General features: G+C 44.1%; 2 protein-coding genes across 2 annotated transcripts in view; one reads left to right on the top strand and one right to left on the bottom strand.

Moving 5' to 3' along the window:
* Positions 1–16,567: 16,567 nt before the first annotated feature.
* LOC107534086 (low-density lipoprotein receptor-related protein 2-like) lies at positions 16,568–52,697 on the top strand. The gene is made up of 31 exons (XM_016209060.2): positions 16,568–16,771; positions 18,285–18,404; positions 18,811–19,050; positions 19,923–20,036; positions 21,072–21,191; positions 23,539–23,664; positions 24,247–24,450; positions 25,137–25,305; positions 25,608–25,776; positions 26,588–26,813; positions 27,614–27,739; positions 29,118–29,342; positions 32,085–32,396; positions 33,013–33,225; positions 34,540–34,734; positions 35,211–35,426; positions 37,282–37,520; positions 38,379–38,508; positions 38,724–38,905; positions 39,737–39,923; positions 40,496–40,714; positions 41,099–41,282; positions 42,287–42,488; positions 42,577–42,741; positions 42,905–43,105; positions 43,866–44,415; positions 44,831–44,956; positions 46,031–46,141; positions 47,543–47,779; positions 49,892–50,369; positions 52,080–52,697. Exons 1-31 carry the CDS (start codon positions 16,585–16,587, stop codon positions 52,225–52,227), a joined length of 6,321 nt encoding a protein of 2,106 aa, XP_016064546.2. The 5' UTR covers positions 16,568–16,584; the 3' UTR covers positions 52,228–52,697.
* A 6,423-nt stretch (positions 52,698–59,120) lies between these two features.
* The window catches only part of CLDN23 (claudin 23), a 918-nt gene continuing 614 nt past the window's right edge, over positions 59,121–59,424 (bottom strand). The window contains exon 1 of the mRNA XM_016208988.2: positions 59,121–59,424. This exon is cut by the window's right edge and continues 614 nt beyond it. Within this exon, the coding sequence (XP_016064474.2) occupies positions 59,121–59,424 (304 nt within the window).

The following is a 59,424-nucleotide window of genomic DNA, read 5'->3' as shown; positions in this document are numbered from 1 at the left end:
TCAATGGAAAAAATATCCTCAGGTGAGGATTAACAACAACAAAAAATTATGATGTGAAATTAAATGTAAAAATCTAACAAGATTAGTAAATGGCTTTAAGATCTTAGAATTAAAGCATGCCTGTGCAGTTTGCATCTTAATTACTTCCATCGCCTTTTTAAAAATATATATATTTTTTGTCATATTTTTATTGATTTCAGAGAGAGAGAGAGAGAGAGAGAGAAAAACATCAATAATGAGAGTCATTGATCGGCTGCCTCCTGCTCGCCCCCTACTGGGGATCCAGGCCACAACCCAAACATGTGCCCTGACGGGCAACTGAACCGCGATCTCCTGGATCCTAGATTGACGCTCAACCGCTGAGCCAGGCCGGTCAGGCCTTCCATCACCTTTTAGCAATAATAATAGCCAACACAGTTTAAGGTGACTCGTATATATTAGTTCATTTAATCCCTACACTAACCTTACGAAGTAGGCTCTTTTTAGATCCTTTGTACAGATAGACAGGCACCAAGACTCCTTTGCCCAAGGTACCCAGCTAATAAACGACAGAGCACAGATTCAGGGCCTGTTTCTGACTACAGCATGAACACTTTTAACTACTGCGTTTCGTTGTGTCTGAATTACTGTCAAGGCAACTTGTCATGCTAAACTCCTTTCCCTCTGCCTCCCGGCATCGATATTGGTGGCTCCCCTTTTCCTCTCCCACTGATATTTGGTAAATGCTAACCAACCAACCCCCAAAGAGTTGATTTGTAGCATTTGCCAATTTCCATGGCCAGGTTCCAAGTGGCCAATTTCAGATTTCCAACGTGGTGCCACTGGCTGTGGAGCTGGGAAGAGATGTGCGGTAGCACCCCGCTATATAGGATTTATAGCGTATGGATACAGTAGATGTATAAATAACCCCAAGGGCACAGGAAATAGCGAAAATAGTTAGATAACAATGAGCTTTAAGTATTATCTTTGTTTTAAATATAATCTAGAGGCAGCCAATCAATGACTCTCATCATTGGTGTTTCTCTCTCTCCCTCTCCCTTTATAAAAATTATAAATTTATATAATTTAATTCTAATTATTATTTTTTTAATTCCTGAAAATACAGCAATTGGCTCTCAATTGCTGAAAGTACTTTTTAGTGTAAAGTTGGGAGGAGGGTGAAATTACGGTTTGGGGTTACTGTCTCAGTGGTGTCTGACTTGGAACTCTCCTCCAGACAAATTTTTGGGTTTACCAAACTCCTATTTCGAGGTAACAGCCCGGGAATGGGTTTGCCAGCTGCTGCTGAGAGTTCTGCGGTCTGCCGCGCCACCTGGCGGTTAGAATTGGAATTAGCTACACTCCTTGCTGCTGGCTTCGGGGGCTTTGTTTAGACGGGGAGCATTTTTCACCCACTAGCATTTTCAGCTACTAATTAGGCTTCCGGCGTGTAATTTAACTCTTGTAGTTTACAGTCTCTTGCACTAAGACCTTTAGGATAAATTCCCAGGCATTGGGCCAAACAGCATTTGACTAAAAAATTAGCAAAGTTTTTTTTGCCCTCCCCAGGATCACTAACTACCCCAACACCAGAAGAGTGGGGAGGACTTCCAGGCTTGGCTTCTAAATGTTAATCAGAATAGCCAATGTCCCAGCCAACAGGCACTCAGACTAATGAATACACAGTATTCTATCTCTTCAATATGCCATACTTCCTTTTTCTCTAATGTGTGTGTATTTTTTTCTAAATTTTTATTATTATATGTATATATAAAGTACCCTGCATCTCAACACTTGGAAAGTATTTCTACAAATCTTATTTATTTACCCAAAACCTATTTATTGATATCTACTACATGTAAGTCACTGGCCCGGGTAATTTAGAGGGTCCAAAAATGAAGCATGATTAGATACTGCCCCCCCCACCCCGAGTTTGTGATTTACAAGGGAGTTAGCACTCTGTGGATGAAAGCTAGGCTTTGTCTCACCTTAACAAGGACCCTGCGAGATGGGCCAGGCCGGTGTTACAGCTCCATTGTTTATGACGCTTGCCTGAGGCCTCATAGAACTTGCCTTTAGCTTGACACTTGATTGATAGTTCGGCTGGGCCTTGATTTCTGGTAAAAAGTCCCTTCCATTCAGAATTTTAAAGGTATGTTCCATTGTTTTCTTATTTGCAGGGTCCCCTGTTAAGGAGTCTGACACCATTTGGATTCCTGATTTTTTATTATCTGTGTCCTGGTTCTTCTGGAAATATTTAGATTTTCTTTTTATCTGAAAGTTTCTGAAGTTTACTGGGGACGTGTCATGTCGTGAGTCTTTGCTGTCATAGCTGCTCAGCGGCCCAGGATCTGGAGGACTGTGTCTTTCGTTTTCGGGAGTTTGTTTCTGCCGTTGATAATTTTCTTTGCACCAGTTTCTCCACTCTTCTTTTTGGAATTCAGATTATTTTGCTGTTGCACCTCCTGCAGTGATCTTCAAATTTATTTATCTTTCGCCTCCTGTTGTCTTTAAAAAACTATCTGGGAGATTTCTTTCAACTTTATTTTCAACACTTTACTGATTTTTTAAAAACATTGGCTGGCAGATTTTTAATTCCTTAATCTTTTCTTGTTCTTTGTTCTTTTGAAAGACTTCTTATTTCAGAGATGCCATGTTTGCTTATTTCTCTGAGCACACTCATCGCTTTTTCTTCTGCTCCCTGCATAGTCTCTGTTTCTTCTGATTTCTGGTTTCCGTGTTTGTTTGGGTCCCTTTTGTATTACTCTTAGTTTAAATCTACTCCTCCAATATCTGGCAAGTTGAGCCTGACCAATAACTAGTGCAGCGTATTTCCGAGCTGATGTCTGGGGGGCTTTCCCGTAGCCTGACTGGATGACTGGGGAGGGACCTCCCTGCTTTCTTGGGGACCTGCTAATGCTCATGTCCCCCACACAGGGAAGCGTGTCTCCCATTTCCTGCGTAACTGGGAGCAGATGCATAGAGCTGGGTAGAGGAAGGGTCTGGGTGGGGAGAGTTTCACGGTTTAATATTAGACTCTCACTTTTATTTTTCAGTCTGGCATCTCGTTCATCATTGGGGGGATCTTGATAATCATCTGTAGAGAAACTTACGGCTGTGCTAAGTGTTTCTTGATGACTTATTGAGATACAGTCTAAGCTTGTCTGCACCACTGCCCTGTGTTCCCTGTAACCCCTGTGCAGGGAAGCTGCTGACTCTGGGGCCTTACACCAGGGACCTAAGAGGCCCTGCTCAATTAATATTTATACTCTGAGCCACTTAAACTTAGTCATGAAATAAAGTAAATCAATAAAGTGCACATCTTACTGACAACGGCTCAAACACTCGTCAGTCTAAACTCAACAGCAATTATTTATAACCGATGAAATGGAAAGGCTCATGTGACAAGAAAGACTAATTTGTTCATAAATTTTCTTTGCTGATGTGATGTCAAGAATGGCCAGATAAAACTAGCCTAGCATCTCCAGGTACTGAAAGGAAGGTGTGAAATGATGCCACCATTCCTGCTTCGATCCCTGACCAGTACTGGGTAGTGAGCTGCGATGGATCTCAGAGTCCACCTGGTCCCATTTTCTTCATCTAGTTTAGTTTCCTTAAATTAAGGCTCAGAGTGGTGAAATAATTAGACTGTTCTCCCCAATTAAACCTTACAGACTTTTTACAATACAGGGTATTTTTTTAAATATAGGTTATTTTTTAAGTTGGGTATCTCTGCAGCAATTACTTTTGTGCATCTAGGATCAGTCCTGGGTTACATGGTGCAATGAGATGTCTTTCCTTGAATACTTGCTAAAGGGTAGAAGTCATTGGACAGGGATAAGGTTTGCATTCCACAGTGAAAGATAAAGCTTGCAGAGCAAAATTCCTGAGCTCCTTCAACTCCTCCCCTTCCCCTTGCAAAAGCCCTCCACTGACTGCTCCAGAAAGCCCAGCCTCTTTGACTAGGTTTTCAATCTGACCCCCACCTTGAGTGAATGGTCCAGAGCCTCTCCCCTCCCCCCTAAGCTGCTCTGGAGGTCATGCAGAGCTCATCCCCCTACTGTTAGCCCAGCCTCTTTCCTGTTGGTTCCCCATCTGACTTCTTCACTGAAGCCATCTATGTCCTTTTGGCCCACAGTGTCTGGGATTAGGCCTCTTATATTAGTTGGGGTCCTCTGAGAAGTAGAAACCATGTTAGGATTCAATGTGCAAGACTTACTGGGGGCAACGCCATGAAGGAAGACAGAGTGGGAGTGGGCAGGGGGGTCTGCAGACTCGATGCAGCCCTGGCTCCAGGGGGGAAAGGAGGGAGGGAGGGCTGGAGAGGAGGGGCTGGCTTTTGCTAAGGGCTTTGCACATATTATCTCAAGTTTTACAACAAAAAGTCTATGACATAGACGCAGAGGCCGAGAGAGGGTAAGTGGCTTGCCCAATGCCACACAGCCAGCTGGGGTTTGAAGGCTCTTGGTGGGACTTCAGAGCCTGTGCTCTCACCACTACTTGACTCCTCCTGGAACTAACATTACTTTCTCCTTCAGGACAGGTTTTGTTTTCTCGGATAATTTTTAAGGATTTTAGGAATAGAGGATCCAATAAATATTCTGTAAAATGGGTTTAAATGGAAACTAGAAAGATATTTAGATATAAGAGCACATCTCTGTATCTGCTCCAGCAGACAGAATACAGAAATGTTTCTAGCCTGCCTGGGACCACTGCTGAGTCTTTGATCCAGAAGACTTTTAAGAGGAGCATCATCTAACCTAGAGGCTCTGTCCATCGCTTCCCCAGAGGCAGGGGCTAAAGCAGGTAGGCTCTGGACAGCCCACAGATGCTGAGTGCACCAAGGATAACAGCACACAAGAGCCTAGAAAGTTTTATAGGTGCACTTGACATAAAGAAGTCCCCTCCAAATGTTGACATCTATATTTGGATGTGAATATATAAACATGGGGCGCAAAATGCCACATTTGTAATTTGTTACCTGGATAAGCGGGGACTATTGTGAAGGCCGCCGAGGAGGGAGGAGGGTGAAGCCAGACAGAAAGATGAAGAACTGCACCGAAAAGTCCCTCAGCGTGCGACACGGTCACAGTAACACTTCTAACGCTTCATCACTTAGATGGGAAAATAAGAAAACACAAACTGGGAAACAAATGGCAAGAAGAAGAAAGGGGGAAGGCATCAGAGCTTGGTGAAGGGTGGATCTGGCTCCCACCGCCGTGGTGGATGATGTGTGGCGCGGGCCTGCAGGCGCCCCTCGCTCGGCCGGCTGTGCAAACTCTGCGCCGCGTCGGGCTGACCTCCTGGCCCACGCAGCTCGGGAAGGTGCTGGAATGAGCGAGGGTCAGAGGAAGCGTGAAGAGCAGCCAAAGGGGAAAGTGCTGTGCCCAGGCAGGGATTGTAGGGGGCAGCAGAAGCCCAGGCGTGGGAAAAGCCGGCCAAAGCCTGCGGCACTGGGAACTGGATGGCAGGGGGCCCTCTACTTGGCCTCAGTGACTTACGGAAAGGCCTGGACGATTTTAGCAGCCGTGATTTTAGTGGAGTCAGCACACCGTTTGAAACTACCCTGTCTGTTCTTCAGCATAAATGTATCTGAGACCGCGAGTACAAACTCTGCAGAATCATATATTCATGTTTCTTTACGTAAAAAATAAAATAAAAAAATAGAGGGGTGGGAGGGAGGGAGTCTGTCAGTATTAGGACGTTATTATTAATCAACATTTAATGAGATGGCTTTGAAATTGGGGCCTGTGACAGCCATCATCAATCATTAATGTTTTTTATTCTGGAACAAATTCTCCCCTTTTGACTGGGTTGCCAAGGAAACGGTGCAGACCCTCCTTGAGGTACCTGCAGCCGGGAGGGGTAAGATGATTCCTCGCTGCTGTAAACTCCCAGGGCTTCCCTCAGATGGTGGCAAAATCATTGCTTTTGAAAATCATTTCATCAGATCTTATTTGGGTTGCATGTGCCTGGTTTATTTTTGCCTATCTCTTAATTTTTAAACTCCCCATGAAATGTTTAAACTGTTTCTTGCAGAGAGCGTGTAGCTCGATATTGTTTCCTGACCCAGCCCGAGGGGCTTCGCCTGGGACTGCAGGGCCCCTGCTCGCACCTCTCCCCACAGGTTGGATTTCCTGCCTTCTTCCTTTGTGTTTACTGTGTGTTGTATCTATTGTCCATGCTTTCCCTCTTTTCCAGTTTCCTCCAGTTAGTCAGGATGTTCATTTTGAAAGTCCTTCTCCCTGCCCTCCTTCCTCTCAGGCAATACCCATTTTACTACATCGCTCTTGTATTTTAACTCCTATTTAACGTTAGAAGTCTCTATCAGTATATAAAGGTCACGTAATCACGTTGACTCCCTAAAAATGTAACATCATCAATCCTTTCCCTCCCACCAAATTGAGACTCAGGGGTGCTTTTGCTTTCTTACTTTATTTGTTCTCCATTCCTAATACCTACATTTTGTTCCTAAAATTAAAATTTGTAGTTATGACTTTAAAAAATTTTTTTGAAAACAATTTTACAATTAGAAAAATAAAAATAATACAAAGAACATTTGTAATGCCCTTTACTCAGATCTACTTATTGTCAACATTTTACCCCAATTCTCTTTATCATTTGCTTTCTCTCTGTACGTACACACACACACACATACACACAGGGATGTAATTCTTTTCTGAACCATTTGAAGGTAATTTGCATATGTACCCTTATATTTATCCTGATCCTTAAACACTTGAGTGTATGTTTCCTAAGAAGAATGATAGTCTCTTACATGTCCACAGCACAGTCACCAGTTTAACAAGTTTTTGTTGTTATAATGTTTTATCTAATGAATCGTCCACGGTCACGTCTTGTCAGTTGACTGAGTGTCTTCTGCAGCACCCCCACCCCTCTCCAGCGCGGGATCCAGTCCAGGGGTAAGTGTTCTACTTAGTTGCCTTTCTAGCCTTCTTTAGTCTAGAATGCTCACAGCCTTTCTTGGTATTTTATGACATTAACATTTTTTAACAGTAGAGTCCCCTGGCATTTTAAAAAATAGAATGTTGTTTGATTTGTGTTTTCTGCCGTGCTAGATTCAGCTCAAGCCCTCTCAGCTCACTACTGTAGTGAGGCTGTTTTCCTCGGGATCTGCCCCCTGCCCTCACAAGCACCTCCCTCCCTCCAGTGGGGGTGCTAGTTCTGGTCACCTACGCAGGCTGCTGTCTGGTTCTCCTCTCTGTAATTACGGTTGTGTTTTTGTCCCTGCAACTAACAAGCATCTGTAGGGATACACCTTATTGCCACGCAACCATCCTGCTCCTTATCAAATCTCCCCCCAGATGTACCATCCACTGATGATTTTTCCCTGATCCAGTCATTATTGATGTTTGCAAAATAGTGATTTTCCAGCTCTATCACTCCCTGCACATTTGCCAGCAGCTCTTGGCATTTTATTGTAAGCAAGAGCCCTTCCTTGTCATCTCTCTATCTTTATCTATTTATCTATCTATCCATCCATCCATCTATTTATCCATCCACCCACCCATCTGTATCTACATCTATCATCTATCTATCTATCTATCTATCTATCTATCTATCTATCTATCTATCTATCTATCTATCATCTATCTATCTATCTATCTATCTATCTATCTATCTATCTATCATCTATCTATCATCTATCATCTATCTATCTGTCATCTATCATCTATCTATATCATTTCCTACCTAGTCTATTGGCACAGACTCATTAATCCCTGCATTTTCAATGGTTTGTAATTCAGTACTGTACTTAATAATTATGGTGCTCAAATTGTCCCAGATTTGACAGTGAAAGTCACATTTGTATGTCCCTCCTTCCACAGTGAGAACTTGGCTTCCAGCAATATCAACATGTTCAGTTATTTGCTCAATCCTTTAGTACATCTAAAATTGTTTCAAAATTACTTTGTCCATGCAGCTAACATAAGCAAATCACTAAAAAAAGATTCAGGATTTGTTTACATCCCCCCCCCCCCCCCCGCCCCCGGCACACCTCAATGGCCGTTACCTTTTTCAAAGATCTGAAAGAGGACCAGTTTCCACCTTCTGATTTTATATATAAAGTCCAGAGAGGCTAAAAAGCTTAGTAAATGCCACAGAGCTAACAAGTAGGAAGGCAAAAGAAATAACTCATTTCTAGACCCTTGCCTTCTGTCTCCCCTTCACTGCTCATATCTTCCTGGGCAGTGATTTTTATTATTGTTCTATAAACAAATGAGTGCTGATCTTCAAATGTTACCAGGACAAACCTAAACCAGAACCAACTCAAAACAACAAAAGATAAACAAATAAAATAGAAGGAAAGAAAGAGGGTCGGGTAGTGGGGAGGGAGGAAGAAAAAACCTGGTAAAGAAATGATGAAGCCATCCTTTCAAAAGTCTAATAAAAGCAGACAGCTCTATGTTTTTCATAGTCATGATCCTGGAGTAGCTGGTAAAAAGCAGCAGAGAAAGAAATTGCTGAGTAAACCGAGATCTAGCCTCAGTTAGATGAAAGGGGATATAAGACTGCGTGGGGCCGTGAGGGGGAGCAGCCAGAGAAGCGAGTGGCTCACATACAGTGTGGTGCTGAGCACAGCCCCGAGCCAGGCCGTGAGGCGGGGGTGTGAGGGGCCCGAGGCCTGGCCCGGCCGGGGGTGGGCGCAGCAGGAGGGCGACGTGGGGGGAGAGAAGGCAGAAGTGGGGTCACAGCGAACACCTGACCGAACAAACGATTCAGCCGTTAGTACAGCACAGAGGAAATTCGCTAAATGCTGTTTTTCTGGTTAGAAAGAATACATAATCAGAGGACACAGGCTCTGTCCCCAAATATCTGGCTGTGGCTCCGAAGTCTTCCTAGATCTGTGCCATTTGTGGCCCCTGCTGCTGATGGTTTGATGCCAGCATTTGCCACTACTCTCTTCAAGGTAAAGACTAGCGATGCTACAAATGAAGCACCAGTAAGGTCCTCACTACTTTTTCCTGTTCTGTCACTTCGAGGTCATTTACTCTGAATCTCAGCTAGAGTCCCTGGGACGCACTCGTTGGAGAAACACACCAAAAGGAGTTAGGATGACTGGTTTTTACCCGTGACAATAACATTTCAGTGGCTCTTGAGAAATGGAAAGTACAATATTTAAATTGAAATCATAAATGATACAAATTTGGGCAAGGAGTGAAAGCAAATGAAGCTATGAAATGGAGACTCTCCCAGACACATAGCTGCAGTCATCGGTAAGAGCTGGTGTCACTTAGGATGGGACAAGCACAACAGTTCTCAGAATGTCTCCTGTCACGCCAGATTATATTAGCAATCTGTTTGTCAGATGGCCCAGATGGACACCAGCAAGGGAGGCTGGGAAAAGGTGATTCTCTGGTACTTATGCTCAAACAGATGGATTTTTCCAAAGTGATTCAGGTTGCCACATTGTCAAAGCAACAGCTAAGAAAATAACACAGATTGGATTTCCTACATAAATGATCTTCTCTAGCATTTTTTTTTTTCTTTTTTCAAATTTCTGCTTCCATTTTACCTCTTCTGTGAAATCTTTCCAGGCTGTGATCATTCAGCGTTTATTCCCTTCAGTTCTTTGATATACTCCCGGACACCCACACAGTTCTCTGCTATCCAGCCCCACAAATAAGGTGTTGGTGAGTTAACTCACTAGTGGAGACTCACTAGACTTAAACATCCATAAATTAGCGAACTTTACAGAGCTAGAAAATAAAATACATATAACACCAAAAAAATAATTTTAGTATCTATCATCGGTATAAAGCTTTATAGCAATTTACCCCACCGTTTGTTATTATCTCACTTCTTATTAACTGCACGCTTTTGAATTCCTGCCTGCACACAGCATTCACAAGATCAGTGTTCATTAGATTACTGTTTAGATCTTTGTCCTGTGCTAACTGCATGCTCATGTTCTCACACATTAATTTGTGTATGTATTCCATTAACCATGCTTTGTTTCTTTAGTACAAATTTATGTTTATGATAAAGTGGGATGGATTTATCTCAGGAATGCAAGGTTGGTTGCACTGTAACTCCTGGCAATTAACTGTTTTTATTGTAAGTGCCTGACATCAAGCTTTTGGTTGCTGAGGTGTCCACCTCAAAGTCATTTATCTAGATAAAAACACACTGCCAGCTACACAACTAAATAAAAAGCTAGGCTGCCCCACCCATGAAGTTGCTCATTTTAGAAAGCTCTGCTTGCTTTTCCCTTCCCACGCTTTTAATTCCTGCACTTACATTTTAAAGTCACCAATAAAGGGTGAACCCATGAAACCGTAGGAACCCCACTAGAACCCCAATAAAAGCAGAACTTCAGGTCTGTGTGTTCGCTCTCCCCCCCGCCCCCTTTCTCGGGCCGCAGTCTGGAAATTACCTTCAAGCAGAAAGTCTGGGCCATGGTAGGGCTCATCTCATTTGCTTCCCTTCTCCCAGTGAATCTGCCTGTCATCCAAAGTCTGAAAATAATTGTTTCTTACATTTCATTCAGTTTTTAGTAGTTTATGGTGGGTGGGTATTTCCAAACCATGATTCCCTTATGATCAGGATCAAAGGCTTTCAGCAGCAATCCATATTTCTTTTTTCCGTTTTGTTTTTCTTCATAACAGTTAGTTACCACTTTATTACAAACTATAAAATGTACTACCTTATTTTTATTATCATCTGTCTTCCCCCATTCCCTCCCCAACTACCATAGCTAGAATGTAAGTTTTGTTAGTTTTATTTACTGATGTTACTCAGGGCCTAGAACCATGCTTACAACATAGCAGGTGTTCAATAATTTGTTGAGTGAATTCAAGGAAGGTGTGAATTTTTATGCTTGTCAGTAAAGGACCTCTTTTGAGACATTTTATTAATATAAGAAATACAAAAGAGGTATATAATACTTGCCACATTCAAGAAATTCCAGGTAAGAAATTAGCAGATTCATTTCTGTTAAACCAAGATTCTCAAGGCAATCTAAGTACTGAGATGTGTAGTGCAGGCAATACCTGCTGAGGTCTGCCTGGAGGAGGCGAGACAGGCCAGGTCTCCCAAGGACAGTGAGCTTGTTAGGTATGGAGGCTCGGACGAGCATTTGAACAGGTGTCTCTCTCTCAGCAATCCCCTGAACACATACACTTCCGTGATCCTCATGCCGATGACAAGCATGCTGAACACGGGAAGGAGCAGTAAAGTCTGGGAAGAACATGAATGTCACAGGATCTGTACTGGTTTCCTGTGGCTGCTGTAACAATGACCAAAACAGTGGCTTCAAACAACACAAATTTATTATCATTCTGGAGATCAGAAGTCTGAAAGAGGCATTATGGGGCAAAATCAAGGCGTTTGCCAGCCTCTGTTCCTTCTGGAGGCTGGCTGTAGGGGAGAATTCATTTCTTTGTTTTTTTCCAGCTTCTAGAAGCCGCCTACATTCTTTGGTTCCTGACCTCCAGGCAGCAATTGCATCATTCCAACCTCTGCTTCCATCCTGACATGTTCTGCACTGAGTCTTTTGCCTTCCACTTTCATTTTTAAGGACCTCTGTGGTTGCATTAAGTCCACTTAAATGACCCAAAATAACCTGCCCAGTTTAAGATTCTTAATCAGACCTACAAACTGCCTTTTGCCGTGTAAGGTAATTTGTTCACAGGCTCTGGGGTTTAGAATGTGAAGTTCTGCTTACAACAGGCTGACAAAGTAGGTTTAAAATATGAAATGTCAACTGTGGGGAGAGACAGAAAACACGTCACTAAGAAAGAATGAGGTCAAAGAACGTAATAATTGAGACAGAAACATACACATTATTTAAATTGCTTATTATTTATATAAGTTGTGTCTGTGGCTTCCTCAGGTGATATTGTTGTGGGCGGCAGGAACAGTGCCAGGTGTTAGACCGGTGGGGTCAGGCAGGACCTGGCTTCGGCAGCCTTGGCACTTGAGTTCTGGCTGGGAAAGAATTCAGAGGCAAGACCCAAACTATAAGAGAACATGTATTTATTAAATCACAGAGGTGGAAGAAGTAATTCATGGAAGAAATGGGCTTAGGAAACAAATTATAGAAGCAAAGGAAGGGCCCTTGGAGCTTAGCAGTGAGGAAGGTCAAGTTGACCCACCTGGGGAAGGGGAAGGGGGAAGGGGGAAGGGGGAAGGGGGAAGGGGGAAGGGGAGGGGAACAGGAAAGGAGCCAGTGTGCTCTCCGGAGGGAGAGAGCTCTGGGTCCTCCATCCTAAAGGCTTTAAAGGTGGAGATTTTAGGGGAGGTACTAAGGGAAGAGCTCAATAGAATACTCAGCAGCTTTCCAGATGCGTTCTTTCAGGGTTGTGGTCTCCACTGATTGGTTGGCACCAGGGCAGGGGGTCATGTTGCTTGTCTGGTTTTGCTGCTTTTCTCAACCTGGAGCTGAAATACAACTGAGGCCCAGATCTTATCTTTAGGGAGGAAAGGTCAGGGGGTCCAAACCATATGATCAACAATATGCTAGCGGAGGAAAGGTCACCCTGGGGACAAGGTCCTGCCCTACAACTGTCCTTTGCTAGGCACCCAGGGCTTGCAGCCCTAGTGACCTTCTGCACCTGGCCCATCGTCTTTGCCCTGCTCATGTCTGTTTACCTGCCCACCACAGTATGAGCGATTAAGAACTAATGCTGAGTGTTGCTGTTTTTAAATCTTCTCCCCAGGATATGTTTTCCATTGCTTTCCAGAGAGAGTGGAAGGGAGGGAGAGACACACATGGATTGGTTGCCTCCTGCATGCACCCTCACCGGGCCGGGGATTGAGCCTGCAACCGAGGTACATCCCCTTGACTGGAATCGAACCTGAGACCCTTCAGTCTGGGGGCGGATGCTCTAACCACTGAGCCAAACCGGCTAGGGCTGATGCTGATTGTTTAAAAAAAAAAAAATTAAAGTTGACATACAATATTATGTTAGTTTCAGGTGTACAACATAGTGCTTAGATATTACATAACAAATGAAGTGATCACCCTGACAAATCTAGTACCCACCTGACACCATACATAGGGATGTTGGCTTTATAACAATGTAAAGCTGCCATCTATATGTCTATATACTCTCATTTAGCTGAGATTTGAACCCAGGGCTGTCACACCCCAGTCCCAGGCACTTACCACTAGCCCCAGTGCCCCCCTGTGAGGAAAACTCATCTAGTTGTTAGATCCTGAATCGCTCTGTGTCACTGAACCCCATTAAACCACCTGAAGTGCTATGGTTCCAGTGCAGCATCCCTTCGGCAGAAATCGGCCTGATATCTTGGATATTTTTGTGAAGAGTGGAAGGGTCTTTTGTCTTACACAGTCAGAGCACACAAGGCATTTCAGGAAAACTTGGGAGCAGATGGCATTCTGCTGCTTCAGAGGGCGGTTTGATGGGACGAGCGGGGCACCCGAGGAGGAGGCGTGATGTGCAAGGAAGCTGCTGGAGGGTGTGTTGCAAATAAAACTAAGAAGGCATTTTGCAATTCACTCCTGTTTCTATTTTTTCCTGGTGCTTCATTGCTGCCTTTCATTCCCAAACACTATAAATGTTCCTCGCCAGTCTCGCATTCTAAATCCTAACTCCATCCTGTTCTCTCCAAGAACCTGACACCTGCTTCTCCTGGGGTACAGGGCAAGGAGGCATGTCACCCCTTAGCTAAGCGGGGGTGGGAGGGCGGTCTGTGCCTGTGGATGTGTGTGTCACACACTCTTGCTTTTATCTGTCATCTCATCCCTAAATGGTAGCGTTTGGATAAAATGACCTCTAAATTCTTCCAGACCTCTAAGCCCACACAACTCTGCTGGGATCGTGTTTGACCCTGGTTTGGACCCATCGGATTCCACGCACGTCCGTGTCCAGTTGTCGATGAAAGCATCCCACTCCTGACGCTGACCGGGACTGAGGGGAGTGGTGTTTCTCAGGGCTTTTGTGATGTGACCCTTTGTACACGGCTTGCTGATCACCAAGCAAAGAGGGCTGACGTCCCAGAGCTGTCCCTGGGCCCCGCGCAGGAGGGCTGGGAGGACAGGAGGTGGAGGGGTCCCCAGAGACCTGCCCTCGCAGGGGTGCGCTCAGCCTGGAAGCTACTGAACCCTTGCTTTTCTAAGTGAGGCCTGGGGACCAGCAGCAAAGGCATCACCTATGAATTTATTAGCATCTCAGACCCCCCCCCCCCCAGATCCGCAGGACTGGAGCCTGCGTGTTAAGATTTCTAGGCGATTACCGGGCAAATAAAAGTTTGAGGAGCCCTAGTGAAGCGGCGCTGCCCGGCCCTGATTCTCCGCGTCTGCGCCCCCGCCCCGCCCCGCGCCCAGGAGCCCCGAGGGGCCGACGGCAGCCGCGCGGTCCCGCAGCCCCCGCCCCTCCCCAGGCGGCGCCCCCGGGAGCGGCGGCGCGGGTTCCTCCCAGACCCCCACCCCCACCCCCACCGGCGGCCCCTGAGCGGCGGGAGCCGGGAGCGAGCCCGCCCCGGGCGCCCCCGCGCTGCGCTCCCGGGGCTCCGTCGGACGCGCGGCTCCCGCCCGGAGGCACCGGCGCGCAGCTCGGGGTCCCGCGCCCTGTCCCCTCCCGGGCCATGGGTCGCCGGGCGCTCCTCCTGCTCCTGCCGCGGGTGCTGGCGGCGCTGGGCGGCCTCGAGGGCTCCGCGGCCGGTGAGTGGGGCCCGCGGGCGGGGCGCCCCGGGAGGGACCGCACCCCGCGCTGCAGGGGGCAGGGGGCGCCGCGGGGGCGGAGGAGAGCTTGGGGGACCCTCGCTGAGTGCGCCCCCCCCCCCCCGCGCGCCTGCTATGACCTTCTGAGGGCGGCGGGTGAGCCGCGGGGCCCGCCCGGCGGGGTGGCGGGGGTCGGTCTCGCGGGCGATCGGTGCCCTCCCCTGTCCTCAGGCGGCGGGAGAGGGAGCTCGTGCCGCAGCGGAGGGGGCGCACCCCCTCCTAGGCTCCCCCTGTCCCCAACGTCCAGGCCAGCGGGACCGCGTTCAGCCGGGTTCTGGGGGGCCCATCGCTGGGAGTTTCCCAGCAGCAGACGAGCCACTCGGAGGCCGGGACGGGGCTCGGAGCCGCGCCCCAGAAAACCCGGCGGGGCGGGGAGGGAAGCGCAGCCAGAAAGCGTCCTGCGGCTCTGGACGCCGCTCGGGTTTGGGCAGGACCCCGCGCAGAGCAGAGCCGCGTCCGTCCCCGCGGGACTGGACGCCCGCAGCTCCCAGGGGCCGGCGGCTGGGGACTTAGCCAAGGGCAGGAGGCCCAGCGTCCGTCAAACCACCCGACCTGCAGACCTGCCCGGTCCTCCTGATCGGGCCCTGGGTGGACCGCAGGCTGTAATCATTTCAGCTGATGGGGACCCTTCCTTGGTCCACGTGCCGCTAAGCAGTTTGGAGGAGGTGCCACTTAGCACCTGAGTTGTTTTCCAGGAGGGATGCTAACTAACCGTCAGGATCTGGGCCTCACCAGGTGGAGCAGCTCAGAGGTGTGTTTTCCAGGAGGGATGCTAACTAACCATCAGGATCTGGGCCTCACCAGGTGGAGCTCAGCAGTTTGTTTTCCAGGAGGGATGCTAACTAACCATCAGGATCTGGGCCTCACCAGGTGGAGTAGCTCAGAGGTGTGTTTTCCAGGAGGGATGCTAACTAACCATCAGGATCTGGGCCTCACCAGGTAGAGCAGCTCAGAGGTGTGTTTTCCAGGAGGGATGCTAACTAACCATCAGGATCTGGGCCTCACCAGGTGGAGCAGCTCAGAGGTGTGTTTTCCAGGAGGGATGCTAACTAACCATCAGGATCTGGGCCTCACCAGGTGGAGCAGCTCAGCGGTTTGTTTTCCAGGAGGGATGCTAACTAACCATCAGGATCTGGGCCTCACCAGGTGGAGCAGCTCAGCCGCGGCAGGATGCCCTTGCTCTGTGGGGTCTGTTGGTGCCACTCCTGAAATAGGGTTTAAGTTACTGGTGTGTTTTACTAAGTGGTGCTTTCCAGTGCCTTCTGGTAGGAAGACACCTTTATAATGTCTGATTGGGACAGGCCCTGACCACTGTGCTCTGTATATTGACAGACTCTGAGAAAGCTACCATAAATTTAATACGTAAATAACTATGTTTATACGTAAGTTTCTTGTTTACTCACAGGCTTATTTTGGACTATTAATCATTCAAGGTTGGTAAACGTAAGTTCATGACTGAAATTGATAATGTAAGTCAGTCGTGTGCAAATCACTGAAAACTTACAGTTTTGTAACCAGGCTGTTAGACACATTCTTATAAAGATGGTATGTAGGACCCAAAACTCTAACCTCATTTTAAGATGTATCTGCACACGTCTGAAAGTACGCTAGAGGCAAGCACTTTAAATTTAGATCAATAAACTTGCAACTATTCAGACCCGGAGTCTTTAAGACTGAACCAGAGCTGGAAGAAGTAGTGTGTGTAAGTCCGCCCCCTAATAGGAAAGCAGGCAGGCAGATGGCAGCACTCAGCAGCGACACCAAACAGCAGAAAGCACGGTTCCCAGGGATCAACACTGCTGAACTCTGAGGGTTTTTAGGGTACCGAACCCCCTATTGTTCTCCTGGGTATTAGTTGAAGGAAGATCTTCCAAAACAACCTTTGGCTGCAGCTTATGGAAAGGAGCTCTCTCGTGCCCAAGGAAGCCAGGAACTCTCACGGTTTTGCTTCTTGGTCACCCAATGCAGATGAAGCGCAGTGTAACATGACCAGGCAAGCTGCGTGTGGTGACAGGTGCATTCCTGTGGCCTGGCTCTGCAATGGAGAGCAGGAGTGCCCTGATGGGACCGACGAGCAGTGTGGTGAGCACTTTTCTCTGCTGGATCATGTACCCGTCCATGTCTGGCCCTTACTGCTATGCACTTGGCCAGCAGCGACAGTGTCAGTTCTCATGGTTTCACCCTCTTAGGGGGCATTCAGAAATGTCCTGCGTTGTTGCAGGCTTTCAGTGGGTAAGGTTAGGGATGCCTTTAAATGTTGGCACCACTGTTATCCAAACAAATAGAAGGCTGGCTGGGATAGAAAATCCAGCAAAAACCTGGCTCCTGAAATTCAGGCTTAAACATCCGTGGCAGTTACTCAAACTGCAATAATACAGACATTCCTTTATAGGAAACCCTTGCTGATCCCAGTGCACACAATTACTTTCATATACAATAAACTAGTTCAACTTTTATATGCTTAGAGATTTTATACAACTAAAAAACAACTTTGCAAAATGAATACAAAAAGAGCTACGGCATCATGGAAGCCAAGTTAGCCACTTGGTAAATGTCTTGCTGAAATAAGGCTCAAGTGCTTCTGAGCTGAAAGTTCTCAAGGCCCCAGAAGGGACGCATGCGCACCTGTGTGCGAGGAAAGCCTCCTAACAGATGCCTCACAACCTACGCAGTGGATATGGAGAGAACTCCTCATTAAAGGAGGCAACCTGCCCCCGAAGTACTTGGTGAGGCTTAAAGTCCTTTGCTCTACGTGCGTGCACATTCCTGGGGGTCACTTACCATAATTTAATATGGAACCTTTGATATTAAAGTGAGCAGTATTACAGGTTAGAATAAAAGTTCATACTTACAGAAATGCCTTGTGCTATGCCCCCCACACTTCACCCCAGTTCCCCAAGTTTATGGGTATCATATATTTATATTTGTATTTGTATTTGTGTTTATATTTATATTTTTCCTTTTACATTTCTGTTTCTATTTCTATATTTCTATTTCTATTATTTCTATTTATACCAGCTTCTGCCAATAGGCATACTTAGGTGGAAATATTTAAAGGTCTAATTAAACCAAAAACTAACATTTCACAGGTTTTCGATCTTAATATAGTCTCAAACGTCAAAGGAGTTCAAAGAAGTCAACCTGTAAAAGGGGGCCAACTAGCCACATGTGGTGATTTACATTTATTTAAATAGATTAAATAAAATAAATTCAGTTCTTTTGTCATCCTGACCACATTTCAAGTGCTCAACAGCCACATGTGACTAGCGGCCATCATTCTGGACAGCACAGATGTAAAAGGCTTCTGTTGTCACAGAAAGTCTTCCTGGGTGATAGTGTTCTGGAAGAATGGGGGGGGGTAAGCTTTATTAACCTGCTAGGTGACAGTCCCTTGGTAAGGTAAGGGTACAGTTGTATCATCAGGGGTAACATGAAGAGAACAGGCAAGTTTGGGGTTGACTCCAGCGGTAAATCAGGAATTAATTATTCCATAGCTAATTAAAGAGGTTAAGATGAAGCCCCACCTTAAAAGCTGCTAGAGCCTGACAAATACCTCTTCCTTCCTGCCTCTCCTTGAACACTTCTGCTGGCCCAGAGGAAACGTGTCGTGGACACCCACGAGCCTGGCAGTGTGATGACGGGAAGTGCATTTCTCTTAGCTGGCTCTGCGACGGTGTCGGCGACTGCTTAGATGGCTCCGATGAGGTTAACTGTGGTATGGACACCTTCCTTTTTCATGAGTCATAGTCTCTGTTTACTCACATCATTGAGAATTATCTACAGTATTAGGCGAAGCAGGCGAGGCACTCAGTAGCCTTACACCCTGAGTGCCAAACACAGCTGTTAAATTGTCTCTGGTGTTACAGGTGACATTTTTACCCACTTTTCCATTCTTCAAAATTACCTAAAATAAAAAAGAATATTAGCTTTATTGACTTTTTTTCTAAGTTCTTTGGGGTGAAACTTCAGCATACGAAGTTGTGGCCATATCTCCAGTGACTACCACCCATTTCAATTCTTGGTTTTCTGTAGGCAGAGTCCATGAGCAAACCATAAATCCGTCAATAAACAAGGCTGTAGTGTCCAGCATTCTATCTCCCTGACCAGCTCTTGTCTTTTAGAGATACTGACAGCGTGTCCAGACCAAAAAGTCCAGTGTTCAGGTGACTCTGGGTGCCGCGATGCTTGGGAACTCTGCGACAGCCATGAGGACTGTGCAGACGGCTCTGACAAAGCACACTGCCCCCGGGACCATTGCCTGGCTGGGCAGTGGCAATGCCAGAACAAGGTGTGTGTCATGGAGAGCTGGAAGTGTAACGGCGTCAATGACTGTGGTGACTCCTCCGACGAGGGTGCCTGTGGTGAGTCTTGCCCTCCGCCTTTCATTTAAAGGGAAGGTTGCTGGGGTGGGGGGGGGGGGGGGGCTGCTTTCTGCAATTCAATCTTTGTCGTTAAATCTTAAGTCCCAATTTCCTGGAAACAGCTTAAAAAAGGAAAAGTTGCATTTTAATTCCTGTGCCTGAGACTAAAACCTCATATCTAAAAACAGGATGTTTCCTAGCAATAGCCTAGATTTAGTTACCCATGGAAACATAGAGCAGTGCTTGAATAGTAACTCTGCAATGGACACTCGAAGCATTGCCTAGAATGTTCCCACAGTTCAGTTATGGCCATTGCCCAGAGCCCCTAACAGGTGCCTCCCATCCTGTGTAGTAAATTATGGAAGGGGAAGAACCTTCATTAAAGGGAACCCCCCCAAAGAACTGGGCAGGTGCCACATTCCTTTTCCTGGCCCACATGCACAATCTGGTGGAACCTCCTACTTCTCCGTGAAACTCACTCCCATGCCGTCTTTCCTTCCTAAAGTTAAATCTGCAATATCAAATATATTCAGACTGCAACTTTTCTATAATAAAGTATAGACCTAGTTTCTTAAGAGAATACATCTTTTAGGGCTAGTGTTGACTGACTTTAATTCCATTTTAATTAGAACTATTTAATAGTTCAATTCAGTTTTAATACTATTTCAATCCAGTGACCAGAGATCCTAACATCTTTGTTATTATGTCTTAAGTCCCAATTTCCTGGAAACTTTGCTTAAAAAAATAAAACTTTCTTCCCTACCTAGACTTGCTTTGGGTTGTAGAAATATTCCCACCTTCCCCAGTATGAGATCTCTGTTTCTCCTCTGCCCATGGTTATTAGTGAACGAGAATGCTTGCTTTCCTCACAGCTCCCTGTCCAGAGGGCATGGTTAGATGTGATAAAGGGAGATGCGTTCTGGGATCCCTGATGTGTGATGGGGAAGCAGACTGTGCGGATGGAACTGACGAACCCACTACATGTGGTAAGAAACCAATAGCTTGGCTCTACGAGGGAGGGGGAGGTTGGGATTAAATGACTCAGTGCCTTAGTTATCATCCGGGCCACTCTCTTGGAGAACACTGGGACTGAAACTCCTACACAAGCAGTTACCCTTCAGTGATGGACCCCTTACATTTTGCAAGTTCCACCCCTTGGCTTTGGTTTCCTGAGCGAGCAAATGCTACCTGAGATATAGCACTTTGAGTTATTTTCATGGTGTAGCTTTAGGGAAACAGGCTTGAGCCCCTCAGACTATGTTGCTCAGAAAATTCTGGAATAAGGAACAAAGGCTTTGCCACTGAGAAGCAAATCATTTGTTCAAGATAAAATGGCAAATTCTCTAAGGCTTTAACAAAGGAAAGACTGGGGAAGGCCATTTCCAGGTGAGGCAGCCACTGAGCAAGCAGCTCCAGCTTTTAAACCTGTGGTCCTCCCAGTAAAAATCACCACTGCTTCGAGTTGGGGTGGAGGGAAAGTGGGCATCCCTAGGTCATTTCAGCATTTTTCTCATATTCTTTTCCCTCCAAATGTTGCTTAGACATGGATGAGGAAACTCTTTAGTACTGTTAAAGGCTGCAAAAGAAGCTTTTTACTAAAACAGATACTAAGAATATAAACAATGGGACAAAGTACAGGTTCTGGTCCTCTATAGATAATTCATTGGGATTAGTAAGTTTTTATATCACTTCCTAAGGTAAGGGGTTCCAGTTGCCCATAGATTCTAGACAAAATAGAGAAGAGGTGCTGGTCCCTCCATGGGTGGACAATATGCCAACACTTGAAATTGTCCTGACTGTTCCTAGAAAGAGATTCTTTGCCTGCTTTGTGATTCCTAACTTTCCCTTTTCTACAGTCTTCTCCCAAATCTTCTGCATTCCTGGTTAAGAGGCCAGGGGAAAAGTTATTAACCAGTCTCTAGTCCTCATATAAGTATAGAGGGTTATGACATAATATGGTTTATAAAACGTTTGCTCTTTACCCGGTTCAACTGTGCTGATCGCTGTCCTGTCTCTCCCAGGTAAAAACTGCTCTCTGGCCAACGGGGGCTGTGAGGGGCAGTGCAGCGACACCAGCTGGGGTGTCCGGTGTTCCTGTGCGACTGGGTGGCAGCTGCAGCTGGATGGTCAGAGCTGCAGAGGTCAGAATTCATTCGACTCACGTTTTTAAAAAAAGTTTTTATTGTTTGAAATACACATAAAATAAAATTTACCATTTCTAAGTGTACAATTCAGTGGCATCAACTGCATTCACAGTGTTGTGCAACCCTCCCCAATATCCATTTCCAGGACTTTTTCATCATTCCCAATAGAAACTGTACCCCTTCAATAAGAACTCCTCAGGCCCCTTCCCCCGCCCCGTGACGACCTCAGTGGACTTTGTCTCTATGAATTTGTTTATAGTCCAGTACCACATATAAGTGGGATCATATAATATTTGTCCTATTGTGCCTGGCTTATTCACTTAGCATGTCTTTAAAATTCATCCATGTTGTAGCATGTATCAGACTTTTTCCTTTATAAAGCCAAATAATACTCCATTGTTTGAATAGAGCACATTTTTTACCCATTCATCTCTTCATGGGCTCTTGGGTTGTTTCCACCTGTTGGCTGTTGTGGATAATGCTGCTATGAACATTGGTGTACAAGGATCTGTTTGAGTCCTTGCTTTCAGATCTCTGGGGTATACACCAGAAATGGAGCTGCTGGATTGATTATATGGTAAATTCTGGGTTCAATTTAACTTTTTAAGGGACTGTCAAACCATTTTCCAGAATGACTACCATTTGACATTCCACCAGCAATGCACAAGGATTCCAATTTCTCTATCCTTTCCAGTGCTTGTTATCACCCTCTTTTTGTGGGAACTGCATGTGAACCGTTGACTAATGAGAAAATGTTGGATTTAGCAGCTTTCTTTTATGGGGCTTAAGGGTTTCTGCCATGAGTGGATATACTTGTCACTTCATGGCCATGCCCGAGGTCCGCTGGCATGGGCTGCAGGGCAGATTCTGAAGCGAGATCCCATTTGGGTTTATCCTTTCTTGTTCCTCCTAGCTGGTCTTCTCTCAGTTACTCAGTCCTTCAGGTCTCGCTTTTCCCCTTTGTAAAATGGGATTATGATTCCAGAAGGACAAAAACAAATTTCAGGTATCTTCACAATTCAGTAATAATCTGAAAAGGGCTATTACTTTGTAGCACTTGTCCATAAAAATATAAGACAGTATTTTAGGCTAAAATATGATTAGGAAGGTGGAAGACTTATTGTCTTGATGCTTTTTCCAAAAGGATGTATCAGCCCTGCCACCCTGAGCCTGGGCATTGTCCCCTGTTTAGTAGCTTCCTCTCTCTTCATGGGTTCCACCTGCAATCCTACCCACTTAGGCAGAAAGGATGTAAGAGGAAAGGCCCCCGTTTTTTAGATAGCATCAGAGTGACATTCAACAATTACTTTCATATTAAGAATTCATCAAGAATTGTAATGAGCCTATTTTATTTTATTATTATTATTATTATTTTAAATATATCTTTATTGATTTCAGAGAGAGGAAAGGAGAGGGAGAGAGAGAGAGAAACATCAGTGATGAGAGAGTCATTGATCGGCTGCCTCCTGCACGCCCCTGACTGGGGATCGAGCCCGCAACCCAGGCATGTGCCCTGACCGGGAATCAAACCCTGATCACCTGGATCCTAGGTCGACGCTCAACTGCTGAGCCACGCCTGGCTGGGCTAAATGAGCCTATTTTAGTTAAGACAACTAAATTTATTAATCCTTCATTAGAAGCATGAAGTCAGTATCTGGTCATGACCTTGGAGGGATCTGGGTTTTACACACACGCCCAGACTCCTGCAGCATCCTTCTTGGGTTAAGGCTCATTGTAGTGATTGATTAGCCACTGAGCTTGACTTGTAGTCATATATTGATTATCCTTTCTCTGGGCTAGGAAGGCATTATTCTACTTTAGGACCCTGTGGATTTGGAGGAACAATTTTTCCTGGCAATGCCCGCAAGGAACCATATTCCTTCCTGCTTAAAAAAAATTTTTTTTAATCTCTCTTAATCCTATGACTCATATTCTAAAGGGTTCCTGCTATCTGGCTTTGAGGAAATAATTATACCTAATTTAACTTCTGCCAGTTATACCTATGGGGCTTAAACCTTTCCATCACCTTGGTTGAGATGTCTCAGGCACAATAGGCCCCAACACTTGTCATCCTGCCTGGCCTGACAAGTGACACATCCCTAAGAATCTTTCTAGGATAACAGTATTCTGTACCAACCAAACATCTAGGGTCCCTATATCGATGTTTCTGCTGAATTATATTCATGTACATGGGAATTCTATGGAGGAAAGGACTGTCTATTCCAGTGTCTGGCACAGCGACTTCCACATAATACATGTCCAATGAGCATCTGAAAAGTGGCCCAAAACAACAAAAATAAGTGGGTTCGTGGGCATTTGCTAACTTTTGGCTCTCTGTCATTAGATGTAGATGAATGCTCTATGGCATACAGTCCTTGTGACCAGCTGTGTCATAATACGCCAGGTTCTTACTTCTGTGGGTGTATTCAAGGTTACCAGCTCTACAATGGCACCAACTGTCAAGTTACAGGTGAGTTCCGATACCCAAAGCAAAGCCTAGCTCCTGCTCTATTCTTAGCAGTAATTTTAAGTAAAAGTGATATAGAAGGTTCACTTTAAGGTCTAGTGTTAGAGGTGTTTTTATTCTTTCCATAAAGAAGCTGCTGTTATAACATTTCTTAGCCAATGTGAGTGTCAGTTGCTATTAAGTGTCTTTAGAATGACTTAGTTATTCTATCAGCTGTACAGCTAGGTGCTCCAGAAACCCAATCGATATATTCTTACTTTGGCCTGTGCTTCTTTAATGATGGGACAGTTAATTACTTGGCTCCTCTGTATGAAGCTTAGAGAGGACTCCTGTCTATGTGAGGAGAAAGGCTGAATCAAATCAAATAAGGCAGAAGAGTTCCAAAGATGAGTTTTGATGTGCTGGAGTTCAGAGGAGGAGTTGAAACTTATGGTGGTCAACTAGATCTCCTCTGGATGTGCTTTAGTCCAGACTTCAGGGATAAGTAGATGTTGGCATGGGAAATCAGACAACATCTTCAGTTAAAGAGAAAGGCGTGAAAGAAAGTTTCAAGGTACTGTGCCATCACTTCTACTTCTATTGCAGATGGTGCTGTGAGAATTCTCATAGCAGCAGGTCGAGAGCTTGGTATCCTGGATCGAAGAACAGGCATCTATGAAACTCTGATACCTATAAAATCGAGGCCTACATCTGTTGCATATGATCTCGAGAGAAGCATGTACTTTTGGGTAGACAAAGTCTTAAATGTGTTTGTCCTTGGAAAGCCAAACTTTGTTCCTCTCTATCCAGGTATATTTCTTGATGTTAAGAGCCTTAGCTTCTTAAAGCTACTTAATCATGGTGTAAGAAGCATATGTATTCATCCAGAAACCTTCCTCTATGATTCACTTATCATGAATCATGGCGGTACATAAAATCCCAATTTAAGATGAGACTTGTAGTTTGTATGCTCTACAGGAGCTTTGTAGAATTAATGTAGGTTTTGGGACATGGAATTAGGCCAAGGTTAGTCTCAGCCCCATCACTGGGTATGTGACCTGGAGTAAGCTGTTAACCCCTTGGGCCACCCTCCGTAAGATGAGGGTAATAGCACTTGCCTCACTGTGTAAGAATGGGGATTAAAGCAGACAGTGCCTGTGAAGAAATGCTTAGCACAGTCCTGGGCACACAGAAGCCCTCTGATAGCAGGGAAAAGGTAGAATTCGTGACAACTCATCTGAGACCTCTATAATAAATATTGCCCCAAACTGAACTTATAGTATCTTGGAGTCCTTGGTTATGCTGCTAAGGTCTTTCTCTTTCCCTACTACCCAGTGTGCATTGCAGACACCCTACAGTCACTCCCTGTATCCTGTTTGCCTCACTGTACAGCTTGAAATCAGAAGCTGTAGAAGAGTTGTGTCTGAGTCTCTTTTTTCAAGCTAAGATGGGTGTAGAAGAATACAGGAACATAATACTCTCTCCTGTGTCCCCAGAACTTAAAACAGTGAACAGTGTGTCTTTGGACTGGTTCACCGGACAGCTGTATTGGGCTAGCAGCTTTGCAAGGGTCATCTGTGCTGGTTTAAGTGATGGCAGAGGCTACGTCAGAATCTTGGAAAAGGATCTTGTGCCAGAGCAGCTAATCGTTTTTCCTGCAAAGAAGTAAGTAGTGTTTTTTTTGGATTATATCCAAAATCATCGCTTATCTTAGATATTTAAGTTGACGAGAGAATACTACCTTTTCAACCTAGGTCTCATTTGCTCCAAAAAAAAAATCTCAATTTTAAAGTCTAAATTGAATATATGGAGTCAAACTTCTCAAAGTCTAGGAGCAGAAATCTCCAGCATTCCTAGCAGTGCAATGATATGAGGCCTATATGAAAGCTGAGGGAGCCTGGCTGTTCAGAATAATGTATGTGCAGCCGAGGAGGTTCTCTAACACCTTGTGCTTTTGCTTTCCTCAGGTACTTGTATTGGGTAAATCGAGGTGAGAAAGGCATGAGGACTATTGAAACTGCAGGGATGGATGGCTCTGATAGGAAGGCGCTTGCGATTGTAAACATGGAGGAGCCTGTAGGACTGACACTTGACCATGTGACTGGCAGGCTCTACTGGATCAGTAAATATAAAGAGGTACTGTAGAGAGGTCAGGAGGAAAAGGTAAACCCTTTTAGTGGGAGCTTGGGATGACTATGGGTAAGTACAAAATTCTCTAAAGTCTTGTATCAACTCAGTGGAGCATCTTCTGGCCCTAAAAACTGAGAAAAGCATTATAATTGACCGGTATCTTTAGGCAGATCCAGACTATATCAGCATAGGCTGGAAGACTTAGTGTGACTTTCTTAAACACTCCACAGCCAAACTTAGCACTGGAATTTCCTGGTATTGTATCCTGGTATCTTAGGTCATGTTCTATGTTGTACCTAGGATACAAAACCTTGTAAGATGGCAGAGCACTTCTTGAGAGTATATGGTTATTTTGGTACTTCAGGGCCTTCTATTCTTATTTCTAGTTCTTAATATTACAGTTCATGTTATTTCATTTTTGGAAGCATCAAATTAAAAGTCATGGTGGCTAAAGCATAGGCTTGGGAGTCATGTTTTTAATCCTATTAAAATTCTGGCCGTGATTGTGCCTACTCATGGTGCCTCATTCCCCTCTCTGAAAAGAGAAGGCAGTTGGAGAATATAGTGAAAGGATATAGTGCAATGTCTGGATGCAGACATAAGTTATGGTAGCTTCTTGTACAACATAAATTTGTACAAGGAGCAGTTCAATACACTGGCCTTGGCACTCACCTCCACGAATCCAAGATGAGTTCCTCCCTAGCATGTTGATATCACGTGAAGATGTTTAATTAGCGTCCAAGCAACTGAGGTGCACTAACATGATCAGCGCCTGTTGCCAATGTTTCCATCTCTCATGAGATCTCTAATCCTTCAGTCCATAGAGACGGTGAACGTGGATGGCAGTGGGAGGCACACCTTTCCTGAGATCTTCTTGGAAGATGAAGATCCAGTGGGACTGGCTGTGTTCGAGAACTCTTTCTTCTGGGCAAACAAAGTCCAGCTGTTTCATACTTCACCCCACACCCGAAAGGAGAGAGGGGTGCTGCTAAATGCTTCCATATCTGCTTTCTCAGTCCTCCACAAATCCCAACAGCCTAGGAGTAAGTCCAAGGCTCGCTTTTGAAATGCTTATGAATCAGAATGCATACTAAACAGTAAATAGAAAGTATCTAAGTTACTATCTTGGCCTGTTGTTGGAACTTGCCGTTTTGAGGCAGGGGAAATGTTCTGGGTATGATTCCAGACTGATACAGGACTTCTAAATAAGATGAACTGGACAAAAACATCTACCAGGAAACTCATTCCAAGCATGTACCTCGGCTTGTTCAGTGTAGTGCCAGATTTTTAATGTCTGCAATACACAAAATGGGGTAATAAGCTGTTCATAGAAGGGCTAGAATAGCTTATTCACTGACAGCGTCAACTCATAACAGAAAATTGAACCAAGCCCAACATTCTGCTTTTAGAAGGAAGTCAAATTTCATTGACTAGGAGTTAAAAGCTTCTGTTAATCTGAAATTGTATGTCAGATTCTACTCAGATAATGTTTCTTAATTGAGTCCAAGAAACTAACCAAGGTAGGGACCCTAGACCACTATTTACTTCTAAGAGAGTCTTCCTATAAGCAACTTAGACAGTCATTTGCCTTAACTCTAAGGGAAAAGGCGATGTCTGTTGAAGTTGTATTAGCCTGAGCTTAATATAGATAGGAATTTTCACTATCTGAGAGACAGGAGACCACGAAAGTTCAAAGGTCAGCATGCCTAACCTAGAAGGTAACAAGTATGTTGAGATTCCTCTCATTGTTAAAATGACTTAACTCCCCTTGAGTATTAACTTTTGAACTAGTATGGATAAATAAATCTGAAGTTATATCTGATCTGTTTCTGTTTTAAAATAGGCAGATACCCAGCATGTGCTCCCGGGTCTTGTAGCCACTTATGTCTGCTGTCTCCTGTCCATCCCAAGGGTTATAAGTGTGTTTGTCCAGAGGGAATGTCTCTTTCACCTTCTGGTACATGTAGTGGTAAGTATGCTGGGTGAAAGGGCTTGGCTCAGGGGCACGTCCTATGGTAGTCCTGGAAATAATGCAGCTTCCATTTTTGGACCAATCACGTTTATACTGACAACCTACTTTGATAATGTTTTGCTATCAAAAGACCTCAATTAGGTTTTTGTGTGTGTGCTAAGATATACACAACGAAATTTACCATTGTAACCATTGTAAGTATATAGTTTATTGGCACCAAGTACATTCACATTTTTTATGTAACCATCACCACCATCCATTTCCAGAATTTTTCATCTTCCCAAACTGAAGATATACCCATGAAATAATAATTCCTATTTGTTTCTCCCCCAGCCCCTGGCAACCACCATTTTACTTTCTGTTTCTGAATTTGACTACTCTAGGTACTTCATGCAAGCGGAATCACACAGTATTTTTCCTTTTGTGACTGGCTTATTTCACTTAATGAACATCTTCATGGTTCATCTACCTTGTAAGATGAATTTCCTTTCTTTTTTAAGACTGAATAATATTCCATTATATATACACATACCTACTATATTTTGTTCATTTATTTATCCATCAATGGATATTTGGGTTTGATTAATTTTAAAATAGAAAAAGAAATAGTTTACACCACTCAGTTTTACATGAAAAACAACTACTAAGTTGGTATCAAAAAGAGCAACTATTGTGTGCTCTGACCTAGGTTTGTAAACAGAGTGTCTACTTCAGTATTGTTAAGATAGTCCTGTATGTTGCTGTTCCGTCTTTGAAAAATAAAGGCTACATAATCATTGAACATCTCTATGCAAATTACTTGACTTTTTTCTACAGAGCATTGAGGTTTTAGGAAGAATAAATTACATAAATATGTTTATGTTCTAACCACCTTTAAAAAACAAAATTTACAGGTAGGCATGGGATGGAATCCTGGTGTAATAAGCTGTTATGCCAAACTTAAGACTTCAGCTTAAATTGTATTTTGGACATTCTATGTACGGTTTAATACCCAAGTAACTTTTCTTCACATGGGCAATAGTATTTGCAATTCTTTGTACTGAGATTTGTGAGCTATAAGCAAGGATCTGATGGCATCACCAGATCACGTGGAGCAGAGCTCCAGCCCTAAATCTCTTGCTTCTGTGTTCACCTTTCAGCAGAAATTCAGAGGACTCAGTGCCTTGGGAAAGCTGAGCAACACTCTCATTTGCCCAAATGACTCCTTCTCTAAGGAAGATGGGGCATTTGTGTTGTATGTGTGCTTCAGGAGTGAGCTTTATTAATGTCCCTTTCTAGGGGTGCCTCAACTTGAGAGAGGAGCATTGCTCAAGTCGGGAGCGTAGGGCTTGTCTGACAAAGGGTTAAACGGCACATCTCTCCTTTTCCCTGGTAGACTTAAAACTAGTGTTTTCTTCTGGCAAGCACCTCTACTTGTTGAAAGTTGGTTTTATGGGAACGGCGATAGAGAGAACCCTAGTTCAAGAGCATCCTAGGAACATCTATCTACTGGATATTGACTGGAAAAGAAACCTCATCTACTGGACAAGTGCCCAGGGCCATCTGTTCTGTTCAACTGGCTATTCAGGAGAAAAGCAAGAGATTTGGACAGAGCGTGCAGGTCAGTTGGGGTGGCTGTTTGGGATTTGTCCTTTATTTTTTGGCTCTAAAATTACTAAGGCCAATAAAAACCAAAACAACAACAACAACAAAACCCTACCTGTTCCTGATCTGAGTCAACCTTAATGTCAAAGAGTAGCTAATTGAAATATTTGAAATATTTTAGCTAATTGAAATATTCTGCCTCTGATTTACTCTTGTTCTCATGAGGGGTGTGCAGACTGTTGAAAGGCTACCATAATTTGGGAAGTCCTAGGTTCAGTAATAAGGTTTCTAAAATTCTCTTTTTCTGGCCTTAAGTCTGAGTAGGATAGAAATGAACCTTTTAACTTCAATTTTGCATTACAGATTTTCTTCCACTAATTTAGAAGTAATTTGCAATGCAGATTTCAGAAAGAACTAGCAAGATATTTTCTTAATATGGTAATATATACTTTCTGTCTTCCCACACTCCTAAATGCCACACCCCACCCTTAACTCCCTATACTCAGCCTAAATGCAAATATCTAATTTATAAAGGAAAACTGAGACTTGATCTCCTGGGTGAGTCATTTGATCCCTGAATGTGTGTGCTCTGTGTACTCTAAGTACCAAGGATACACTTTACTAAAAGAGGTGCTGTATTGAAATGCATGTTACTGCCAAGCAATAGACTCTACCCAGAGTCCTGAGGGCAGCACAGTGTGTGGCACTCAGGAGTTCCAGTACCTGACTCAGAGAACTTTCTGGAGAAACTGAAATAGACAGTGGTCTGTGATACAGCTGATGGCTATTAGGAAACCCCTGGTCATGAATTACATCCTATTTCATTAAAATGCTACCTTCTCTCAGCTGGCTAATCTTTGCTAATTGGTTTCTGTGTTACAATTATTATATCAAGAAATTGTACGAGGCTGACAACTTCATTTGAGCTTCCTCTAGTGTTGAATGTTCAGTCCTTGTGGTAGGTGGTTGTGAAATTATATATTGGTCTCTGTCCCAAGTTCCTGGCACAGAGCTCCTAAGACTTTTGTAATTTCTTGAGTGGTAGGAGCATCTGACACAGAGCTCCTAAACTGCTTGGAATTTGCTAGGTGATAGTATCTTTGGTTATAATGAGGAAATTCTTGGTGGCTCCTGGGTGAGGGTTGGTCACCACAAAGTCCAAGCCATGATTAGAAGCTTGGAACTTTCAGCCCTACTCCCCATTCTCTGGAGAGAGAGATAGGCTAGAAATGGAGTTAATCACACAAATGTGATGAAGCCTCCATAAAAATCCCCAAAGTATGGCATTCAAAGAGCCCCTGAGCTGGTGAACACGGCCATGTGCTGGGAGGGTGGCGCACCATCCCCATGGAGACAGAAGCTCCCGAGCTTAGACTCTGGGCGTTCCCCTGTGTATCCCTTCACCTAGCTGTTCATGTGTATCCTCTACATAATAAACCAGCAAATGTAAGTAAGTGTTTTCCTAAGTTCTCTGAGCCATTGTATCAAATTATTGAACCCAAGAAGGGGGTTGTGAGAACCCTGATTTAGAGCAAGTTGGTCAGAGTACAGGTGACCACCTGAGACTTGTGATTGGCCTCTGAAGTGGGGGCAGTCTTGTGGGACTGAGCTCTTAACCTGTGGGATCTGATGCTAACTCTAGACACATAGTGTCAGAACTGGATTGACTTGTAGGACACCCAGCTGGTGTTGCAGAATCTCATGGTATGGAGGAATAACCCCATGCGTGTGGTGTCAGAAGTATTGTGGAAAAGTAAGGGAGACCCACAGTGGCTGAACAGCTTGACAAAGTCAGGCAGGCCTCTTATAGGTGGTAATCAGCCCAGCCCCTCTACCTAGGCCTGTTTACAGATCTCAGGGCCTCCTTACAAACCACAGAGCACCAGCTTCCAGCTTCTCCTTGCAACAAAGCATACTGACATCCTTGTTGTTCTCTCTTGGGTGTGTTAATCTTGTCCTCATATTGAACACCAAGGCTGGAAAATACAGATGCAATTCCTAATAAAAAAACGGGAGGGCTTCAAAATTCTGTCTTAGTCAAGAGTGCATGTCTTTAAGAGCCTGCGTAGAATTGCTCAAAGAACATTCTTTGACCCTGGCACTGGGATTTCACCCTTGAACCTGAGTAGAACCAAGGCTAAGTCTAACTCCAGAGGGCACACATGTTCTCTGCAGATGGCAGAGCCCAACAAAGAGAGAAACTGAACCAAGTGTGGCCCGCCTGTCCTTACTAATGCATCAACCTTAAGTCACATATTTCCTGTGCATTTAATAGCTTTTATAAACTTGGCCCCTATGTGACCTGCACCTGGTAGTTGTAGGTCCATTGTACCTTCCATCTCACTGTCGTAATGCCACCTTAGCTCAATTTCTGCTTCCCTATAGCAATTTCAGTCCTAGTCACTTGTCATGTAATTGCTTGCGTTTCATACCTTACCTTTGAAGAAGAAGGAATGTGAATGTGAATGTGAAGTTGCAGCCCTGCATTCAAATGCAAGCCTTGCCACTTAGATATCTAATATACAAAATGCAGTGTCTTACACTGTCAGGTGGTTGTAGGATTAAATGAGCTCAGGTGACAGATATGGTGCTGGAACCAGAGTAGGCATGATGGGGAATCATCGTGCAAACGAGGTGTGTAGGCTTATTAGAGGCTGGTCTTTGCACCCCCCAGTGATTTCCCTTCTATCCTTGACCCAAAACGTAAGGAAGGGCATTTGAGTGCCCTTTCTAATGGGACTTACTTTCCTCCTTACAGTCTGCTCAGCAAATGTGGACATATCCACTGGGAACTTGTTCTGGCTGCCCTGTGACAGAAGTGTTATTCAGAAGACTAGGATTACTGGTCCAGACACACATACCCTGTACAGAACAAGCAGCATTATACTTCATCTTCTTCTCGATTGGCCGAGGAGGGTGCTCTACTGGGTAGAAAGTGGGAAACACTTGCAAAGTATGACCCTTGATGGCAAAAACAGACAGGAAGTCTGGAGAGGCACCTGGACGGCAGACACCCACATGGCCTTAGACCTTGGCTCATCCAGCATCCTCTGGACTACCAAAGGGCTAGGTAAGCACCACAAAGCCAGTGCAACTGGAAGAAGCTTGAGGGGATGGGTGAGAGTCTTGCTTTTAGTATGATTCCAGTTATTCTTAGAACTAGGTAGACATAGGTTCAAATTCTAATTTTCATAGTTAGAAGTTGGACACGAGTCATTTACATCAAACTCAGTTTTCATCTGTAAGTCTAGATCTATGATTTTAAAAGAAAATTCTAGAAATAACATAAATAGCTTTTTACAATTTTTAAAATTTGTTTCTACCTCTATAAGGAGAAGTAATGGAACCAAACTTCCATTGCAAATGAAATACAGGTGCTTCAGTTATAACTTGATAACAGGTACAAGTTATAACATGTAGCCAGATTTGATAGTCTCCTCACTGAAAAGTCATCCGTGAGGCCTAGCATCTGGAGTGCTCACATGGCAGACCTATGCGGCTCTCTTTCCTGGAGTTTTAAATACTTTGCTGGACTATCTTTAACTGTAAAACTGAACCTACAAACCCTGATAGGAAGAATCTGTGCTTATTTTCAATTTGGGGTCACTGAACCTCAATCAAATTGTACCCCACTGTCACAGGTTATTTGTTCTATATCAGCTTGTAAGAACTTGACCCTTCCCTAGGGTTGCAAAGTCTAAGCCTCCTAAAAAATAGAACATATACTTTGAACAAGACCTGGAGTGATGGCATTATAGCTGCCCACGAGCCCTATCTGGTGACGATGAATGGAGCAGCTCTTATGGTCTGGAACAGGAAGATGCTGGAGCCCTTCTCGGTGTCCAAAGAGCCAAACGTAAGGAAAGTGATCATCCTGGCGGAGAACCAGGAGGTTCCAGGTGAGTCTTCCTCTGTGAGGTTATTCTTTGAGATCCACTTTACCTGGCTCTTCTCAGGGTGTTTTTATAGGACAAAATTCTGGGCATCTTTATGTCTGTATGGCATTGTCCCAACCCACAATTCAGCAGCCTTCTCCTTAACTTGTCCATGTCCCAGGAGAGTAAGAATCTAAGACGGTTCTCAAAGTTGCTAAATGACACAAGTCCTGGAGCAATACTTTGAGAAGTCTGCACACTATGGCCCCTCCTGAGAATCATCTTGCAAACATTTGCGTATTATAGCTCTTAGTCTGGCAGTAAAGAGATCCATTGAATTTGCTCTAAAGCAGTTTCCCAAACTGATTTTACTGAGGAACCCCCTTTCTGTGTAGCAGTAACATCTTGCGGGGGACCCACAGTGAAGCTGCTCTGGGGTTGTGGATACCAAGAAAAGCAGCGCCCTCTTTCTGTAGGAGCTGCACCTTGTCATTCAGATTAACCTGATTAAGGCTGGTTTACTTTTTTTTCTCATGTAAGCCTTTGGCACAGTGCCCAAAAATCTGATCTTGGATCTTGAGGCTGAAGAAGAAATCCTATCACAGGAGTCAGGGGGCTTTGCTGACAGAGCAGCTGGAAGTTCAAAGGAAGAGTAGAGATGAAAAGGGACAGAAGCATTTCTCTTTTAGGGACCCAATCCACAGAGGTCTCTCATCTCCCTCTTTTGTCTAACCTGTTTTACTTTTTGATTCACTGGCTGGCTTAATCTGATCTTAAGTGTTACGAAGCATTAGGCATAGGGGCATATTTCTGAGATGGTAAAGTGTGTCAAGTTAATTTTTTGGTAACAAATGCAGTTTTGACTAGTCTGCAAAATCTGTTAGGTTGCTGTAATAGTTGCTCAAGAGTATTAATTGGTAACTTTTCATAGTGTAACTTACATATCTCAACAAATGAGTGTCCACATTATGCTGGTCCCTGTCCTAGACTATAGATGCTATAGCAGGGAACCAGACAGAACAAGTCCCTATCTTCAGAAGCTACTTTATTTTTTATTCCCAGAATGTAGCATCAGGTGGTGAAAAAAATAAGGTTAAAGTTAGTAGACCTGAAAGGAGAAAACAATTTGCCCAAATTCAAAGCCAACAGATGATGGGCAATGGACCACACTTATTCTACACATCTAGGCTTTGGGTCAGTTTCGCTTTTTCTTCCTATGAGGTAGGAAGATGTAGCTACCCAGCCATGACCTGGTTTTCTGGAGGAGGGGACAGCGGAAGCACATCTCCATTGCTAAAATCTAATGGACTGACTTTCTGAAGCAACTGCTTATTCTAGATCCCAGGGTTGAGGGAGAGGCCGCAGTCACCCCTCCTACCCCTCCTCCCCCACGCCCTCTACTCTGCACCCGCGCCTCTGTCCCCTGTCGGAATGGGAAGGGATGCATTTCTCGGGACTACCTCTGCGATGGCAGGCGTGACTGTCAGGATGGCTCTGACGAAGAGAACTGTTCCCATTTGTGCAACAGACCAGGTGTGTCCCCATCGCCTCTTCTCAGTCTTTTGTTCCAGGTACACCGAACAAGAGCATGGTATGCAGTGCCAGGGTGTTTATTGTAATCATACTTGCTTTCCCTAGATGATTATCATAGACGAAAGTCACAATCTGTCTGAATACTGATTCTGTGAACCTCCATTGCTTCCTCAAATTTGCTTAAGGTTCCAATATTTGCCTTAATATAGGCTGAGCCATAGAGTGACCTAAATGAACCACAATCATTAAAATAACCAAACAAAACTAAGGCCATATGTAGCAGCCTAGGCTGACTTGCTAACTTAATTGACCAGAACATTTTATTAAGGCTTACTTATGGATCAACAGAGGTGTAGAGCTCACGTAAGATGCAGTCTACTTTCCCCTCAAAGTCCAGAATGAGGGTGAATTAATCTAATTTTGAACTTGCAGTTTGACTGAGCGTGTGGTGCTAGCTTTTCGCCCTTTCCATTAAGGGGTCTTTCGGTGTCTGGATGGAAGCAAGTGCATTGAGGAGAAATACCACTGCGATGGCGCTCAGCAGTGCTGGGATGGGTCCGACGAGTGGGACTGCTGGAAGCCCACGGAGGAGTGTTCTCTGCGTTGCGACAACAAGACCCGCTGTATCCCCAAGAGCTGGCTGTGCGATGGCAACCCAGACTGTTCTGACAGAGAAGATGAACAAGGCTGCGGTACGTTCAGGAACCTTCCCTGGAGCATTTTACACTACATTGCAGTAGATTCTCCTTATTTCTGGTAGTTACATTCTATAAAGTTGCCGTGAACCCTGAAGTAGCAGACATCAAGCCATTGCTCCTAGAAAAAATACAGGGTGAGGTTTCTGTATGTTCCTGCTTACATTTTTGTCAACCAATCAATATGCAACCTTGTTTTATGTGTTTCTGTTTAAAGACACCTTGATATATATTGTTGGCTCTTTGACCTTGAAGTCACAGCCAACAGCACCGTATCTCATGCCTTGACAAAGCTTATCTAACACATGTAATTTCTCCCTAAGGCACATCAGAGACTTCTTGTTTCTTTTTCTTGTTTTTAAATCCTTACCCAAGGGTATGTTTAGTGATTTTAGAGAGAGGAAGAAGGAAAGAGAGACACACGGAGAGAGAGATGGAGAGAGAAAGAGAGAGAGAGAAACATCAATTGGTTGCCTCCTACACTCCCCGACCAGGAAAAGAACCCGCAACCTGGGTATGTGCCCTGATGGAATCAACCCTGCAGCCTGTTGGTGTGTGGGACAACACTGCAGCCAACCGAGCCACCCGGCCAGGGCATCATAGGCTTCTGGTACTTAGGAACGCTAGACTGCACTCAGCACTTCGCTTGGGGACATTCCAAAGAGTGAGATTCCCAAAAGTACAAAAATGTGAAAAGCGTGGCCCTGAAGAGACAGCAGATAGCACACTTGTACACAGTGTGAGAAATGACAACCTCAACTGGAAATGCATTTGTCAGGCAACACAAACAAGATTTTTTTTTTGCTTTGCATATCTCAGCAAATGACCATGAAAGTGTGGCACTATTGATTTTGGGGGTCACAAATAAATTTAAGCAAGGAGGTCAATGTGCAGACACTGAATCCACAGGTAATAAAGATCAATTATAGTTACTACACAGTCACCAGACTAAGATGAAAGTTTCTGAGTGAAGGGGCCTTGAATATCGTGCTGTGACTTTCCTCTTTCCATGATCAGAAGATCTCCATGCATGGAAAACCATTCTGCTACCAAAATAAAGTATTTTTTCTTGTTGAGATAAAAATAACCCTCCCTGAAGATTTTAACTTTTGTCCTACATCTTCTCCTGGGATGGGCCATCTCATTTGAAGGGGTCATTGCTTTCCCCTCGTTTTTATAGGACACACAATCTTTATTTTTATTCTTCCTCATGACATGTTTCAAAGGCCTTAATTACGTTGTGGGATTAGGGTAGAAGAGAGAATGTGGAGAGTGGGTAAGGTACCATGATATATTTGGATGTGGAGGCAACTGGGGAGCTAGAGGATAGGACTGCATTTGGGCTTATGAGAACATCAGGAGGAAAGAGACACAGGAAGGAAGTAGGGAGGTACCCAAGGTATAATTTCCTCTTCAATACCTATTTATAGTTTTGCTGAGGACCTAACCCTTTTTCTTGAACCAAGTCAAGCAATTTCTGTGTATAGAAATTGAAATTAAGAACATAAATTATAGGGTATGTTGGATATTATGGGGGAATTTCTTTTTTTTAACAATGACATTAAGATCCTAGAGGAGAACCCCACCCTCCTTCCTATCCCCGTGCCGTTCCATCCCTGTCCCTCTGCCATCTGTCCCTCCACCATCATTTTCCAGGACAGAAGAGTTTTCTGGACTAGTTTAGTAGGCCTTGTCTGGCCCAACACTCTACTTGAACTACCCCCCTGCCCTAACACCTGAGTCTTAGATCCCAAGATGACAGGAGAAGACTAGGGAGTCTTCAAACCCCTTTCTTTGCCATCAGATCACGTCTACATCTGGCTGAGTTCTTACCTAAAGCTTTATTTTTCAGTTCATGAAAAATGCAGGGTATCTGAATTTAGATGTGAGAATGGCCAATGCATATCTTACGCTCTGCAATGTGATGGGAACCGAGACTGCCTGGACCACTCGGATGAAGAAAGCTGTCCTGTTACCTCACCCCTGCAGTGCCCGCCGGGGGAGGTGAAGTGCCCGAGGAGTGGAGAATGTGTGTTGGCAGAGTGGATATGCGACCATGACTTAGACTGCAAAGATGGAAGCGATGAGAAGGTAGGTACTCCTTTCAGAAAAATAAAGTAAATTCTCATCACAGCAGTAACACATGCTTCCCCATAGAAAACTTGGGAAACACAAGAACAGACCTGACCAGAAAGCCACTCGTAACTACACCAAAGTGTCCAAAGTGTTAACATCCGCCTGTTGGAAGTCAAATTGCCGAGAGGTTTTTTGTTGTAGGTTTGCAAGTGTTAGGCCTTGCTATGACTTAAGCTATGACTTGGAGGCCCCACTCAGAGATACGCTCAGAGGTTCTGCTCGCCTGTCTCCATGGAGCACATTGCAGCTCCCGCACTGTATGCGAGGCAACTGGGCTTGAATCCTACTGCTTGCATTTGATCCTAAGAAAGTACTTACTCCCTCATGTTCTATTTCCTCATCAGTAAAATGGGTATAAGATGTGTCTTGTAGTGTCTGAAGGGTTGAGAGTGGATCTAGGGTATAGCAGGGGCACAGATGTTCTCTCCCTGCACCAGACTTGAGTATCCAGGTCAGATTAGGTACAAAATAACTCTCAGTGTGCTGGGTGTGCGTTAGACAACGCGGGAGGAATTCTAGAGAAGTGCCTAGAGCAGATTCTTTTGCTTATGCCTCTTAAATTAAGACTTTCCAATTTGACAAAATAAGACATTTCTTCCCAGCTCCCATTCATATTTGTATCACCTAGAACTCCTCTCCTAAGCTCCAGCCACAGGGTTTCCCCTAATTCGTGTTACCTCCAAGTGTCTGGGCTCTGTCTGGCCATTACAGAAGGCTCTCAAGGACTGTCACCTAAATGCAGGTGCTTTCCTCCTAGAACCCCTTCCCAGGTCCTGAATGCATGCTTCACCGAGTGCCCCACTGTCTCCGCAGAACTGTCACCCAGAGGAGCTGCGGTGCAGCTCCAGACAGTGGTCCTGTGCCAGCGCAGACCAGTGTGTGCCTGACATGTGGCACTGTGATGGGCAGCGTGACTGCAGGGACGGCAGTGACGAGGCCGGGTGTAAGTGTGGGACCATCACTGAGGGGGGAAGGCAGACGGCTTCAGGGGCACCTGCCATTGGCTTCTGCCTGGTGTGAGGAGCCAGTTCAGCAAGCACCTGCTGCAGGGCCTGAAAACCTTCCTTCACCAGATGAGGCCCCCGGGGGCCAAGGGAAGCCTGGCTGTGGGAGGGGCGTTTATGGGGCAGACTAATGGCAGGAAGTCATCCTCTTCAGGCGCCCCTGAGAAGTGCCAGGGTTCTGAGTTCCAGTGCCGCTCCTCTGCCTGCCTCAACCTCAGCCGGGTGTGTGATGGGAAGGAGGACTGTGCCGACGGCTCCGACGAGGGGGGACAGTGCTCGTCAGCATGTGGCCAAGCACAGTGTTCCCACACCTGCTACCCATCGCCGCGAGGCCCTGTGAGTGCTTCACTTACTGTTCCCTAGCAGCTCTGACCTTGGTCTAGTGAAGACCGTCCCTGATCCGTAAGTCCTCAGTCTTACATGGCAGAGCTGTCCTGACCCATCCACTGATATCTCTGTGCCTGAGCTAATCCTGGCTTCTGGTGAGTCCTGTCTCCTTCCTTTCCTATCTTGTGTTTTCTGCAACCCTACCAGCCAGACTCCACAAACTCTGTCACCATGGTCCTTCCCACCCCAGCCATGAACTCTGGGTCACACTTAGTACTAAGCAAGAAGTCTTTGTGGTTGTCCCAAGAGCCAACTAACCGTCCCTTCATACCGTAGCTTGGGAAATTGAATACCTACCCATATGAAAGTCCTTTCCATGTGAATCATTTGGAATGTGACCTGCCCTCAAATTAAGAACTGCCTCTGCTCTCATCTAGCATTATTAGTTGGCTGAACATAGCAACCCTGATTCTTATGGGCAAGCAGAAGAAAACTGGGTTCTCATGTCTGATCATGGTAACATCTCTCTTGGTAGACGGCCAGTTCAGTTAAGCCTGCAGGTCTCTTCACTCCCTGTTAGTGCTGGGGTTCTAGGTGGCCTGTGCTGCACTTGAACACCTTTGTCAACTCAGGACTCATGGCGGTGGCAAGGGTGTGAGGTGTGTGGCAGGGCTGATAGGAAGAAGAGTGACTGTATTCAAAATAAAGTTGGCTCTAAGAACCATTTGAGTTGCTGAAATTGAATGTATTGCCATGTGCTTTTCGTAGCAAGGTCAGGGCCTTTTTATCAGTGTTGTACTGTCTTCAGAAAGTCTTAATACTTTCATCAACCTCTTTCAGGTCTGTGCTTGTGAGCAGGGCTTCCAGCTGGAGAGCAGTGGCCGAAGCTGTGAGGATGTGGATGAGTGTCGGAGGTTGGGTGGTCGGCCTTGCAGTCAGACCTGTATCAATGCCGAGGGCTCCTACAGCTGCACCTGTCACCCTGGCTACCTGCTGGAGCCGGATGGCCACACCTGTAAAGCAACAGGTTAACTGCAGCTGGGAATATCTCCATACTGGGTCACAAGCCTCAAGGTCCAAAATCTTCTAGGAAAACCAATGCAAATCTCTCTTTCTCAGGTCTTAAATGCTCCTGCCTGCTTTCTCTGTCTTTAGAGCAAGATGGGAGAATCCCCAAACACTCTTTTTATATCTCATATTTCAAACTGAATTAGAGTTTGAAATCATCTACTGATAAGGCATTGTTATCACAAAACCATAACTTTGGCCTTTGTACCCACAGGTCAGCCTTACCTGAGGCTAGAATAAGTGTCTGAAGTCCTAACAAGTACCTCTTTCCTGCCCACCCACCCCAAAATATTGAGTTAGAAACATGGTTTTCAACCTAAGCTAATCATGTCTTTATTCTAAGTATCTTCAAATGTGGGTATTAGCTTAACCATTACATCAAGGGAAGAGCTACTCAGGCATCAGATGGCTGGTATCACAGCCTGGCGATGAGAAGGCAAAGACTTCTTTGCCCTCTGATTCCTTAGCCAGTGCTGGAGTTTACTCTTCAAACTCCTTAAGACCATAGTGAAAGCAGTTCTTATTCAACAGGTACTGAACCGGTCCTGCTTGTGGCAGTCCACTTTAACCTGCTTCTCTATGGACTGAGGAGCTTGAAAGAAGATATTCTGGCAGCTACAGACAAGAACCTGGTTATTTTCTCTATTGACTATGACTTACTGGATCAGAAAGTCTTCTGGACAGAGCGCGGTGCAGAAAGTATTAAGTGGATAAGCATGGACACAAAGAAGAAGGGGACTGTAGTAAAAGGTATGTCCCTTGCCCTTACTAAATAGACATGGCATGAAAAGTAAAATGAGTGGCCATTAACATTCTAAACAATGGTTTAATTATATCTCCTTAATTAAAAGGGGTGGATCAAAGCTTGCTAGTTGGTTGAAATGGAAAGGTTCGTTGTCATCTCAGTAGACACGAGTCAGCCAAACTCTCAGCCGGGGACCATTATGAACAATGGTCACCTTCCTCTACAAATAGTACGTTGGAGAATTTTAAAGAAGGCTATTCTGATGGAAATGCACATACCAGTTGAAAAATAAATTAATGTGGCATACTAGTCTGATGCCTATGAGCTGAAAGCTAGTAAGAGCTATAATTTAACCTAAGTACACATGCTGAATAGTTTCCTCTCTACAGGAATAAAGGCAGACTGTATAGCAGTTGACTGGATTGGGAGGAATCTCTACTGGACAGATGGGACAGATGGCCAGATTTTGGCAATTCAGTTGACTGCTGTTTGGAGAGGAAAACCTGAGTACACGATTGTACTGGATGATGACTTGAATCAACCACGATCTTTGGCTTTAGATCCCCTAAGTGGGTGAGTCCAGGCATAACAGTGTCTAGACATGTCCCCCTAAGTTAGTTATTCCTCCTTAGTTCTTTGGTTGTGTTCACTCAGAACAAGTGAACCGAAGAAACCTTATCTGACTTTACATTTTATGGTGAAGTAGGTCAACTACACACCTAGTAATTTTGAAAGCTTCTGGAAAAAGTCCTTTATTTCAGTAAAATGAAATGTAAGTTACTCACTTGGTGGCCCATCTATACTTCCTTTTGCCAAAATAAACAAATATACCTCTAGATAGAGTATTTTCATGGCTTTAAAATTGCAGGGAGAGGAAGAATGGAACTAGGGATAGTATTTAATTTGCAATAATGTGCTTGGTGAGAAGGGGGCAGAATAATTGTGTCTCGAGTTGAACCTGGGTTCTTTATGTAGAGTCATTTCTCCAGGATCTTAGAGATGACATTTCCTACTTGGCAGAGCCAAGCCCTCACTGGGATGACTACACACACACATACACACACACACCTCAAAGGAAAAATAAGGCAGAGTAAAACTTGCGATTCCAAGGTAACCCCAATTGGGTACCCTTCCTCTGTTTTTCTTACCTTTTCAATACCTTCAACCAGGAATCTGTTAATGTGATCCTCAGCAAAATGACAGTAGTTTTGATGCAGCTAATGGCTTGTGGCCAAGAATAAGATCTGAGGCACAGATACATGTCTGTCCATGGAACTAGCATACCTCCCAGCCCAGAAAAGACTGTCAGGTTCCCTGAATATTTTCCATGGCTTAGGTATTAATGCATTCCTAATCTTTTTACACAACTGTCATATTTTACCCCTAAATGATGACTAAACAATCACCATAAAATATTAAGGAAACCTTTTACTACTTTCCAATTATGCTTAAGGAATAGACCAAGTTTACTTTTGAAGAAAAATTAATTGGGCTGCCAATCACTGTTTTAAGGGATGAATTGATGTTATTTTCCATAAGGTAATACTTTACCCCAAAGCTGACTTTTATTTACATAGGTTAATGTACTGGTCTGAGATTGAAGGAGAACCTCGCATAGAACAAGCTGGAATGGATGGTAGCAGGAGAAAACTACTCATCAGTAAAGGTCTTGGCTGGCCAACTAGCATAGTTCTTGACCAGTTGAGTTGGAAGATATTCTGGTCTGATGACAAATTGCACTGTATTGGCTCTGCCAACCTAGATGGTACTGGTATTAGCGTAAGTGTTGTTTTGGTATTAGACTTGTATGAAATGTCATGCGCCTTGTGTAAAACTCATCCCAGAATCCTTACCTTCATCATTTTAGATGTTGCAGCTGACACAGATCAAGAGCCCCTTTTCAGTTGCTGTGTTGGAAGATGAAGTCTTCTGGTCTGAAACAAAGACAAGAACAGTGCAGCGTATGAAGAAGATGACAGGCAAGAACAGGGCTGTCCTCATCAAGCGTATTGAACAGCCTTATGGACTCAAGGTCTATAATGTACTCTTCAAAATATCCCCTAATTCTCCCTGAAAAGGCTAGATATATGAGCTGCCCAAAGTACAAACTGGAGTGACATCCATATATTATGATTAAAGAGAAAGATTTATTGATCTACTATTTTTAAGGATTCAATAATGCATATTTCTTCCAGATAATGCATGAAGTCCTACAGCCTAGGTCTTCTAATCCTTGTCTGGACACTGGATGTTCTCACTTGTGCCTTCTGAGCCCACAATCCAAGGGAAGCTGTCATTGCCCAGTTGGATACCTGCTTGCAGATGATGGCATCAACTGTGTTCCTGTCAAGGAGTCTGGGTTTCTGTTCCTTGCGTTGCCCACAGTTATCATGCAGGTACTGTCCACAGGCTTCCTCAGGTGTCTGTGCTTGGGCTACATTCTGTTTCAGAGTGAGTATTCTAAATCCTTCATATACATTTATAAATAGTAGGGGCTCTTTCCCTTGGATTATTTTTAAAATACGACTTAAATCTTAGTAATCACTGTGTGATGGGAGCTATCATGACCAAAATAAATAGCTATGAAATAAGGACGACTTCTACTTAAATTCCCTTAGGAAATGCTTAGTACATCAGAACACAGGTTAGTTTAGTTTAGTTTAGATAACTTTGTTAAGTTATTCCAGCACCTAGATAATGATGTAGAGTAATTCTAAATACAAATAGCTAGGCTCCGTTCTAGCCTGGGGGTTAGGGCAAGTACATTTTGTGAGGGAACTCTTCTTAAATCATAAAGGGATAAAAGGTACTGACAAGCAAGTCATTCCTAACTTTTAATTTCTAGAGGACTTGGCATTTTAAAAAAACAAAACAAATTTAGGAGTGGAAGATAAATTTTAGTTTCCTTAAGATCTTACTAGTAGAAGCTCATTTAAAGGGAAGGGCCTTTAACAGAGGAGTAAATCTTCAAAACACCTAAACTCAAGAAATGTAAAGTACTTGAAGCTCCAGGAAAGGAAAAAAATAACTGCCATCTGCTCTTAGAAGAGAGAATATACGAAAATCTGAACTTAAGTATCTTAACATTAATGCAAAATCAAGATAACGAATTAGTCTGGACTCAACTGGTACCATCCACCTAACTTTTTTCCATAGATTTATCTGAAAAATCTAGAAGCTTTACTAGAACAAGCAACTTTACCAGAACATAGAGTACTTCCCTTTACCAGTGTGAACCAGCTGGCATCAATGGACTACCTTGTCCAGGAAAAGGCACTCTACCTTTCAGAGTTGAATAATGGTGACATCAGGCTACTGATGCTCAAAGAATCTGGAAAGCTCTCTTGGAGGAAAGTCATATCTGTGGAGGGAGCAGTAATCGACCTTGCTGTGGACTGGCTGAGTGGAAACATATATTGGATTGACAGTGAGAATCCTCATATCAATGTAGCTTCATCTAAAGGCCAGCATTCCACTGTCTTGTTCAGCGAAAATCTGTACCACCTAACCTCTGTTGTGCTCTATCCACCTACTGCAATCATGTGCTTTGTGGAGCTGGGTTCCCAAGATGATGGTGGATATGGCTCCAGCGTCGATTGTGCCTCCATGGATGGCAGCAGGAGGAAGGTGCTGTGGCAGAAATCCCAGGTCCCTGTGGGTCTGGCCTTTTCAGATTCAGGGACCCGAGTATACTGGGCTGATATTGGTAAGTATTACCTTCACCCTAAATGTGAGTCTGAGGGACCTTGGCCAGAGTAAAGTAGAAATGTTTGACTTTCTGGTCTTCAGCCATAACTTCAAAGAGCTTTTAGATCTGAGTTTATATTTTCTGTACCCCCTTCCAAATAAGTACAATCATTTTTCATCCTGAGTTGCATTTAACAGCCCACAGTCATGCAATAGCTCCTTTGTCAAGACATAAAATTGAGAATTTAAAAAATATGCACAAGCAAGTCTTTGTGAATCACCTTTAGAGTAGAATGAATGGAGAAGAACTGGACTTCAGAGAATGCATGGCAGACAGTCTCCTCCTAGAGGGGAGGCAGGACAGGATGTAAAGAGTTGAAGGATAGAGGATGGCTCTTTGGGCTAAGTGAAATAAACTGAACCTCTCTTTCTAGGGAGAGGACTCATAGAAAGTATTCAACAAGATGGTTCTAGATACAGAGTAGACCGCAGAGGAATTCAGGGCCTTAACCTCTTTACATATGGCCAAGGCATGATGTTCTGGACAACGACTGATGATGGTAGGTCTTAATTCTCTATCTGGTTGACCTTGTGATCTGAATTTGCTCCTGGGTATCTAAAGCAAATCTGCTACCCCTTAGCACTGATCTTTGCTGATGTTTTTCTTTTGGAAGAATAGCTAAACAACTTCCCTAATATAACATGAATGTGTAACAGTGATTCTGTGACTTGGGAGAGCTTTAACTTTTTTGGTTAGTCTTTGTATAGTTCAGTTTTGCTGGAGATTTCTGGCATCCATACAAGGCTCTCTGCTTTGGAGGACACCTGTTATAGTAGAGAGAGAACTGGACTAGAAAACAGAACTAGGCTATATAGTTAGTAGCTGTAACACCTTACTTGTAAAATGAAGACAGTACCTGTTTCAGTCGACTAAATACACATGAAAATACTAGGTGAAGTATAAAGCATCTTATGCTTGCAAGGTATTTCTAGTATATTCAGAGAGATTGTCCTAAACCATAGCGCTCTACTATATTGTTCCCGGCTAGAATTTAGATTTTCTAAAACTGGAAAATGCACAGCTTATCTGTTTAAAATAAATTTGTCTCTTTGTATTTTCAAATTCTGGTCCATTGATCAGCTGGGCTGGTCACATCAGAATTTCAAAGACAAGTTGTCAGATCCTACCCCAGAGATACTAATTTATTAGGTATGTGGTAAGACCTTTGCCATCTATTTTAAAATTGCCCTGGTGACTCTTGTTGCAGATAAGCCATTTCAGAAATGTTCTAGAAAAATGTTTAAATCATTATACATCAGTTGCATGGGCTGCATTTAAGTGTCATATATCCTAATTTCTTAGCTTTAGATACCTGGACATATATGAATGAACTCAACATAGCTTATTAATAGCTAATTTTATTTTGGAGAAAGGTATAGAATATTTTTTATTTATCTAAAGTTTCTTCCCAGAAACAAGATTTAGAAAAATACATGTCTCTTCTGTAAAACTGTTACTCAACTGGAGTTTATGCAAACAAGTGACAGTTGTCAAATTGAGCAATAGTCTTTGCCGAGGAAGTTATCTTAAAATTTCATTTTTGTTAATGACTGTTCACTGGCTTTTATTTCAGCCCAAATCACGAAAGTTTGGTACAGCAAGGCAGAACTTTCAGAAAACCGGTGGTTCCAAGTAGACCAGAAGATTGTGGATTTAAAAGTTTACAGTAAACTTTCTCAACAGGGTAAGTAAGTAACTCTGCAATTATTACAACAATGCTGAAGTCTACTGAATTCTCCCTGGAGGGAATGCACCATCTTACATTATCTCCTTGAAATCTCTTTGTATTTGTCATTAAAATATTTTTTCTGGCAAATTTCTATAGATCTGCATAACTCTTTTGTCTTTATGCAAATATATACAGTCTGGTTCTAGTATACAACTAGTTCTGTTACTTATCTAGGAGACATAATAGTGGTAAGTGTGTTGGACTGGAGTTTGGTACACTTGGGTTCTATTTTCAGTTATATTATTGTAGATTAATTACGACTGTAGTATAATCAAAATCCCCTTTTAGCTCTAAAGTGGAGCGAGGCTTCATTCTACTCATTGTCACTTGTATCTACTTGTGATGTCAACTAATCCTTGACATATTAACTGGGGGTGGTGCTCAGGTGTTTTCCTCCACTTTCTTAGAGACACAAATGGAGTGCCTTCCTGAATGTTTGGGGAGGATGGTGACGGGCTTAGTTGAAGCAATAATAGAAAAAATCTGTTACTAGTGGAGATTAACCCCAACAATGTGAGCTCAAATAGTTCATCACGCCTACCACTACCACATATGATAGAGTATAATACATTAGTCTTAAGAGAATGCTGCCCCATTGCTTTGTTCTTGAAGGCTAACCTTTATAACTGATACTAGTCATGCTTAAACTCCTCAAGTCTTGGCTTTGTGAGGAGAACCTTTTCAGAATTCTTCAGTGTGATAAATGGTCACATCGCAAAAGCGATGATAACCTGTTGCTTAATTTTGAGAACCAAAGAGAGGGTCTCTGTCACCCTTAAAGTAGGTTTGATCTACACGACATGCGTACCTATTCCACAATTCCTGGAATAGCTTAGAAGGCCAAACCTCACTAGAAGTTAAATCTAAAGATAGGAGCTTTGGAGAGCTATGGGAAGCTATAAATGGCTGACTTAATTGGACTCTTCTCTCTCCCCATTCCCTCCACACTCTTTAGCAGCCACCAATCTGTTCTCTCAGAGGGATCATAGAGATCCCTCACATTTTAATCTAAAGAGAGCTTTATTTGTAAGACTGTTCTAGTGCTGATGTTGTGTGCTTGGTGTGAGGGGAGAAGGGAACTCACAGTGGGGCCTTGAATGAGCCAGAGTTTGCCTTGCTTTTGCTTAAGCCCACTCCTTGTCTGAACTCCTAGGTTTCGAAACCTACCCTTATCCATGAAGAAGCATCACCAATCACTTGGCACCCAGTTGATTAAAAGGAATTAAAGTGAAGAGCTTTTTCCTCTGGGCAAAACATCTGGGTCCTGTAACTCTGATAGTCTATTTGCAGAGAGTTGGCAGAAGACCCTTCTGAAAAGATCTAAATCAGTGTATTTGGGGGGTGGGGGGTCCACAGGTAGTAACAACTGCTCGAAAGACAATGGAGGATGCAGCCACATTTGTTTACCAAACCCCGAAGGACAGACTTGTAAATGCTCCAGTGGCTACTACTTGGCTGACACAAACAGATGTATTGAAGCTGTGCAATGCTCTGCAACATCACGGCCCTGTAAGGATGGTCAGAAATGCGTTTCCGTGGAGCAAGTGTGTGATGGTCGTGCTGACTGCCTGGATGCATCTGATGAAATGGGCTGTGAGTAGCTCCTAACCAGGACCCGCTGGTCATCATGAAGGGCTTGGACTTAAGCTTTGGTCCTCTAAATTAGTACCTCGTTGTCACCACGTACTCTTTGAACTGAACAATAGGAAGCTTCTAATAAGAACAATGGGATAGCCTGGCCGGGTGTGGCTCAGCAGTTGAGCATCGACCTAGGATCCAGGCGATCGGGGTTCGATTCCCAGTCAGGGGCTTGCAGGAGGCAGCTGATCAATGACTCTCTCATCATTGATGTTTCTCTCTCTCTCCTTCTCCTTTCCTCTCTCTGAAATCAATAAAGATTTTTTAAATTTTTTTAAAAAAAGAACAATGGGATATAGGTTATGTGAACCCCTTGTGGAAAGCTAATGTGCCTTCCGATTTGATCTTAGAGACAGACAATGTGATAGTGAGCTCCAAAGGGCTGGACAGTTCATATGTTGTCTGAAAGAACCCTCATTTAACCTAGACTTAGTCCATCTTAATAACTTGGTAAGCATACCCCAGGGAAGTTGATTAGGCAAACTATCTGACCTATCTTGGTTCCCCCTTTTTAATGTGGAAATAGCACTTTCTACTTCACGGAAGTGCTAAGGGATATAAGAGAATGTGCATAAAGCTGTCATGTTAGTAGAATGTGTATAAATGCTGACTGAAGATGGCTGTTATAGAAATACTGTAACTTTCTATAGTCATCTGAGCAACTATATCTAATTCTGCTTGAACCACCACCCTCTAATTCTGTAGCTCCAGCTCCAGTGATATCCAAGTCCTGTGAGCTATAGAATTGAAGAGGCAGTGGGCTTGGTACTGAAACTGGTTATAATTAGTAAAGAAATAGATTTGGAAAATGAATCTTACAGGAACAGTTCTCATTGGCTTTTTTTTTCTCTGTTCCTTTTGGAATTTTTTTTTCCCATTTATCTTAATTGTTGAAAGTATTACAGATGTCCCCCATCCCCCCCCCCATTTTCCTCCTCTCCCCGCCTCCGCCCCCCTCCCCAGGCCTACCACACTATTGTCTGTGTTCATGGACTTCTCAGTTTAAATTCTCATCTTCTAAAAGGCTGGATGACAAATTATTACCCCTGATCACTTCATTTTAACTAGGAAAGATAATGGATTTTCCCAGAGTTGATTCTATGGTCTTGCAAATGAGGGCAGTTTTATTGAAAGCCCTGTGTTGGCAGTGACTGAGGTTGGGGCGGTCAACGAGTGAGACATTTATCACTTTTATCCCCTGGTTTTAAAGCTAACCCAGAAACCTAACATACCTTCCCTTGCCCTCCCATTCCTGGTGACCAAGAGTTAACTCTGCTCTTTAATAATGGTTTCACCCTGACTTATACGTAACTTTTTTTGGAGGGGATGGGACCGGGTATATAAAGTTAGATGGGCTTTCTCTGGATATACCTTACCATGAGGAAACACTCCTGGGAACCAGCTTAAGACAGAGGCAAGAAGTAGTTTCATTGCTAATACTGTAGTCTTCTCTCCCTGTAGTTTGGTCTTTAGTGTTCACCTGAGGAGTAACACTTGTGCCAACAGTAACAGAGAATACTGTGAAGTGCCTAGACACAAACTTCAGGTTCCTCTATGGTTAGAAGGGCCCTGCCGCCTACTCCCTGCCTCATGTGTTCCCCTTCTACCCCCACCACCGAATTTGGTTCAATACTTGCAACTTGTAGATCTTGCTAAACCTACAGTTTACTTGGACTCAAAAAATTTAAAATATTTATAGATAAACCTAACATTTTAAAAATCTCTCTAGTCCATATATTTACTATTCAGATCTACCACACTAATCCTTATAGAATAAAACATTGTAATTGATGGAATCTACCTTGACTAAACCTGTGCATACCATAATTTAAAAGTAGATCCATACAGTCAGTAGACTGGTCCTGAAACCAAGCTGTGAGATATGCAGTTTTTAATATAAATTTTTAATAGTTTTTCTTTGGTCAAAAGTAATGGCAGTGATTTATTTCATAAATTCAACCTTATCTGGTTCTCTTATCAGTCTGTTAGAATTCTTTTTCTTTCTTAAATAGTTCTTAACTGAAAAACATGTATTTATACCCATACTCCTACCTATTGTTTTTGTAGGTCCCTATCTAGAAAAAACCCATTCAACACCAACACTTGAAAAGCTAAAGGCTGGAAAAAGTGTGACTCCTCCAGCTGCCCAACCTCCCCAGGCTACCAAGCCCACCAAGGCCGGATTTCTGGGTCCAGAAGGGATGAATTATCCTGTCAGAAAAACACTGTTACCTCTGATTCCTGATAGAGAAAGCAAGACCTCAGAAACCAATGAAAGAGGGAAACCTGTTCAGCCCAAGAACTCACAGAGGGCAAAACATCTGCCCTGCAGCAGTGATTTCTGTAATGGGAGGGGAATCTGCACCCTGGAAGGAGAGCTGAGAAAATGCAGCTGTCTGATGGAATATGGTGGAGAGTTCTGTGAAGAGGCAGTGCGTGGACCTGCCCCCGGCTATATCGCCCTCAGTTTAACCATCACCTTGTCAGTTGTTCTGGTAGCTCTGGGAGCATTTGTGTATTTCAGAAAAGAACATGAACTAAAAAGGTGAGCAGCTCTTAATGTCCTTATGGGAGAGTTTTATTCCAAAGCAGTCACTTGTAAAATAAGATTAATGGGGTTTGGAGGTATGTCCACTCTAGAAATTTGTCCTCTGAGAAAGGCTTAAAGCAGCCTCACCTGTTAGATGACCTGGGAAAATAATAATTGGGACCTTTTTTTTAAATCTTCACCCAAGGATATTTTTTCCATTGATTTTTAGAGATAGTGGAAGAGAGGGAGGAGGGAGAAAGAAAGAGGGAAACATCAATGCACAGAGACACATCAGTTGGTCCCCTCCCACATGTGTCCAGACCGGGGCCAGGGACTGAACCCACAACTGAGGTACATGCCCTCAACCGGGAATCAAACCCACGACCCTTCAGTCCAAAGGCTGACGCTCCAGCCACTGAGCCAAACTGACCAATGTGGGACCATCTTTTTGAGTATCTGGGGCAGATAAATCTGCCTCAACAATTGCCAGTAGCACAATCTCAGGGATGAAGTGAGGAGATTTCCCAACAAAGAGGCAGAGCTAGTGCCAGTGATTGTTTGGAGGAAAAATTTGTTAGGAGAAGTGTATTAGTTTGCTCAGGCTGCTATAACAAATACCACAGACTGGGTGTCTTAAATACTTGAAATTTATTTTCTCACAGTTCTGGAGTCTGGAAGTCTGAAATCAGTGTGCCAGTGGGGTTGGTTTCTTCTGAGGTTGAGGGTTGGTTTCTCTGTGAACTGTAGATGCAGACTTCTCTGTGTCTTCCATGGTCTTCCTTCTGTGCATGTCTGTGTCCTAATCTCTTCTTATAAGGACACCAGTCACATAGATTAGGGCCCAAACTAATGACCTCCTTTTAACATCATTACCTCTTTAAAGACCCTCTTTCCAAATACGATTACCTTCTAAGGTAATGGGGTTTATGACTTTGACATAGGAATTTAGAAGGGACACCACTCATCCCGTAACGGGAGGTGAAATAAAGAAACTCAAGAAAGATTTAAAGCAAAAACATTAAGTTTTGTCAAAGAGCAAGAGAGTCATTGGATTAAAGAAACAAACAAGAATAACAAAATGATGGTTTAGAGTAGGAATGACGACAAAATAAGCTTTAGAGTAGAAGACACAGTAACTGAAGAAACCGATCCGATAAATAGACGGTAAACAGCCTACGTACGTATGAAGGAACACAGGGATGACAAAAGCTGTCAAAGTTATATCTCTACCCAGCCTTCACTTTACAGACTGAAGAAAAAGCCGGGAAAAGTGATGTCTCTTCCAAGGTAACACTGGTTAGTTAAGAGCTAACTGGGGAATATTAATATGAGTGACATGTTGCCCTTCAGGGTCTGGTTGTAGCCTCAGGTTTTTTTGTTTAGTTTTGTTTTTGTTTTTTACCACATTAACTTGCCACTTACCTGTGTCCAGTCGTCACTTACCTGTCCTTGGACTTAGTGGTCATTGACTCCCATTACCTAGTTCCTCTCGCTTGAGATGATGGTCATTTCAGAAGTTACATGAATGCCTAGTAACAAATAATACTTGACTCGATTGTTGCCCGTTCTAGGTCATTGGCTTTGTTAAAGAGACAATTAAAACTGGGTATAATTCCTAAAAAAATAACCTTTGACAGGGGACAGGTCGATGCTTTCTAACCATCCACCAAGCCCTGCTTCTACTTCAAGGAACAACTCTTTTGACTTTGTTTCTCTGATTTCTAGAAATAGTACAGCCTCGGCAAGGAATGTGAGCGGCCGTGAGGAAAGTGACCAAGAAGAAGAGAGTCTAATGAACAGTGAGACTTTTGTCAACGAAGCCTATGATGAACAGGTGTGCCTGGAAGTGTCCGTGAGGAAAACAGATTTTTGAGAGACGGTTACAGAATGGCCCTTCTGAAAGATCCTAGCTGGGTGAAACGAGGCAGTGCCACCTAGAGAATGGCGCTATTATGTATAGCAAATGAATGGTCAGTGACTTTTTTGTCTTTGGACTCTGTTCAAGCGTTACTTGTTCAAATAGGAGTGAAACACCCATGAACTAGTAATTAAGAAATACAGCTTTTGGTAGACTTCCACAAGGAGCTCCATCCTATTGCAGGGTGGGCTGCGAGAGGTTATCAGGGTTAGTTGGGGTTACTCCTAAAATTTACAGCTCCCTGTGACCTCTTCTAACTCCTGTATAGCTGAACCAGCTCTGTTTTTGCTTTGTTTTAAGGTAGTGTGTATTGTCTAACTTTAATTTTCTTTTCCTGCAGGAATAGTTAACCTCTTTGCAAAACGACTAATCTGATTTAAAAAAAAAAAAAAAGGAGCTGAAACATCTCAATAAAAACTGTTTAGACATTTCATTGTGTACTATTTTAACTTCTGGAAGAGTTTGTGGTCAGTGGTAACTTCTTATTAAAATAAGTGCTTTTTAGATTGGAGGCAGTCATCTGGTTTTGTTAGTGGGTGTTGATTTCAGTACGATCTCCATGTAACTTAGGTCATGGATTTTCAGCAGAAATTGTCTAATCTCAGGACTGGCGTAGTACTAGTTAGGAGTTCTGGATTTGAATCTTGGCTCTGACACTAATTTTGAGCTAGTTAATTTCTCTGAACCTTTTTCTCCATCTTACAAAAGGGAATCATTTCTCTTAAATCTTTACCTTCTAGGCTAAAGGTCAGGTTTCTGTAGCGTAGTAAATGTGTAAGGGTTAGTTCCCTACCACTCCCTTTCTCAGATACATTGTGCTGCAAAATTAGTACTCACTTTTCTTGAAAATTTATAAAATCAATGTTTTTCTTATGCTTTCATATAATTCTAAAATTAAGTACAGGTGAACTACTTCACCCATGTAGAAACTCAGAAAAATGATTTGTCTTATTTCTTTGAAGTAAAGTGAGTGGATACTGTGGGCAGCAACATAGAGTTATCAGTGTGGACCAGGACTCATCTCAACAACTCTTGCCTGCTAGGGAGAAACATTTAGATCCCAAAGTCCCTCTGACTGCTTATACCTCTGCTTGTCTGCTTGCATCTACTTTATGCCCAACCACATGAGGAATCAGGGACACTGACTCTATGATTGGAGACAGGTAGCAAAGCAGGAGTATGGTCTAAAATTTTATAGTAGCAACCTTGGGAAAATCATTTAATCATGAAACTATTTCCCCAACAATAAAAATGAGATTAACAGAACCTACAACAGGCCAACTGGGCATTGAATGAAAATTCCAGTATGCTTAGCATAGTACCTGAGTCTAATAATATGAATCTCAATGATGATAAACACATTTTTACTTGGAAGACTTCCTGCTTGGATCTTTTCTAGACTATTCATATTTAGTTTCTTGCAGAATGAGTGTTATGGGCTTCCAAGCATAAAGAGAAGCCCTAGGCTTATTACTGTGGGTATAGTACATAAAGTAAACTGTGCCTTGCAATCAAGTGTAAACATTCCCAAGTAGGAATCAACTTGACCTGAAGAACAAACACTGGGGGCTCCGCCCTCTGGAGGCTGGGAGATGCAGCAGCAGCATTAAGCTCCCTGGGGGCTCAGCTATCTTTGAAAGAAACCATTTTGGCTCCGCAGTACCCTCCACCCTTCTCATCCACAGGGTGAATCTTAGGTTTATCTTGCTACCTGCACCCAAGAGCCATCCTTGGCAAGGCTGTGCCTCTCTCTCTCTGTGCCAAAGTGGATAAAAATGACACAGAAGAATCCAAGTCGAAGGCACATATGAGTGACGTACAATAGCATTACCACTTCCTCTGGACGCACTGAAGCAGCTGCCTGTCTCCCTTAGCCCTTGAGCCTCAGGACTTCCAGGCCTTGTGTCTGTCACGCTAGCTCAGCCTAGTTTCACATTCCGCCGGCTCTATGAAGGATTGTTCCTCTCAGCCCCGCCCTTCTCATCTGCAGGCCCCATTTCCTGTTTGGCCCCAGAAACCCCCCTTTTTCTTGTTCTTGGGAAACAACTGACTGCAGCCAAATCTCCTAGTAGGTCACATGTCCACCCCTTCTTCGCATCTGTGCTGATTTATTTTTTTCTATCTTTGGTCTCTTATGAATGTCTGCCTGCCTGGCCGGGCGTGGCTCAGCAGTTGAGCGTCAGCCTAGGACCCAGGAGATCGTGGTTTGATTCCCGGTCAGGGCACCTGGCCGGGCTGCGGGCTCCATCCCCAGTCGGGGGCGTGCAGGAGGCTGCTGATTGATGACTCTGTCTCATCATTGATGTTTCTCTCTCTCTCTCCCATCTTCCTTCCTCTCTCTGAAATCAATAAAGATATCTATATTAAAAAAAGAACGTCAGCCTAAGTATCATCCTGCCTCAATGTGTTTAATACATTCTGTTATGCTTTCCCTATTCAAAGACTTACAAAACTTCCCAGCCAGTGTGGCTCAGTTGGTTGAGCGTGGTCCCATGCGCCAAGAGGTCACCAGTTCAATTCCAGGTCAGGGCACATGCCTGGGTGCGGGAACGATCCCCTGTAGGGGCTGTGCAGCCGATCAGTGATGTTTCTCTCTTATCTACGTTTCTATCTCTCTAGCCCTCTCTCTTCCTCTCTCAAAATCAATTAAAAAAAAAAAAAAAAAGAGCAGCCAGTCACCCTAGGGTGTAACCCCATTCACAAGGTAGCTCCTGTGCTCCTTCCCCACCAGCATCAGTGCCTCTGCCCTGTGTTTGGGGCAAGTGACCTCAGGCCACAAATTACTTTCTTGTTCATGACAAGTATAAGGTGAGGAAGAATCTGGGTACAGAAACAGTTTCTAGGGGTAACTTTAACTTATTCTGTTGCTAACAGGCACTGAAGAACTGTTAGTACCCATTCTAGGATCACAAAAATAAATACAATGGTACCTCAGTTTTCGAATGTTTCAGAACTCAGTCTTCCGGAATGGATTACATTTGAAAACCAAGGTACCGCTGTAGAAACCATCCATGCCCTTATCTTCAATTTAGAGGTAAACTAGGAAAGTACACCAAGAAAAATACACAGTGAACATGTATATGATGTGTTCAAATACGACTCCTCTATGCTGATGGGGGAAAGGAGTTAGGGTATGGGTGTGGGAGAGAGTAACGAGTGTGAAAACTTAGGCCTTGGCCAATCATAAATGGAAATTAAGCTAAGAGTAGATGATACATCAGATCCTGAGGGTTTTTAGAGACATGAATGACAGACCCTCATTTGAGGAAGGTCAGAGTGAAGATGTGGGGTGGGGAGGGCCTGGGGGTGGGGATCCTGGTTATTAATCTTTTCCAGCACACTAGGGATGTGTGATGAGGCTCTGAGGTTCAAACTCTTTTCTCTGCCAACTGCACTGTGGGGCCGTCTGCACACTGGCAGAACAGAATGCTCCTCGCCAGCATTGTTTATATTTGATTCTGAAAACATTCTATTAAACAGGATACATTCGTTCCAGTGTATTTCCTCCTGGAGAAGCTGTTAGCCTGATGAAAGATGACAATATCTCCCCAGCCTCACTCAACTGTCCCACCAGCTTCTTTTTGCCCTTCCCACCCTGTTCTCAGGTGAGGTAGGAACAAGACATGCTGGAGCCAAGACTGCTATGCCAACCTGTTTCACTAATATTTCTTTAGTGGTACATCGGAGTTTGCTGTTCTTTCTGCCTGGAATGTGCCTCATTTTATTTTAATTTTATTTTTTTGTAGTTTAAAGTGAAAGAAAGTTTATTAGTAAAGCAGGGAGACAGAGGCTGGCTATTCCACAGACATAACGTCCTCTCTCCCTCTTTAATTTCTCTGCCCGAGTATCACTTCCTGACCACCTTCCCCAAAATATCACCCTTCTCTCCAGCCCTTGACCCTGGTTTATTCTTCATTTCCTTGCATGCATCTCTCACACTAGACTATGTGAGTTCCACAAAGGAAGGGCCTGGAAAAGTTTTGTTTTCCAAGGTGTCCACCAACGTGCTGACAAAATGTCAGGTGCCCCAAAACTTACTAGATGAACGACCTAGGAAATAAAGAGGACAGTGGCCGAAGCATCTCTGACAGTACCTCCCACAGCCTCCAAAAGGGATGGACAGTGTGTGCTAAACAACCTCACCCCTCCCGAGTGAGGGTGTGAGTCCAGACTTGTGATCAGGTAGAGCAGGTGCTGCATTAATGCAGCGTCTGCTCTACTTTCACAGATTCCTCCCTGCTCCAGGCATAACTTGAGTAATCTGAAAAGATTTCACCGATTGAATGAGAACACATACTTTGTATGTAATTAGGGTTATTAAAAATGAGTTTTGCCCTGGCCAGTGTGGCTCAGTTGGCTGGGCGTCGGCGGTCTACCAAAAGTTTGCTGGTGAATTCCCAGGCTGCACACATACCTGGGTTCCGGGCTTGATCCCCAGTAGGGGGCATGCAGGAGGCAGCCGATGGATGGTTCACTCTCACATGGATGTTTCTCTCTCCCTCTCCATTCCTCTCTTTCTAAAAATCAATAAAATAAAAATCTTGGGGGGAAAAAAGTTGTGATGGCATGATAGGTGTGAAGGGCTTGAGGCAGGGTGGCCGTGCTATTTCCCACCATTGTCTTCACTGTTGGTATTAAGTTTAGGGCAGGTTTCACCCACAACAGCAACTCCTGAGGTGCTGGCCTCCTCCAGCATCTTGAGTCTCAAGCTCATCAGTTAGTGCTGCTGTGGCAGAGAATGACCCTCAGGCCCAAATCAGATCAGGCCTGATGCAGGAGTCTCTTTCCACGACAACTTGCATATTTTTGGTAGCAAAAAGAAGTACATAGTTTTGAAAGGGAGTTTCGGTTTTTCTATCAGGGCAAAAATAGAATTTTCTTGGCAGCAAATCTTAATCACCAGAGAGCATTTTGAATATAAGCCAGTGAATAACAATTGGGAAGGAAGGAAAACTAAAAACATAAAACACCAGTTGTTTGTGTTTATCAAAGCTTCCCTAGAAATATGTGGAACTGTGATGCAGAAAAGAGTCAGTGAATTTGGTATTTGCCAGAGACCCAGTGTCCTTATGTTATCTGCTAGATCTTGATTTCTCAGGTGCCTAATCCCTTTTTGAGGTGTAAGCAGCAAAAAGTAGTGTTGCCTTTTCTCCATCCTGGCTCTGGTCCCTAGAGGACGGCCCCTACCCCAGCGAGAGGGCAGGCTCTCAAAGGTCTGATTATGTGCTGCTAGTGGGACTGAAACCTGAGCGAGGCCCAGGGCCAGTAGTAAAAGCCTGGCAGCCACAAGTGGCGGCCAGGAACCATCAGCCTGGGCATCTCCCGGGAGATCTTAGGAAATCAGTTTCAGGCATCACTCCGGACCTACTGAATTTGCATTTGAAAAAGATCCCCAAATGATATGCCTGCACTCTATTTTGCAAAAAGAAACAGATTAATTCCAGTACAAAATGACAAAAGGAAGTGAACCTGTATCATCCCTCCCAAGGCTGGGGGCAGCGTGTTCAGTTAGTTCTATAGCTTGGTTATCACTGCTTCTGAACTGATTGCTCCTAACTCCGAAGTGGCTACCAACAGCAGGTTTCAAAGATGAGATTTGGTTCAGTTAAGGGCAACTTGAAATCAATCACTTGGAATTAGAGCTGGCCCTACTGGAAATCTGGTCCTATTCATGAACACATAGCTGCCTACCTGTGACTTTAGGCATCACTGTTACAAGAGGAAAAGATTTCTAGTCTCACCTCATGTGGAAACTGGTGCTCACAGTTTTTTCAACAATAGGCTTGGCTTTGCACAGAAAACACAATGAAAATAAAGCAGCCAGGAAATTAACTGGGGCCCGTCGGCATCTTTTAGTAATCTTAGGCCAAGTGGTAAAAATCTGAGAGCTAGATTTCAGGAACCCAGGCTAGGTAGCCAGGAAATTCTTAGTAATGAAGGCTTGAACTCCCGAAGGTTGTATAGCACACAAAAAGCTTTTGTGGGCACACTGAAAGTTTTACGTTCAAATTTTATTTATAAATGAGAGATATATAAACACGTATTTTAACCTAATGTGATCGACAAGTTCCATTCTGCACCAAATATTTAATCTGTGGTCTTCTCTGTCTAGGGCGAGGTACCCAAGGAACAAAACGGTACATACAGCGTTAGTCCTTTCATTTTCCTCTGGCTTCTCAGGAAGGGAAACTCTGATGTGGCCTCAACTTTCACACCAAAAATAAGTAACAAATCCTATTTCTACATGAAGAAATGTAAATGAGTTAATCAGGTTATTTCATTCCATAAAAGCCACGAAAGCTGCTGGTGTTTGCAGGGCTCTTCGTTTAAGAGCCTCGTTCAAACACAGCCGGAAAGAGACGGGTCTCTTGAGAGCTTGCATGAAAATGAATTATACAGCAGAAAGAAATTAATACTATTTAATTACGTTGAGGCACAGTTCATCGGCGTTTCAAGGTGTTAAGTCATTTTGGAGCCTCTATGTGCTGATTTTGACTTTCTGTCGTTCTAGTCCCCGGTCCACACGATGCAAAGTTGCGATAGCTCCTTCGGCTAGAAGTCTGAAAAGCCTGTCCCTCTATGAGAGGACCCTGATCCCCCTGGAGAGAGAGCCTAGACTCTGTAAAAAGAAAACCAAACCCAGCCTCAACTAATCGTCCAAGGAGGCTACTTTGGCCGCAGGAGAGGAAGAGCCGCCTCCAAACCATGTTCAGGGACAGGACCGGTGTCCAGGGTTCCGACGCCGGGCCGGTGTCCCCAGCGGCAAGGTCGCGGACAAGCTCCGGGCCGGGCGCGGGCGGGGCGGGGCGGGGCGGGGCGCGCCCCTCGCCCGGGCTGGCGGGCGCCGGCTACAGGTCCGAGTCGCAGGGCAGCGCGCTCTGGCAGGGCCGGGTGCTGCGCGAGGAGGCGCCCCGCGAGCCCGCCTCGCCGGCGAGCACGTCCGCGGGGTTGGCGTAGGCCCTGGGCGGCGGCCGCGGCATGGGGAAGCCCACCCGGGGCTGGGCGGCGGGCCGCGGCCGGTGCTGCCCGCCGCTGTAGTACTTGATGGCGGGCGCGAGCGCGGGCTGCGGCCAGTCCACGTGGACGGTGCTCACGCTGGGGCGCCGGGGGCCGCCCGCGGCTGCCTTGCGGCGGCGGCGACAGCGCTCCTCG

The sequence above is a fragment of the Miniopterus natalensis genome, chromosome 2, assembly GCF_054644295.1.
Source record: "Miniopterus natalensis isolate mMinNat1 chromosome 2, mMinNat1.hap1, whole genome shotgun sequence".
Classification (NCBI taxonomy): Eukaryota; Metazoa; Chordata; class Mammalia; order Chiroptera; family Miniopteridae; genus Miniopterus; species Miniopterus natalensis.
This window is presented reverse-complemented; position numbering and strand designations above follow the sequence as displayed.

Excerpts from the sequence above, each read along its gene's own strand:
- LOC107534086 (XM_016209060.2), top strand. The coding sequence starts at position 16,585 with ATGGAAAGGAGCTCTCTCGTGCCCAAGGAAGCCAGGAACTCTCACGGT. Across the intron at positions 18,405-18,810 it reads CTCCGATGAGGTTAACTGTG|AGATACTGACAGCGTGTCCA; the intron begins GTATGGACACCT and ends CTTGTCTTTTAG. Across the intron at positions 37,521-38,378 it reads AAGATGGAAGCGATGAGAAG|AACTGTCACCCAGAGGAGCT; the intron begins GTAGGTACTCCT and ends CTGTCTCCGCAG.